General features: G+C 36.3%; 3 protein-coding genes across 3 annotated transcripts; 2 read left to right on the top strand and 1 right to left on the bottom strand.

Moving 5' to 3' along the window:
- Positions 1 to 11574: 11574 nt before the first annotated feature.
- On the bottom strand, positions 11575 to 12426 carry LOC112092147. Its single transcript, XM_024167498.1, has one exon. The coding sequence runs from the start codon at positions 12424 to 12426 to the stop codon at positions 11575 to 11577; it is 852 nt and encodes a 283-aa protein (XP_024023266.1).
- Positions 12427 to 16900: 4474 nt separating this feature from the next.
- LOC21398544 (zinc finger protein BRUTUS) lies at positions 16901 to 25204 on the top strand. Its single transcript, XM_024167482.1, has 14 exons — positions 16901 to 17397; positions 18228 to 18437; positions 18907 to 19101; positions 19187 to 19548; positions 20038 to 20263; positions 20626 to 20794; positions 20967 to 22172; positions 22335 to 22506; positions 22578 to 22799; positions 22900 to 23037; positions 23516 to 23750; positions 23880 to 23939; positions 24476 to 24547; positions 24626 to 25204. Exons 1-14 carry the CDS (start codon positions 17101 to 17103, stop codon positions 24764 to 24766), a joined length of 3705 nt encoding a protein of 1234 aa, XP_024023250.1. The 5' UTR covers positions 16901 to 17100; the 3' UTR covers positions 24767 to 25204.
- Positions 25205 to 28401: 3197 nt separating this feature from the next.
- On the top strand, positions 28402 to 47290 carry LOC21398543 (chaperone protein dnaJ 15). Its single transcript, XM_024167473.1, has 11 exons — positions 28402 to 28848; positions 35783 to 35906; positions 36366 to 36448; positions 36548 to 36659; positions 36738 to 36842; positions 37016 to 37066; positions 45556 to 45645; positions 45765 to 45873; positions 45974 to 46122; positions 46207 to 46260; positions 46724 to 47290. The coding sequence occupies exons 1-11, from the start codon at positions 28718 to 28720 to the stop codon at positions 46958 to 46960; spliced, it is 1245 nt and encodes a 414-aa protein (XP_024023241.1). The 5' UTR covers positions 28402 to 28717; the 3' UTR covers positions 46961 to 47290.
- Positions 47291 to 51554: the final 4264 nt, after the last annotated feature.

Raw genomic sequence — 51554 nt, 5'->3', positions numbered from 1 at the left:
TATTTTATTATGTGTTTTATTTATTAATTACTAAACCTTATGCAGTTTATTTTATATTGTTGTTATGTTTTAGACCTTATTGTGTTATGTATTTGATTTTTGTGTTTTATTAATTATTATGTCATTCATGTTATTTCAATTGCATTACATAAATAATATATTTAATATTATTAACAAAATTTTTAATAATGTTAATGTATTATTCAGTTTTTTAATAAATATTTACAAATATTTTTGATAAAAAATATAAATTCATAAAACGAGTTAAAATCTAATTAATTAAAACAAATAGCAACATCAGCTGTTGTCACTAAAGATACAACGATAAGTTTTTAGCGATGAGATTGTCGTCGCTAAAACGCCTACAAACAAACTTAATTTTGAAAAATTTTGAAAGTTTTTGCAACGATAATTTTGAAACTGTAGTCGCTAAAAGTCTTGCTGACGTCATTTTCCATCAGTTCGTTTTTACAATTTATAGGACGACATGTCATTGTTATATCTTAATGATGACTTGATATCATTGTTAAATTTTGATTGACAACAGACTTTTAGCTCGTCGTTTAAGTTTTTTAGCGATGACTTTGGAAATTTTAGCGACAATTATTCTTGTAGTGACGGCACTTGGAAAGTTAGGAAACACAAAAGTGGACAAAATAAGACTTTGACAAGTATATGTTTGAACGGCATATACTTGACGGCTAAAACAGTAAGCATATGAAAGACTTCTGATTCATGTAAATATGTATGAATTGATCATCTCTTCTGTTTTTCAAGCCATTACTTCAACAGAAAATCATAACTTATGGGTTCTGCCTGTACCTAATTAAATAACAAGGTGGAAGCTAGAGAAGCGGATACCATTTTCACCACTGTTTTAAATTAATGGCCAAACTTTTTTTTCATTTTTATATACTTTCCAGATGTTGGATATTACAATGTCTTTGAAATCCGTCACTTTATAATTGCCACTATTTAATTATCAAAAGTTTGCAGCTGCCCATAATTATAAAAAAAAAAATTGAATTCTACCATCAAAAAGTTAGGATTTTCTTTGGTAATCTTTATAAAAATCGACTATTGGTAGTCTCTTATTTTTCAACAATTAGATTATAAGAATTTGTCCATTCTATATACTTTTTCAATCTGATATAATTTTGATCAAATCTAACGATTAAAAATTAAGACTATCAATAGGACGGACTACCAAGAAACTTCCCAAAAAGTTTTGAATTCTACGGTACTTTATAATTATTGGATAGGATATGCTTCAGTTGTGGGATAACTGGAGCAGGGTTTTCCTGGGAGAATAAAAGATGGAAAGGAAGGCATGATGTGTGTGTATTAAATCGGCTTTTCATGCAATGCAATAGACAACTACCAAGTAATTAGATGAAGCTTCATCCACTAAACAATAAATTTGATGCTTTGCACTAAAAGAAAGGCGTGGATTCCATTGGAGGCTTTTTATTTATAGTATTATATATATTTGAATTCTATTTAGTGAGCACTAAAGTTTGACTCTACTATAAATAGTAGCAACTAGACGTGGATGCCATTTGAAGAACCTTATTGGTACAAGGTTTTGAGACGTCTTATAGAAAGATTACCTTTGTCTCAAGAATTAACATTTATCTTTATCAAATATAACATATATATATATATATATATACATACATACAATATATAATATAATATAACCTAAGCAGTTGATTCATGATCTGCAAAATCTGTATGCTAATAGATACAATATATAGACATATACATATATATATATGTATATGCCCACCAGCTTATCTTTTTTCTTTTTGCTAATTAAGGCATTAACTTATCAATTTAGAAATATACTTTATTTAGATTTATCGATAAGTGGATCAATATACGTGTTATGTTTGATTCTCTGAAAGCTATAGATGTGGAAAAATAACAAGTACAATTTTAACAAGAAATAATATGCATGATCATTATAAAGATGAAAACTGATATAAAGATAAATCTACAGTGCCAGCTTTATTGCGCCCATAGTATAGTGGATTATCCATAATTGGTAGTGTATATTGGTTAATATATTGTACACGCTTCACCAATCGTATAATTTCATTTTGGGAGGTGCACTTGTGATAACTGGCCACTACTACAGATGGGAATCAACAATTATTTTTTTTTTCTAACTCTTTCAAATTAATGATATTTAATTATCTCTCATTCAGATTAAGTCCGTCTTTTTGTGCTTTTAATTTGTTGGATTTCTTTTACGTGTTTAAGATCACAATTATGGCTTTGCTTGTGTAAATTAAAAGGGCGCAGGAGATCAGATTCAGATGTATGTGAATCGTACGGCCCTAATTAGAGATGAGATAGTTAATTCAATACTTATTAGTACTCACCAAGAAATAAAAACTAACACAAAAAAGGCAGCAAAGCCCCACCTTCTCCATTACCAGAGACTTGGGATCGAGTGAGATTCAGAGAGACTTTTTTTCTTCATTATGTTATGGTTTCCTAATGTTTATTTATTTAAGTAATCTTTCCTAAATCTCTCTAATTGGAAAGTACCAGTGGTTCATGTGGGTTCTTCTTTAAAAAAAAAGTAAATAATCAACTAAAATAAGGAGTGAAATCCTTTTCAAAAATAAAAAATAAAAAGTGATCAAAATTATAATTTTCACGACTAACGCGTACGCGCCAAATCATATTTAAATGAATATTCGGCAAATAAAACTAAATTGTACTAATAGAAAAAAAAAAGTAGAACGTAATTATTACATGAACACATAGATGATCAATATATTCATAAATCATATAGTATTGGACTCAAACTTTATTGCTTGCAGAATAATCAATCAGTAAAAATAAAAGGGCCCTTCAAAAAAAAGTGAAATACCTTATATATATCAGTAATTAAATATTTTGGATCATGAATATGTGAGGATTGAAAAATTGACATTTTCACCAAAAATTTCATCAACAAGTTTCTAATTTGACACTATTGCAATCAAAAAAAGGTACGTATCTTTTCGCATAATAGCGAGGAAATATCAGAGAAAATATTTGTAAATTTTGTATCTCATGGAAATGATATTTTGATAGAAAATGTAGTGTGAAATAGTAAAATTTCAGCTCGGGAAATTTTTGATAAATTTTCATTAAATTTAAGTACCTAATTTTTTTAGTGGCCAAATTGAACACTTGTGTATAAGTAAATATAAATTGTTACATTTTACTACAAAAAGTTTATACACGACTGGGTCTTTTTTTTTTTTTTTTTTGGCAGATGGCTCTACTTTATTAACAATTAAATATTTTTGGATGATAAATATGTGAGGATTGAAAAATGGACATTTTCGCCAAAAGGTCCATCAAAGTTTCTCATGTGACACTACTGATATCGAAAAAAGAGGTATTTATCTTTAGGCATAATATTGAGGAAATATCACAGAAAATAATCGTAAAGTTTTTTATCTCATGGAAATTAGATTTTAATAGGAAATGTAGTGCACTGAAATAGTAAATTTCAGCGATATTTCGGGAAAAGTTTGATAAAATTTTCATTAAATTTTAGTACCTATAATTGTTTCAGTTGCCAAATGGAACACTTGTGTATAAGTAAGTATATTTTTGTTACAATTTACTACTAAAAGTTTATACAAGACTGCTTTTTTCCCCCCCCCCCCCCCCCCCCCTTTTTGATATGGTGTGAGGCAGATGGCTCTACTTTATTAACAATTAAATATTTTTGGATGATGAATATGTGAGGATTAAAAAATGGACATTTTCACCAAAAGGTCTATTGAAGTTTCTCATGTGACACTACTGATATCGAAACCAGAGGTACCTATCTTTATGAATAATATCAAGGAAATATAAGAGAAAGTATTTGTAAATTTTTTATCTCATGTAAATTAGATTTCGGTAGAAAATGTAGTGTGAAATTGTAATGAGATTTCAATGATACTTCGGGAAACTTTTGACAAAATTTGGTTAAATTTTGGTACCTAACTTTTTTAGTGGTCAAATTGAACACTAATATATAGATAAAAATATTTGTGTTGTATTTTACTATACAAGACGACGACGACTCCTCTTTTAATATGGTGTGGGGCATATAGAGCCCACTTTATTAATTAAAAATAAAATAAAATCATCATAATTTAAATCTTGGTGGATACATGCACACACTCACACTTAATATACATATATGTGTATGTATATATTGTATGTATGTAAGTACGTACATATACACACATACATTCACACTTAACATATATTGTTATTGATAATTTCATCTATTTTATGTGTTATTATTTATTTTGAGTGTAATAAAGTTTCGTCTAAAAATCCTTGTTTTAAAAAAAAATTCGGTATAATTTCCATAAAATTTAGACACCAATATGTTTATTTTTTAATGGCATTTTTGAAAATTTCATGAGATTTTTCTGTATGAGATTTTTAAGGAGAGTGGTCAATTCTAAAATCAAGGGTTTGAATCATTGTTAATAATTTAAATTGTTCTTATTTAGTTATTCACCAAACATCAATTTGAACCTTCAACTCTACAATCCGAATTGAATTTTTTGGTTCGGATTGTTAAAAAAAGCAGCACATAAAATTCAACATCAAACCTCGTAACATTTGCATACTGTGGTTGATCAACATATACGCATCAACATTAACCAGTCTAAGAGTCCGACCTCTCCAATCGAAAAAGACCAAAACTCTATTAGCTGATAAATATGTGTATGTATACATAACACGTGATGTATATACCACACAAACAAATGTATTATATAAGTTATAACATATGATATATATACTTGTTTGTCAACTATATATATATATATATGCTAAGTACTTATTTTAAATGCAGTATATAGTATTAATTATCGTATAAAACATAATCATATATAGGTCATACTGTTGCCATCATCTCTCTTAACAACCATTATGTGACGAAACATGGTTTCGGATTGCTGACTTTTCGATAAACATTTATAACAACTAGTAATATTTTATTTCTGCCATATGGACCATATGGCAGAAATAAAATATTTGTCTCCCTCTGCCAAATTCCAATTGTCCTACTTTATCTATTTATACATATGACTTTCAGTCACGTTATAACACACCATATTTTCTTTTTTTTTTTTTAATATGAACACCTCATATTTTCCGAAAAACATAAATTAGCAATTCACATTAACATGAAAGCTTTAAAATGCTATAAAATTTTATTAAAAAGAAAAAAAAAATAGTGTGAGGATTCTGCCCATTCTTGCCGATCCAAGAGTATTTTAAAATGCTATAAAATTTTATTAAAAAGAAAATTTTTTATTAGTGTACACCTTACCTCCAGTTCCACTTGCCGATCCAAGACTATTTTCTCTCTCTTGTTTTTCTTCTTCTTGTTCTTAAGATCTCTTTAACTCAAAACTCCAGTCTCTTCCCATTAAATAAAAAAGATCCTATGATGTCCTTCGCTTTTAAGATTTTTTTTTCCTTTTTTTTTTTTAATATTTTCATAGTTCTGTTCTTTATATATAAATAAGGATAGATGCATCCACTTATATCTCAATCTATAGTATTTGATGGATTTTATCCAGTCGGATATCAATTTAGTTGTGATTTTGTATGCTTTTCGAACATTATATATATGTATATATATCATATATCATATATGTAGCTTTTAAAAGTCAAAACTGAAACCGAAGAACCTACACTACTAAAGGCAAATGGTGTTTAAAAAAAAAAAAAGAAACTTCAACCAAGAAATAGTTTGATTGTTTTCACGGAATTTTATATATATATATTTATATATTCACCGAACTTGTCTGTGTAGAACATTAATTTCAAAGATTATGACGTTAATGAAAAAAATTAATTTCACGGAATATATTCACCGAACTTATACCAGTGTAGAGCAACTTAAAAAAATTATATATTTGGACGTACCAACAATATCTAAAAATTCGGTACAGATTATTGGATATTATTTTGAATATCCTTCGCCACATATAGTTATTCATCACCCATCCAGTTAAAAAAGAATATGCTGAGTATTATATTATCTTTTTTATTTTTGTGCGGTATTATATTATCTTATTATATTTTTTATAAGGGGAAAATTACAAATTAAAACAGCACGCTACTGGGGCAGAACTCTTATGGGGGAACACTATAGATGAAGCAACACTTGATCACGCAAGTCCATGATAATATAAGTATAATATGAAAATGTGTGTGTGTGTGTGTGTGCGTGCGTATATATGTGTGTGTATTTCTTTTTCTCGATTAATTTATTCTCTGAAATTCGTATTTTAATTTGGTGAATTAGTACGAATTTTCGTATCCTTCATTGATTCCAACTGATTAATTAGGAGCAAACTTCTTTTAATTAGTAAGGTATGATCTGTGCATGACTATCCACGCCTTGCAATTAGTAATTCAATATTCATAGCATAAGCTCTTTTCAGTTAAAAATTAGTGCATAAAAAATAGTAAAGCACTGTGTTTAGGATCTCATTAACTCATAATTGTGTTCCATATTTCCATTTAGAAGCGGAAAAATCTAGCCTGGAAGGGCATTCCCATACTAGAATTGATTTCTGCGGGAACATTCTCTAATAATACAGGTTTGTTATCAATCGTATTATTTAAACTTTATGATTATTCTCAATTTGTCCCTTAAAATTTTAAAAACACTCACTTCATCTCTTGAATTTTAGATTAATTTTTTAGCCCGTTTGTAATAAGTTTTGTTAAAATCAGATGAGGAAAAAAAGAGTTAAGTATAGTCATGTGATTTTTATCTGTTTGCTTCTAACAAATATTTAAACAAAAAGATCGTGTGACTGTATTATTTTCTCTTTTTCTATCTGTTTTAATAGAATTTCTAACATAAGGGATTAAGTGAAAACAATCTAAAATTTAAGAGATAAAATGTGAGTTTTTAAAATTCGAAAGACAAATTAAGAATTATCCTAAAGTTTACAGGGCACCAGTTATATATTACTATATATTACTAATCTTTGTGAGTCAATATTTGGTGATAACTCATTGATGACTCCATAATACATAATTTAAACACAAAATTAGCTAGTTATTGAAAAGGAGAAAGATAAAATTATGTATACAATTATTCTTTTTTACTATTTTTATATTTATGCCACTCAAAATTTAAATTTGTGCCAATTAACATTGTTTTTAAATGATTTTTTTTTAAAGGACATGTTTATACTATGTAGGGCTGTAAGAAATCACCCCGAACCCGATGAATCCGGCCGAGCCGAGCCGACCCTACTCGAAAATCACGGGTTTCCAATTTTTTATTTAATTTTCGGTTTTAATTATGCCTAACCCGTACTGCGCGGGTAGGGGCGCGGGGTAGGGTTACATGAACCCGAGGTGACCCTACCCAGCCGAACATGTTCAAAGTAGGTAAAACAATGTCCAACACTTCAAATTCGTACTTTCATAAGTTTATGGATTTTATGCTTTTAAACTGTTAACTTATTTATGTTTTGGATTCACGGTTTGTGTAAAAAATACTTGTATGACATAGTTGTTGAATTATGACATTCTTTATTTATATTGAAAGTGTTTGATTTCAAAGTGAGTGTTTTAATTGTTCACCTTGCATTTAGACCCCCTCTTGAAGGAAATACATGTTTTGTTTGATAATGATTTCTTCTGTAACAAGCACAGATTAATTGACTAAAAAGTGATCATGTGGTCCTTGAGATCACTCTTACTTTATGCATATTGTGATATGAGTTATTAGTCTTTATATTTATTATGCCGCAATTTTGTTGCGTAATTATTTGCTACAATAGTATTTGCATATATCATTTATTGCTCATTTACTACAATAATATTTTATCATTTATTTGCATATAAGAGCCTCTTAGATTAAAATTGATAAAGTCATAGATTAAAATTGATTTTCACCAACCCGAGTAACCCGGCCCTACCCGAGGTCACCCGAAAGGTTGCTGGTTTGTAGACTTAAGAGAGTGTCGCGGCCCAAAATTTTCTAACATGCACTGGTCGGGTAAGCTCAATTTTTCGGCTCAACCCTACCCTACCCGGCTGATTTACACCCCTAATACTATGTAACTTTAATGGTATAAATTTTAGTTAGTATTATTTTGATTGTATTTTTGGTTTTCTCCCGATAAGAAATTATTTGACTGAGAAGGTGTTAACATGATGACTTGATGACCATACGAAACCAACACAAGTGACCTATTCAAGAAAATGTTTAACCGACAAGGCTAAACATCATCAAAGTACGCTTGCAAAAAGGTAGATTCTTATTAGGATAGAGAAATAATACCAGTTGAATTTCATAAAACTGCATTCTTCCTCATCATGCATGCATTGATCAAATATGATTTAAGCAAATGTTCATCTTTTAATTGCTAGGTTTTATCCGAGTGATGAATTAGATAGAATGAATTTGTTAACTGTAAATCATCGTTTTGAACACGGAATTGCGTTGTATGTATATATAAATAACCTTCGTACATGTCAATCTAGCTTGCTATATATATATATATATATATATATATATAACAACGTAAACATTAAAATAACATATGATTTGGTAATTAGTTGATGAAGCGATGCAATCCATGGCGAACTAAAGCTTGACCATTCATTTCCATAATATTTGAAAAGCTTTCTTCAAATGTGATGTGATTTCCAACTAGGATGAAAGAAATTCACGTAAAACAGGATCGAATAAACTCTCACGCGAAAAAACTTAATTGATCGAATAAAATAGATTGTCCCAAATTCACCTCTTGCATTCAATCAACGTGATAAAGAAACACCACACGAAAATTAAAGAACAAGCTAAAGACTCACACCCCTTGTCTGGAACAAAAAATAAGGATAAAGAAGAAAAGAGCATAACATGCCACTTTTATTAATCACTAAAAAAAACTGCCCACAATTCAACGTGTAAAGTCCCTTTTATAAGCCTAGGGTTGTACTTAAAAAGAGTAAGGTTGACAATTAACTAAACTTGCCTAAAAAACAAAACAGGAAAGAAAACATAAACGTGTGCTGAATTACATAAAAGGAAGGTAAATAAAATCTTAGAAATCAAATTAATCCTAGTTTCCAAAGAACTGTAAAACATAATAAGGGAACTTCTTCTCTTGACTCCCACGCCTAAAGGTTGTTTCTTTGGGCCTTTAAAATTCAGTCTTCTTGTAAACAAGTCCATACGCATGCACCTGGACCTATTGCACGTCCATCAACACCAATTAATCTAGCTTGGTCGAATTCAACAAAGTCCACCAAAGCTTCTAAGGCTTCTGGGTTAACTTCAGCTTGGGCTTCTTGGCTTGTATTTGCACCATTCTCCTCTGGTTGAAAAGGAGTCGTCCTCAAGTCTAAAGGCTCCACAAATGGCGCAAGATCAGCAACATTGAAAATTGGGGACACGCCATAGTCATCCGAAAACTCCAACCTGTAAGCATTGTCACCCAATTTCTAAACCACTCGAAAAGGAACATCAGCTCTTGATTGCAATTTAGGATACTTTCGGTTAGGAAACCGTTCCTTCCTTAAGTATATCCACACCAAATCTCCAACTTCAAAGAGTTGCTTATGTCTTTTCTTATCGACTTTCTCCTTGTATGTCTTAGTTTATTTTTCAATCTCTTGTTTTACTTCCTCATGTAACTTCTTCAATTGCGTAACTCTCTCTTCAGCATCACCACTAAAAGAATGATTTTGAAGAAAAGGAGATAGGTTTAATGGATCGAGAGGATTCTTACCATAGACTATTTCAAAAGGGCTTCTTCCGGTTGTTCGATTAACCGACTTGTTAAATGCAAACTCGGCATGTGGCAACAAGGATTTCCATTCTCTTACGTTCTTCTTGATTATACTTCTTAGCAAGGCTCCCAAACTTCGATTAACAACTTCAGTTTACCCATCAGTTTGGGGATGATACGATGAGCTATGCTTCAACTCAGTACCGAGCTTAGCCCATAGTGTACACCAAAAATGACTAAGGAACTTGGTATCACGATTAGAGACAATACTTCTAGGAATGCCATGCAACTTAACAATATGATTAAAGAACAAAACCGCCACGTGAGTTGCATCACTAGTCTTATGGCATGGAATGAAGTGTGTCATCTTAGAAAACCTATCCACAACAACGAAGATAGAATCTTTACCTCCTTGCGTCCTTGGCAAACCAAGTATAAAATCCATGCTAATGTATTCCCACGGTGCTATGGGAATTGGCAAAGGCTCTTACAACCCCTTATTGCTTCCATGCATCTTTGCCTTTATACAAGTTTCACACCACTCGATAAGCCTCTTAACATCTCGCTTCAACTTAGGCCAATAGAAGCTTTCTTGAATCAGCTGTAACGTTTTTGAATGTCTAAAGTGACCAGCAAGTCCACCTTCATGTGCTTCCTTCACAATTGACTCCTTCAAAGAGCCTTGTGGAATACAAAGTTGCTTCCTATAGTAAAGGAAGCCATCTCTAATCACAAACATTCTTTGTGGACTCTCCAAACACTTCTTCCATATCTCTCCAAAGTCCATATCAGCCTCATAAAGCTCCTTAATATGGTCAAAACCGAAAATAGTAGTTTGCATGATGGAAAGCAAACTATGTCTTCTACTAAGAGCATCGGCCATCTAATTATGCTTTCCAGCTTTGTGTTTGATAACAAACTGGAAATTTTGAAGGAATTCTACCCATTTTGCATGTCTTGCATTAAGTTTTTGTTGATGGTTAAGATACTTTAAAGCCTCATTATCAGAATATAACACAAATTCTCTAGGCAAAAGATAATGACTCCAGTGTTGCAAAGCATGAACAATAGCATAAAATTCTTTCTCATAAGTAGAATACTTTAACTTAGGACCATTCAATTTCTCACTATAGTAAGCAACGGGTTTACCTTCTCGGCTAAGAACTCCCCCGACTCCAACACCCGAAGCGTCACATTCCACTTCAATAGAGTGTCAAAATTAGGCAACTGTAAGATAGGAGCTTGTGTCATCTTCTTCTTGATTAGTTCGAGACTCTTTTGCGCTTCTTTATTCCACTTGAACATGCCTCCTTTCAAACACTCAGTTATAGGAGCAATCAAAGTGCTAAAATTCTTAATGAACCGCCGATAAAATGACACCATGCCATGAAAACTCCTAATATCTAAAATTGACTTAGGAATTGGCCAGCTTAGGATTGCCTCAATCTTGATCGGACCAGCCTGTATCCCTGCACTAGTTACTATGTAACCAAGAAAACAAACTCGGTTAGTATAAAAAGTGCACTTCTTTAGTTGTGCATATAACTTTTCTTTCCTTAGGGTTTCAAAAACCTTCTCCAAATGCTCTCCATGCTTGGCTTCCTCTTTGCTGTAAACTAAGATATCATCAAAATAAACAATAACAAATTTCCCCATAAATGGTCTAAATACATGAGTCATAAGCCGCATAAAGGTACTAGGGGCATTAGACAAACCAAAAGGCATAACAAGCCACTCAAACAAGCCACTCATACAAGCCTTGACTAGTCTTAAAGCAGTTTTCCACTCATCACCTTCTCGCATACGAATTTGATGGTATCCGCTCAATCTTCGAAAAGATCTTAGCCCCATGCAATTGGTCAAATAAATCATCTAACATAGGAATTGGGAAGCGGTATTTGATGGTGATTTTGTTGATGGCACGACTATCAACAGACATCTGCCAAGTGCCATTCTTCTTAGGGACAAGCAAAGCTAGTACGACACAGGGACTAAGGCTCTCTCTTATCAATCCCTTCTCCAAAAGTTCTTCAACTTGCTTTTGAAGTTCAACTTGTTGTGTAGGATTCATCCTAGAGGCTGCCCTGTTTGGTAATGGTGCTCCCGGAATCAAGTCAATTTGATGTTGAATTCCATGCAGAGGTGGAAGTTGCATCGGAACGTCTTCAGCAATCACATCATCAAACTTTGTAATCAGTTCCTTGACACGTGGTTCCAAGAATTGTTCTTCCTGCTTTTGCTCTTCCTTTGCCATGGCTATGTACACAGGTTCCCCTTTGTTGATTTGATCAATAACCTCAAACCTGGTCATTAGAGTATCACGCATGGGCTGATTCTTCTTTGCAAGCTCGTTTTGGTGCATTGGTCTCAAGATAATCTTATGCCCATCCTTTGTAAAGGAGTAGGTATTAAGATGCCCATCATGTAGGATATGTCTGTCATACTTCCACGGTCTCCCAAGTAATAGATGGCAAGCATCCATCTTCATCACATCACACCAAATCTGATCCTTGTAATTCTTGCCAATAGAAAAGGAGACTAAACAACGTTTGGTTACCTTCATGCATCCACCATCTTGTAACCACCGGATGTTGTAAGGTTTGGGATGTTTCTCAATCTTTAATCCCAACTTAGTCACCATCTCTTCTGAAACAGCATTAGTGCAACTTCCACTATCCACGATCACCGAACATACCTTACCATGTGAGGTTCATCTAGTGTGGAACAGTGCATCTTGCTGTCATAGTTCTTTATCTACATGTTCCGTATCTAAACTCCTTTGAATAACAAGCATCTCTCCATCATCTGGATCAACATAGGTGTCATTATCTTTTTCATAATTGTCATCATCTACTTGCTGGTTGGCTTCGTTGTAAAGTTCTTCATCTTCATCAATCACCATAATAGCCTTTTGATTGGGACAATTAGCTTGTATGTGTCCAAAACCTTGACACTTAAAGCACCTTCTTCTCATAGCATCTCCTTGAGGTTTCTTCTCTTCAACCTTGGAATAAGGTGAATTAGAAGAATTACCTTTGTGGAATGCCTTTGAATTTCCACCACCGGAATTACTACTCCCCTGGTTGGGGTAATTCGGCCTCTTGTAGGAAGAAGAGGTCGATTTCTTCACTTCTCTTTGCTGTTGTTTCTCCACGTTTATTGCAAGCTTACAGACATCATTGAAAGTCCAATAAGGTTGCAAACGAATGACATCAGCAATACTCACTTTGAGTCCTCCAATGTAGCGAGCTATGGTTTGAAACTTTGGCTCCTTAATATCACACTTGAGCATGAGAAACTCAAACTCACGTGTGTAATCCGCCACAGTTAGGTCTCCTTGCCGAAAACTATAAAACTTCAGGTACGCCTCTTGTTAGTAAGTGTCTTGTACGAACCTTCTTTTCATCTCACTCTTCATCTTGTACCAAGATATGATTCGTACTTTGCCTAATCGTTCCCGTTCACGCTTAAGATTCTCCCACCATAAAGAAGCATAGCCTTTAAGTTTCACCGCCACCAACTTAACCTTTTTCTCCTCTGAATAAATACATGTTCAACTGTCAAAATCCACTCCACAAAGTCATCACCTTGTGTTTTGCCATCAAACTTCGGAATTTCCACCTTAGAATCATCTCTTGTTTTACGATTCCATCTTTGATTGTCAAACCTTCTTCTTGGCTGACCTTCTTCATCACTAGACTCGTCATACGCCTCTCCATGATTGGATTGTACTTTAGATTCGCCTCCACTTTCTAGTTCAGCCACTTCACGCCGTCGTTGGGGACGTTGGACACCATGTTCTCATCTAAGGGGTTGTGGACGTGCTTCTCCTTGAACCTGAGGGGCTGGTTGAGGTCGTGCTATTTATTCAAGCCTTAAGTGCATCATTCTCATGAATTCTGCAATGCTGTCACACATCTCCCTTTGACTTTGTTCTAGGACTGTCATCCTAGCTTCAACCGAGGCTTTGAGATTGTTAAGATGTTGCAGCATCTTGGACGGTCTTTCTTGTAACCATGTATCTGATACCAAATTGATGTGATTTTCGACTAGGATGAAAGAAATTCATGTAAAATATGATCGAATAAACTCTCACGCGAAAAAACTTAATTGATCGAATAAAATAGATTGTCCCAAAGTCACCACTTGCATTCAATCAACGTGATAAAGAAACACCACACGAAAATTAAAGAACAAGCTAAAGACTCACACCACCTTGTCTGGAACAGAAAACAAGGATAAAGAAGAAAATAGCATAACATGCCACTTTTATTAATCACTAAAAAAAACTGCCCACAATTCAACGTGTAAAGTCCCTTTTATAAGCCTGGGGTTGTACTTAAAAAGAGTAAGGTTGACAATTAACTAAACTTGCCTAAAAAACAAAACAAGAAAGAAAACATAAATGTGTGTTGAATTACATAAAAGGAATGTAAATAAAATCTTAGAAATCAAATTAATCCTAGTTTCCAAAGAACTGTAAAACATAATAAGGGAACTTCTTCTCTTGACTCCCACGCCTAAAGGTTGCTTCTTTGGGCCTTCAAAATTCAGACTTCTTGTAAACAAGTCCACACGCATGCACCTGGACCTATTGCATGTCCATCAACACCAATTAATCTAGCTTGGTCGAATTCAACAAAGCCCACCAAAGCTTCTAAGGCTTCTGGGTTAACTTCAGCTTGGGCTTCTTGGCTTCATTTTGCACCATTCTCCTCTGGTTGAAAAGGAGTCGTCCTCGAGTCTAAAGGCTCCACAAATGGCGTAAGATCAGCAACATTGAAAATTGGGGACACTCCATAGTCATCTGGAAACTCCAACCTGTAAGCATTGTCACCCAATTTCTGAACCACTCGAAAAGGACCATCAGCTCTTGATTGCAACTTAGGATACTTTCGGTTAGGAAACCGTTCCTTCCTTAAGTATATCCATACCAGAATGCTTCCCAACAAGTGTTGCATTATGATTGAGGACCATTTGGCATTGTTTTTAGAGGTTGTTTTAAACTTTTTTTAAGAAGCTACTGCATATCAGGGTGTTTGATCAAACCTGCTTTTGTTCAGCAGCTTCTAAAACTTGCTTCCCTACAACAGAATTTAAAAAGCAGGTCAGGAGTTGCTTTTCCACAGCAACTTATGTTGTCATTGTCTAAATTTACTAAAATGACCCTAATAATAAAACTTAATTCTCAATCAACTTATTTTATTTCTTCCAAATCAAATTGAAGGATATATTTTATTTTAAATGTCTATTTGAAAATTAAAAATCTTTAATAAATATCTTATGCTAAATTTTAATAATATATTTTTATTATAATGTTGCAAGTTTGAAAAATAATTTACCTTTAGTTCTTTACGTTATTTGATTTCTTTATAGATATATAATTTTTTTAATTGAATAAAACTAATTTATTTTTAGAGATATTTTAATTAGTAAAATGAAAATGATATGTTTTTAGTATTTTGGTGTATAAATATTATGAATATCAACTATAAAAATAGAATTAAAACTAATTATAAGTATGTGTATTAAATTATGTCTATTTCAGTCATTCTATATCTTTACAACAATTTTGTACATAGTTTACTAAACACTTAAATTTCTGCTTCTAATATTCACAGCAACTTTGAAAAAAAATTTACCAAACAGTTACATGTTTTCGGTCACAGCAACCTCTGACTAACAACACAGTAACAACAAAAATTTTTAACAGCACAGCAATGCCAAATTGACCTTTAGTAAATTGAGCATACTTTTTTTCTTTTGAAATACATTAAGCATATTTCTCTATTTAGAACAATAACACCTATGGCCTAATGTTGAATGGTGTGACGTGAGGAAACAAAAAGTTTTCTAATTCTTAATCTTATGTTGAATGTTTTAAAAGGGCTCGTTTACTTTACAACCTTATGTTCAACTAAACTTTATTACTATGCGCCCCTAAAATTTTCTTACATCCTAAACTTTTTGCACAATATTGCCAAAAAAAAATTATTCACACTCTTAATTTTTACTTCTGATTATACTTTATCACACAATTAATGTAGATTAAAGTTTTACTTTATCTCAAGTCCCATGAAAAGCTTTTTTTTTTTTTTTTTTTCCCTAAGGTGAATCTATCCACAATTAGTGGAAGTGTACGTGGACCATGAGAGAAAACGAGAGTGCAAGACCATCCAAAGAAGTTATTATTATCATATCATGCAAGGCTTATGCTTACTCTCACGTTGCTCTTTGTTTTTAAAAAAGAAAAAAGAAAAATAAAAGAGCTTGTCACTCCCTGTGAATCATATACAAAATAACAAAAAAATCTCTAATAAAATAATTCCATAATAAATTGCTGAACATTTTCGATTAAGAAAATTGACACGTCCGAGAAAAAAAAAGTTAAATACTCCCCGATACATCAGGTCTTTCAAGTATTATGTGAATTTGTACTTTAAAAAATATGTAAAGTCTTAAGCCTCACAATCGTATAATTCAGTAAATATATTTTTTATATTTTTGTGTAACATAATAATATATGTGTAATATTGAGTTTGTTTAAATATAATATTTAATAATATATGTGTTGTATTACCTTTTTTAAATGTTACAAGTGAAATTAAGTATTATACAAACGAAAGAATTATATTATATGATTTAGAAAAAAAAAAGTTAGAAACTCGTTTAATTTATTAATTTAAAATTTTAATTTAAGTTAATATGTGATTTTACGTGAGAATTTTTTATTATAATAAAAAAATTAAATATAATTATTTTTAAATTTTTTTTATTATAATAAAATTTAAATTATAAATTTAAACTAATAAAATAAACAACACTAATATTTACCGAGAATCGGACTTAACATTTCTTTATAAGATACATAAGAATCACGTAGAATCCGAAAAAAATGAATAAAAAAACAAATAATAAGATTATTCTTACAAAAGAGATTCTTTTCAAGAAAAAAAGAAAGAAAAAACCCGAAAAGCATTAGTTGGGAAGTTTGGTATAGACGTCCAGCCTGGCAGTGACTGACACGTGGACAATAACAAGATGTCCCCCTGTTTTATCTGTTAGCATTAGAAAACTTTCTCGTGCTTGTTGCCTTTTTTCTCATCTTCTTCTTCTTCGCAAACCAGACTCTAATAAAAAGGCAAAGCCAAAGCAAGGATTTTGCCTCTCCACTTAAAACCGAGAAAAGACGGAAAGCAAAAACAAGAAGTGACAGAAAATCTTGCAGATCAGAAATGGTTAGGGTTTTGGAAATCTGAATCCTCAATCACATTCTTTCCAAAACCAACCATTATCATTCTCTCACTCCTTTATAATGGCGACGCCATTTCCGAGCGGTGTTGGTGGTGGAGGCGTGGCTGTAATGGCGGGTCCGGTGAGCTCTCTCGATCCTTCGCCGTCGAACAACTGCTTGCGTGACTCTTCGCTTGAGTCCCCAATCTTAATCTTCTTGCTCTTCCACAAGGCCGTACGCGCCGAGCTCGACGGCCTCCAACGCGCCGCAGCGGCACTCGCCACCGGCCGAGAAAGCGGCGCCGATGTTAAGCCCTTGTTCGAGCGCTTCCGCTTCCTTCGCGCAATCTATAAGCATCATTGCAATGCAGAGGATGAGGTGGTTTTGTTTTGTCTATGAATTTCTTGAATTCGTGAATTTTGAAGTTGATTTTTTTGTTGTTGTATTTCTTCGCAATTTTGTTTATTTATTGCTTCTTCGATGTACGATGTTGCTTTGGATAAATGGATTGTCTTGATTTAGGTGTGGATGCTGGCTTGGATTTCATTTTGGGTTCTTTGAATTTGGAATTAATGAGTTTAAGGCCGTAAAACTGTATACTTTTATTTAATCCAACATTTTGGTTCGATAATGGAAGAAGGCTTAACTTAATTTCAGCTGTTTGAATATGGAAACAATGCAAGGGTGCGAAAATATAAACTTTATAGTTAGTTATATGGTTGGCTATTGCATAGATTTGGAACTGTTTTCCCCTTTTTTTTTCTTTTTTTTTTTAAATTCCTGTCTTTGTTGTTGTTTTTTAATTCTTTTAGCTTTATTTTTTCGGTCATTGTTTCAAATAATCACCAACTTGTATTTATGAGTACCTTTCTAGTGTTTAAGTGCATGGATCATAAGGCAGTTTGAAGTATTACTTTGAACAATAAAATTTCTATTCGTTTGGAATGACCTTGTACTAATAATGTGCACAAGGACATTTCTTACCGTTGGAAAATGATGGTCACAAGGCCGTTTTGACATAAATCTCTCTGAATTTGTCTCAAGAGTGTGTAAAGTCGCAATGTCATGTCATTCATGGTGGCATAATTTGCAAACTAACTGTTCATTAGTCGTTTGCTTTCATTTTTTTTTTTTTTTTTTTGGGGGGGGGGTATGTAGATTACATGTGGGACACTAAGTTTTGACATTTTGTGCTTTCAAAACTGTAGGTCATCTTTCCTGCACTGGATATACGTGTGAAAAATGTAGCTCGAACTTATTCCCTCGAGCATAAGGGGGAAAGTGTACTTTTTGATCTGCTGTTCGAGCTGTTAAACTCAGATATGGTAAACAAAGACAGCTTTTGGAGGGAATTAGCCTCTTGTACTGAAGCACTTCAAACATCGATTAGCCAACATTTGTCTAAGGAAGAGGAACAGGTAGTTGTTTCATTCATTGTACCTTGTTAGTTTTGTTTTATTAGCATTTGACAGTAACCATAATTCCTGAACCACAATGATACCTTCTGCATTCTTCGGTTAGATTAAAACCCCTACTGCTTTTCGACTGTAGTCAGGCATCAAGAACATATCAGGACCCAGGAGTAGTTTAGTGCCGAAATGCTTATTCTAGAAGATAGTATCATACTGAACATGATTTACTAGTAGCCGGTTTTATCACACTGCACTTTTTTCTAACTAATGTAAGCAATATAATACACAAAAGGAAAGGCACTTACATTTTATATGTAAATTGGTATGCCATGTCATTCAAATTTCTCTAAACATCACAGTAACATTGCTGAGGTGGTTGGCAGCAGGGAGTCGTCTCTTACCATATGCATGTACCCTTCCAAATACCCCTACAGTATTGAGTATGCTGGGTTAAGCTTGCAATTGAATTTGGCAGGTCCTCCCATTGCTCATTGAAAAATTTTCATTTGAAGAACAGACCTCCTTGGTCTGGCAGTTCCTGTGCAGTATTCCTGTTAATATGATGGCAGAATTTCTTCCATGGCTTTCTTCTTCTATATCGTCTGATGAACATCAAGATATGTGCAAGTGGTTGGGCAAGGTAGTACCAGAAGAGAAGCTTTTGCAACAGGTAATGATTCTTCCAACAGCCTTAATGATATAGTTGTTTCAACTTTCAAGGAAAGCAGGCTGATATTTACATATATAACATGAAGGTCGTGTTCTCGTGGATGGGAGGTATAAAAATGCCTGATACAAGTGAAACTTGTAAAGATAGTTCTAACGACCAATGCAAGGATTCTGCGCCTGCTGCTTTAGTCAGTCAGATAGAGAAAGGACACTATGCATGTCAACCTTCAGAGATTGATAAAAGGAAACATCAGGATTTGAATTGTGATCCAACCACTTCTATGCTTGTAAGTCCTATCGATGAAATATTACTTTGGCATAAGGCTATAAGAAGAGAGCTGAACGATATAGCTGATGCTGCAAGGAAAATTCAACTCTCTGGGGATTCTGATTTGTCTGCATTCAATAAGAGGCTGCATTTCATTGCAGAAGTCTGCATTTTTCACAGGTAGAGTTTCGGATGTGTTTTCTATTGGTTTCCCCTCTCCACCTCAAGACCCAGGACTTTCTTATAATGCAATACTTCTTTCCTTCAGCGTATCAATAAATCAATCTTCTGGGTCACGTCTAATGCACGAAAACGTATATTCCACAATAGATTCTCTGGGTCATAAGATTTTTGTCTGACTTTGAACTTGGAATTCCATAAAATCTAAGTTTTCGTTGCCCATTTTTCTTCAAGGTTTGTTGAACAATCCTTGAAGTCCCTGTGGTTTTCTATCTAATGTTCTTGAGTAGCTTTGTTTTATTTTTTGCTCATGCCTCAATGGGTTTTGCAAATAGATAATCTCATTGACAACTCCCACTCTGACCAAGAAGAAAAAGTACATAAAAGAAGTGTGTGATTACTCTTTTTTTTTTTTTGGGGAATCTTTTACTTTTTTGCCCAAAATCTAAACCTTGTGAAATGAGTTGCTTTTGGTTTTTCTGACTGTAGCATTGCTGAGGACGAAGTTATATTTCCTGCTGTAGATGCTGAAATCTCTTTTGTCCATGAGCATGCAGAAGAAGAGATTCAATTTGACAAGCTTAGGTTCCTAATAGAAAGCATCCAAAGTGCAGGAGCCAAGTCATCTTCTTCAGAATTTTGCATGAAATTGTGTTCTCATGCTGATCGGATAATGGACAGCATCTTGAGGCACTTCCAGAATGAGGAAGCACAGGTGAGTGGTTTCTTCTGACTTCCAGAATGAGGAGGAATTAGAGAGAAGGAGAGAGAAATCGAAGAGAAATTAGCGATTTAGAAAGGAATTTTGATACAGGGTTGAGGAAGAAAAAGTTCAAGAGGGAGAAATTCTTTATTCAATAATCATAGTCTGCATTGCCCATAATATTGTAACACAAGACCAAAACAGGACACTAAATATACGAATTAAATGCAAAAAATAAGGAAAAACCAACCAGAATCAATCCTAATCAACGTGATCCACATCACTCTGGTTTCCAAGTGAGAAAGTAGAAAAATTCTAGTTAGTTATAACATAATGTTCCATAGGCTATCTAATCAGTGCATTGCATGTTATAGGTTCTTCCACTTGCTCGAGAGCATTTTACTGCTGAAAGACAGCGGGAACTTTTATACCAAAGTTTGTGTTTGATGCCCTTGAAATTGATAGAGTGTGTGTTGCCATGGTTCATGGGGTCACTTAGTGAAGAAGAAGCAAGTTCTTTCCTTCAAAATATGCGTATGGCAGGTTATGTATCAGTTCACATTCCTTAAATTATTACATATAATATTTCTGGGTTTAAAAAAAATTTATTACTACTTTTTTTTCAACATTTTGACAACAATTGTTGTTTTCTACATGCTTTTTCTGTTGCCATTTCGTTTAGTCTACTTGCTGACTCGCAGAGTCATCTGTGCAGCCCCACCTGCAGATTCCGCATTGCTTTTTCTTTTCTCTGGTTGGGCATGCAAAGGTTGTCCTACGGATGTTTGTTTATCTTCAAGTGTTACTGGGTGTTGTTTGACAAGTTCGCTAAAGGGAACTGAAGGCAGTGTTGGTGAAGCAGTCTCTAGATGCAATTCTATGTTTTCTGCGGAGGAAGCTTCTAGTATTCACGAAGATAGCGAAGATGGCAATAGAAGGCCAGTCAAGCGTAGAAACTTGGCATCAATGAAAGATAGTGTTTCACGTCGCCCTATAGAAACTGCAAAAGGCCTTGAATTATCTTGTGGCAACCAGTCTTGCCATGTCCCTGGGTTAGGTGTAAATGGGAATAATTTTGGAGTGAGTTCCCTAGCTGCGTCAAAATCTCTGCGGTCATCATCTTTTGGTCCTCCTGCTCCTTCCCTAAACTCAAGTCTTTTTAGCTGGGGAACAGATGTAAGCGCTACTGAGAATGGATGTGATATACGACCTATTGATAACATATTTAAATTTCATAAAGCCATCTGCAAGGATTTGGAGTATTTGGATGTTGAATCTGGAAAGCTTAATGACTGTGACGGGGCTTTCCTTCGGCAGTTCACTGGCAGATTCCAGTTGCTATGGGGTCTTTATAAAGCTCATAGCAATGCAGAGGATGAAATAGTTTTTCCAGCATTAGAATCTAAAGAGACTCTTCATAATGTTAGCCATTCTTACACTCTCGACCACAAGCAGGAAGAAAAACTTTTTGAAGATATTTCTTCTGTGCTTACTGAGCTCACGCAACTGAATGAATTCATGAACACTGGGTGTGTGTCCATTGATCATAATGATGCTTTAAGAAAGTATAAAGAGCTCGCTCCAAAGCTTCAGGGCATGTGCAAATCCATTAGGGTGACACTAGACCAACACGTTTTCAGGGAAGAACTTGAATTATGGCCCTTATTTGATAAACATTTTTCTGTGGAAGAACAAGATAAAATAGTTGGTCAGATAATTGGTAAAACAGGTGCTGAAGTTCTCCAATCAATGTTGCCATGGGTAACTTCTGCTCTAACGCAGGAGGAACAAAATAAAATGATGGACACATGGAAGCAGGCTACAAAAAACACCATGTTCAGTGAGTGGCTTGATGAATGGTGGGATGGAACTCCTGCTGCATCTTCAAGTGCTACAACTTCAGAAAATTGTTCTTCATCAGGTTTGAATGAGGCTTTTGTCTCCAATATTATCTCTTTTTTTTGTTCTTATTCTTTTTCTTTTCTAGCAGAGGCATGAGTGCTGTTTCCTCAAGATTCAAATACAGATAGATTTCACATTGTATTTAAGTTCTTTCCTTATGCACTCCTATCTTAAATTTCAGGGGCCAGTGTAAATGAAAGCTTGGAGCTAAAGGACATAACCTTTAAACCTGGATGGAAAGATATTTTTCGTATGAATGAAAATGAGCTTCAATCAGAATTTAGAAAAGTCTCTCGGGATTCAACTCTTGATCCTAGAAGAAAAGCTTATCTTATTCAAAATTTGATGACCAGGTATGTTTGTCTATTAATTAATTGATTACTTTTTCAGTTCACATATTCTGATCAATTAATGGGTTGTGCAGTCGCTGGATAGCTTCACAGCAGAAGTCGCCACTAGTAACAGCAGCTGATAATTCGAATGATGTAGATTTGCTGGGATGTTCTCCTTCATTTCGTGATTCAGAGAAGCAGGTTTTTGGGTGTGAGCATTACAAGAGAAATTGCAAGCTCCGGGCTACTTGCTGTGGCAAGTTATTCCCGTGCAGGTTCTGTCACAATAAAGTCAGCGATCATTTAATGGATCGGTAACTTCTTGTTATACAATTTTATACAAGCTTTTGAATTGGTGCTATATGCTTTATTCTGGACGCGTGGTTTTTATTTTAGTAATTTGCAATTTTACAGGAAGGCTACAGTTGAAATGATGTGTATGAACTGCTTGCAAATACAGCCTGTTGGATCTGTCTGTAGAACACCTTCTTGCAGGGAGTTTTCAATGGCCAAGTACTATTGCAGTATTTGCAAACTTTTTGACGATGAAAGGTATAAACCTTGATTAAATTTTTTCTTTCGATTTGAATTTCTTTTGTTGGAGAAATATCTGTCATTGATTGTATATTTTAAAACGATGGAAAAAAGAAAGCTATTTAATGAATCTAGAGTTTCCAATTAATTATGATTCATGCTAACTATAGATAGAAGATGTAGTTGGCCTAAATCTTGTGATAAATGCCTTATATCAATATAAAAAACAACACGATTATCAATTATATATTTCTTGTCCTCTGGTGGAAATTGTCTTGCATTCATAGTGCGGTAACATACTACTATAAAAGCGTCTCATTATCTGCATTTTGTCATTCTCTACACGTGAGAGTAACCTGAATGATTTGATATGTTTAGTATTTAGGCTCAGTTCCTTGTAAATTTGTTGTGTTGCAACTCTTATTTTTACTTCTTGGTGGATGTATTCTCAAATTTCTCATAAACAATTTCTTGTCTTCTTTCTGAGTTATATCAGGGCAGTTTACCATTGTCCATTCTGCAACTTATGCCGTGTCGGAAAGGGACTTGGTACTGACGTATTTCATTGCATGACCTGTAATTGTTGTCTGGGCTTAAAAAGCCCCGATCACAAGTGTCGGGAGAAAGGTCTAGAAATAGACTGTCCCATCTGCTGTGATTTTTTGTTCACATCAAGCGCAACTGTAAAAGCTCTTCCCTGTGGGCATTACATGCATTCAGATTGCTTCAGGGTTGGTTCTTTGACCTTTCTCGTCTTTTTTGCTTTGGTTCCAGTTCTCATTGTTGTTTCACCCTTTTCCATTTGTGGATAACTGAGAAAGGCTATATATTAAATCACGTTAATTCATTCGTCATATCAGGCATACACTTGCAGTCACTACATCTGTCCAATCTGCAGCAAATCTATGGGAGATATGTCGGTATGAATGTCTTCTGCTCGAACATTCCCTTAATACCAAAGAAGTCTTGTTAAAAGTTGATGAGACAATCTCGCACCAAGCTTTGTTTTCTGTAATAATTTCTAATTCATATATACGTATAAAATAGAAATGAATAATAATAGTTGCAAGAACAACATTAATAACAGAAATCACCCTTATGGTTATACGTAATGCTAGAAACTGCCACTAAAATGTGTCTCTTAATACCTATCAACGACGCAGCAGAATCTACAATAGATAAAATTAGAATATTCTGAAAGATGACTTAATGTTTGTATTTTTATATGGAAATAACTCGTATAAAATTACAAGTCTAAAGTCATTTTATAGACTAAGCAATGCTTGGCTCACCAGGACTCCTAATTCATGTTAATTACTAAATAAATAAATATCTAATCCTTATTATAATAGAGAACAAGTAGTCCTGATCTAAAAAAACTCAAAAAGTCAGTACTAGAAGTGCTAATGAAACCCAAACTGCCTAATTTTACTAAGTCTGCCCTACATCAATCAAGGTTTACTTTGGCATGCTTGATGCGCTACTGGCCTCGGAGGAACTCCCACAGGAATACAGAGATCGCTGTCAGGTACACTTTCTGGATATTCCATACTAAATGCGGTCCCCATTTCATCAGCCGAAATTGACTGATTTTTGGACGTTGCAGGACATACTATGCAACGACTGTGATAAGAAAGGGAGGGCACCATTTCATTGGCTCCACCATAAATGTAGCTCTTGTGGTTCATACAACACCAAGTTAATTAAGGTTGATCCTGATTCCCGCTGCTCAACCTCAAACCTGTGAGCTCGTATGGGTTGTCGAGGTTTTTATTTGATTTAGACACGACATATCAGCGGTAATTCTACCCACTTATAAATATTGAAAATGAAAAAAAAAAAAAAAAAGGTTCATCAACCAACAATAAGAGGCTGGTGAGCCTTGATGCTTTTTATGGATTTTAAAAGTATGTCAATGTAGAAAATGGAAGCATTCTTGCTTTGAGGTTAGCACAAGCCTGAATTCTAATTTTTCCCCCTTTTAAAGCTTCGAAAAAGCTTCTAAACTCAGGCTGAACTTGTAAATTGATGGCATCACATGGATAGAGTTTTTGTTGTGGACAAACTCTCCGAGGCGAAGGCTTAAGTTTGCTTGTGCAACATCGAGAATTGAAACTGCGTTCATGTGAGATATGATTTAGATTGTTAAGCTAATGTAAAATTTCTCGGCCTGATTTAGTTTCTTCGCATCTTATTCTCTTGCAAACTATCAAATGATATACAAGCTTTCAGAGGGAAAAAAAATGCTTTCTTAATAACGGTTTATTCTCATTTTCTAGCCTGTGGAGTGCTACAATTTAATGTTCTTAAAAATAAAAATAATAAAAAAATAATAAAAAACACTTGCTTTCAAATGGAGGGACAGTCCACATGGAATCTGAGGACCATGATAGCACGAGGATGCTCCCAACGCCCTCATGCTTTGTAGCTTTTTCTAGCTTGCAGAGTCGATGTACCTCTTTATTGTAACAGAGCAAGTCTCGGAGGCAATATTATATATTTGCGAATGATAATTAGGTCACCAGACATGTGACAACATGTCAGTAGTTTTACATGGTAAAATGTGAAACTAATAGTCCCATATAATTGTATGGTCGGGGTGACATGTTATCACATTTGTGGTGCTCATCCCAATTGATGCTAGATAATATATTTGTCCTGTGTGACAAAGCCATTTGGGAAATATTAGCGGTGAGTTTGAACCATTACTGAGTTTTGATACTATCAAAGACAAATTTTGTTGAACTTGAGAGTGTTATTGGAGATGTTTCGAAGAAACGACTGGGCTACTGGGAATTCGACTTCGGTTTAATTTCTTGCTAGGGCTTTTGCGTGCATTTGTTCTTTATGAGAACCAATTCCAAAAGGTGAAGCAGTAAATCACTGATTGGCTTCAAATGAAGTTTGGACTTTGGAGCTTAAAGCGGACTCGTTTAGTTCGTTGATTCGAATTGAGATGTGATTTTATGTGAGAACTTTTTATTATAATAAAAAAATTAGATGTGACTGTTTTTAAAAATTTTTAATTATAATAAAACTTAAATTAGTAAAATAAATCGAATCTTAAAATGTGTGTAGATCTCGTTCAAAATGAGACAACAGCCCACATTCTCCAGCTCTAAGCAACAAATCTATGACAGAAACAAGAAAATAAGAGAAAGACAAAAAAATTCCGCTCGAGTACCGAAAAAAAAGTACAAAGACAATTATTAAGCAAAGGGAAATCTGTGGTACTCTGTGGTAGGGTACCATAACAAACCTATAAAACTTTACATTGTATTTTCTGAGGGCTACATGCTATGATATAGTGTCAATGGACATGCAAAATTTGCATTTAAAAAGGACAAGGGGACAAGTACTTTTTAAGTGCATGAGTTTACATTTTATTATTTTTGATTAATGTCATTTTTAATCAAATAATTATATTATTAAAAAGGTATTAATCAATAGTAAAAAATAAAAATTTAGACTTATACACTATGGTCTCGTTCATTTCACCGATTCGAGTTTTTAATTTTAGGTTTTTACAGTAAAAAGCTCTCAGAAAATGTCACATCTCAACTCGAATTGAAAACTCGAATCTGCGAAGTGAACGAGACCTATAAGTTAAAAATTTTCTCATTTAGAAAATAAAAAAGAGAAAAATATAAAAATGCACCTCTATGCTACAAATAAATGTAATTCATTAAAATTAGAAGTGGTAGGCCCCGTTCATTTCGCTGATTCGAGTTTAGAATTCGAGTTTTGCTACAGTAAAAAGCTCTCACAAACAATCACATTTAACTTTTTTGCTACAGTAAAAAGCTCTCACATAAAATCACATCTTAACTCGAATTAAAAACTCGAATCAGCGAACTAAACGGGCTCTTAGTTCATAGATTCAGAACTATGATTTATGATTTTGATTTTTGAAATTTAAATTTTTTGTGAGAGAAAAATACTGTAAAAAATTAAAAACTATGATTCAAAATTAAGGACGAATATTTAAAATAAACATCCCAATAGTATCTCCTGTACCTCCCCAATGGAAATCGTGTAGCTTGCTTTTTTGCTGATTATGCTATTTTTGATTTTTTTTTATTTTGTTTAGTTCGATGATTTACGCGAGTTTTTGGGCTTCTTGTAAAACCAGACCTTGCTTCTTTAGTTTAATAAATTCAATTTAATTTTCCCTTCCAAAAAAAGGGAAAAATAAAAAATAAAAAAACTATTGGGCACACGACCAAGCCACTTTTGGGGACACTTGAACAGCATAATTTGTTGTTTAAGCTGAAGGAGAAGCACTTGGCCATAAGACACAACGACAAAGCCAACTACCATTCAAACCTTTATGACGATTTGCTAGACTTTTAGATTCTGTTCCCTTTTTGCACTTTTAAATTGGAAATAAGAAAATTCTATAGAGAAACAAATTTATGATAAAATTCTCACTCTATTTTAAAAAGATGTAGGCTCCGTTTATTTTACAGATTCGAGTCTTGTTACAGTAAAATTTTTTTAAAAATAATCACATTTAATTTTTTTATTATAATAAAAAACTCTCATATAAAGTCACCTCTTAATTCAAATTTAAAATTTAAATTAGTGAACTAAACATGCCATAAATATATGTATGTGTTCAAACTTGTCATGTTATTACAATTAATAAAGTTTTCTTTAGTAGTATTTTTAATATTGTTAAAAATATGATTATTAGGAAATTATGTGATTGTTAAATATTACGTTACAGAATTGCAAAAGAAAATAAAGAAATTGACTCTATTTTCTTTCTGTATCTTGTCTTCACTTTCTTTGCCAGAGCAGAACCAAAGTAAATCTAAGTCCTTTTCTGTTCTATTTCTCTTTGCAAGTGATGTAAATCAAAGTCGTTTTCCCATTTGTCAAATCAGTTTTTAAATGACTGAAAAAGGAAATTAGCAGCTTAATTTTGAGACGAAAAATTATTAAAATAAAAAAGCACCAGAAAAAAAAATAAAAAACAGAAAGGTTAATATTTACTGGGGTTCCACAACAAAATGTGGAAAAAAATACAAATACGTCTGAAAATTTTGTTTTTTTTAGTTAGAGTTAGAATTTAAATTAAAAAGTAAATTCTTGTGAAAAAAATTTTATAATAAAAAATATAAATTTATATTTTTATAAAAAAAATATTAGAATAAAAATTTAAATTGTAATTTAAATGGGCCGGAAAACTTCTTCTTGAAAGTAAACACATGTATATTTAAATCCATATATATTTATATTTTTGACCAAAAGACAAATTGTGTTGGCTGAAAATTGAAATTACGTAATAAAAGTGTTAGAGATAGAAGGAGAGAGCAATATCAAAGGGGGGAAAAAAGAGACAGAAAAAGAAAGAAAAGGCAAAAGAAAAAAGGAAAAGAAAGTTCTGCTAACGCGTTCTTCTGTGGAAAAAAAAAAAAGATAAAAAAGAAAATGAAAAACCCTAGCTCTCTTGATTTCCTCTGAAATCGAGCGTCATTTGGGTCAGATCGTGGAATTCCCAACGTACTGACTTTCTTGATTTCGCTGTGAGAGAAAAAAGAGGAAAAGGAAAAATTTTGCGATCCAATACTGCTTAGAATTTTGCGTTTGATATTTCCGGTGACTATTATTATTAGTATTATTATTTTCATGATTGGATCAATATCTCTGATAATTCAAAAGATATTGTAGTTTAGAGACAGAAACATAGGCGATGGGGTTAGGTTCGAAAATGGAAGGAACTTCGGCCCCTGCGAATAGGCGAGACCCGTACGAGGTATTGTCTGTGTCGAGGGATTCAACTGATCAGGAAATTAAAACCGCTTACAGAAAGCTTGCTCTCAAGTAAGTTTCAATCTTTTTTTTTTTTTAATTCCTCAATTATTTTGATTTTTGATTTTTTGATTTTTTTTTCGTTGCTAATTTGAAGTGATTGGAAATTGCCAAAATTTGTTAGGTTTTTGTGCATCTTGATTGCTAAATAAGTGCGTCATTATTGCAATGATTGGTCGCATTAATCTTTTGATTTAGTCAATTTGGATTTTTACGTGTCTGAATTTGCAGAATGAGAGACTGTTTTATTAAGGAGATCTAATGCGGGTTTCTTCTGATTTGAACATTTGGGTTCTTAAACGATGTTTTTTTTTTTTTCCATAATTTTTTGCTAGAAAGTCGGTTTTTCTTTGAAGGTTCGTCAAATTGGAACAATTGAAGGTAATTGTTTTCAGACTTTATTGGTGGGTTGTTTTTCTATTTCGTTCATTGTTTCCGAAAATGTCTGGTGTGTTCTAGTAACTGAAAAAATGCAGTCGTTAAAAAAACTCGCGAACCTATCGAGAATTTAACTGGATGTCCGCATTGTGAAATTTTGAAGTATCTTAGGAGATTCATGGACTCTAGTGAATTAGCTGAAATGGTATTAAAGCTGGGATAAGGGGGCGACCTACTTGTCCCACTCTGTTTCCGTTTCAACTATCAAGCCTTCATTTGGGTGTCTTTTGCTGTGCAAGTGTTAGGTTCCCGAACTCCAAAGCCTTTTTCTACTGAGTATCCGTAAGACAACAATAGGTAAATGAATGAAAATTAACCAGAAGATGGGTCTGGTTCTTGTATTTCTGGAAATAAAATGAAGAGTACAGATAGAAGGGGAATTCGAGGACCCCAAGCCTCCAAAAGACAAATGATTACAGCAAAATTCACGGTGCCCTCCCTACCCCTCGGTTGGGCTATTTATCCTACCCTCCTCTAACCCAAAAGGCCAATCCCCTAACAGATTCGGCACCCTCACCATCCCCAATCCCCAGATTGAGGATCCTAACAGAATTGCTTACCCCGAGACTAATCCTCCTTCAAATTACCAACCTGCCCTTGCCTGTCACTCTTCCTTCTTCTGGCATAAACAAACTTAATGGGAGGAGACCTATCAATACTCCCCCCCTCGAGTACAACCTTGTCCTCAAGGTTGAAAGCTGGAAATTGGTCCCGAATCACAGTAACAGGCTCCCAAGTGGTATCCCAAGAGGGAAGGCCTTCCTAATGAACCAGGATTTCGTCCACATGGCGCCCCCCGACGAGGATGGTGCGAGAGTCCAAAACAGCAGCCGGCCTGACAACCAATTCCAACTCGGCTGTCAACTGCTTAGGAAGTGGTTGACCCTTGTACTGCTGCCCCCAAAACTACTTCAACTGGGACACGTGAAAAACAGGGTGAATCCGGACAGAAGCAGGCAAATCCAAACGATAGGCAACTTGGCCTATTTTCTCCAGAACAGCGAACGGCCCGTAAAAACGAGGACTAAGCTTCTCGTTAACCTTCTGAGCGATTGATTTCATGAAATACGGATGGAGTTTAAGCAAAACTAAGTCACCAGGAGAGAATTGTACCTCCCTGCGATGCCTGTCCGCAAACGCTTTCATATGTTGTTGAGCCAAGCGGAGGTGGTCCTTAAGAACATCCAGCATTTGATTCCTCTCCTGTAATTGGGTGGCGACTTCATGGATAGCGGTAGAATCATCTTGGAACCGCTGGAGAGTAGGGGGTTCACGCCCGTATACTGCCAGAAAGGGAGAGCATTTGATGGACGCATTATAAGATGTATTGAACCAATATTCTGCCCAGGGCAGAAAAGACAACTAGGATCTTGGCTTGCCACACGCAAAGCAACGGAGAAAAGTTTCCAGACAACGTTTGGTCACCTCGGACTGGCCGTCTGTTTGCGGATGATAGGCAGAACTCAGCAAAAGCATTGTGCCCTGCAATTTAAACAGTTCTCGCCAAAACAGACTCATGAAGATGGTATCGCAATCGCTGACGATCGAATGGGGAAACCCGTGTAGGCGAACTATCTCCCGAACAAACAAAGAAGCCACCTGTTTTGCCGTGTACGGATGGGCCAAGGGACAAAAATGTGCGTACTTGGAAAGGCGATCCACGACCACCAAGATGGTGTCCATCCCCTTAGACTTCGGAAGACCCCCAATGAAATCCATAGCTATGTCCTCCCAAATTTGTTGAGGAATCGGAAGGGGTTGTAATAAACCCCGTGGGGAGAGCGCTTCTGTTTTGGTTTGCTGACAACGTTCGCAGTGTGACACAAAATCCCTGATAGCTTGTTTCGTTCCTTTCCAGAAAAAATTTGCTGAGATCCGTTTATGTGTCCGTAAAAACCCAGAATGCCCCCCTAAAACCGAACTATGGAAGTCGTGGAGCACCCGAGGGGTCCAAGCAAGTGGCAGAACTAACCTTTCTCAGAACCACAGCAAGTCGTTGCGAAGAACATAACCTTTCACCGACTGGCCGACCCTGGCGGATGGTGGTGATGATGTCCCGGTAGTCAGGGTCCTTGAGCTGACCCTGTCGGAGTGCCAACATGTCGACTGGCTAAGGAACGGAAAGGGCTGCGAATTCCATCGAAGAATCATCCCCCCTCCGTGAGAGGGCATCTACAACCCGATTCGCGGCGCCCGGTTTGTACTGCACCTCAAAGTCATATCCTAGGAGCTTGGTGATGAGGCGCAGTTGCTCTGGTGGTAACACACGCTGAACCAGGAGAAATTTGAGGCTACACTGATCGGCCCGAATGAGAAAATGCCGCCCCAAAAGGTAATGCCTCCATTTCTAAACGGCCAAAACAATGGTGAGGAGCTCCCGCTCATAGACTGACTTCAAACGGGAAGAAGCGGACAACATCTTGCTAAAATAAGCGATTGGGCGACCCTCTTACATCAGTACCGCGCCAACACTGCTACCCGACGCGTTGGTTTCGAGGACGAACAATTTTGAGAAATCCGGCATGGCCAGCACTGGAAGCTCTGTCATTGCGCGCTTAAGGAGGAGGAAGGTAGCCTCTGCCGTGGAAGACCAACTAAAAGTGCCCCTCTTGAGCAAGTCAGTTAGGGGGCGGGCTAAGGATCCATACCCCTGAACAAAACGTTTATAATAGCCTGTAAGGCCAAGGAAGCCCCGCAACTGACGAAAATTCCGTGGGAAGGGCCAAGATAACATCGCACTGACCTTAGACTGGTCCGCGGACACTCCCTCAGCCGACAGTACATGGTAGTTGTTCTGCCCCTGTCCAAAAACACATTTCTCGAGATTGGCAAACAACGCCTCCCGCCGCAGCACTTCCAACACGCTCCTTAAGTGTGCGTGATGATCCTCCCACGTCTTGCTGTAAACCAAAATGTCATTGAAAAATACCAAAACAAATTTCCGTAAGAAAGGGTGGAATACCGAATTCATTAGAGTTGGAAAGTGGCCGGTGCATTGGTAAGGCCGAAAGGCATGACGAGGAACTCGTAATGCCCCTCATGCGTCTGAAATGCCGTCTTCTCCACATCGCACTCGCTAACCCTGATTTGGTGGTAGCCTGATTTTAAATCCAGTTTGGAGAACGCCGTTGCCCCATGTAACTCGTCCAACAGCTTGTCAATGATTGTAATTGGAAACTTGTCGAGGATCGTTAACTGATTTAGTGCTCGGTAGTCGACACAGAAACGCCAACTAACGTCTTTCTTGCGGACCAAAAGTACTGGGCTAGCATATGGACTACTGCTAGGCCGAATAATACCTGAAGCCATCACGTCTGTGACCAGCCTCTCTATTTTAGCCTTCTGAACCGAGGGTATCTATAGGGTCGGATGTTGGGTGGAGAAACGCCTTCTCGGAGGACGATACAGTGCTCCTTTGCTCGTCGTGGCGGTAACCCCTCTAGCATGCTGAATACGGCTTGGAACTCCCGGATGAGGTGCTCGCACCCTGTTGGGAGTGGCCGTATATCTCCCTCAACGACTCCGTCTTAGGCTGCACGGATTTCCAGGAGCACCCCAACCCTGGTATGGTTCCAGATTCGTGACAAGGAACGCAAGCTAACCGGCGAATAACTCAAGGAGGGGTCCCCCGTCGAACAAATCCACTCCGTCCCCTGTTGGAAGCGCATGGTGAATTTAGCCCAATCAGCTCGAACTTCCCCTAAAGTCCTCAGCTACGAAATCCTCAACATCAAATCGGCATTGCCCAGCTCAAATGGGAAAAAATCTTCGATTATCCAGTGCCCCTGTACGAAAACTTTGACCCCACGACAAACACCCCTCTGCTGGAAACTCATTCCATTTCCCACCTCAATCTTGTGTCGGACAGACAAGTCCGTGGGAACGGCCAAGAGAATCACCTCCCGTCCGCCCAAGGTCCCTTTTAGTTTCATGGTTTTTGCCGTCGCCATAACTTTAAGGGAGTTTAGAGAGAGCCCTAGAGCCTCTTCCGTTGACTCTCCAGTGACTTGGGCCCGCTCTTCCCCGACCTCACGACCGTCTTTGCCCACTGCCAGGAGAACTTGCAGTTGCCGGTTTCTGCATCTGTGGCCTGGGATGAATTTTTCGTCACACCTGAAGCATAACCCGTGAGCTCGCCTCTGTTGAACCTCGTCGTACGACAGTCGCCGGTAATTGGAACTGCTTCCCATCGTTGAACTGGAAGCAAATGGGGAATCACGATTCCGATTAGAAAGCCCTAGGTCACGCGGAATTTGGGAATTTTGGGATCGAAGGTAGCTCTCGGATTTATCAGCTGTGATAACTGGCAGTGGAATCGGGTTCGGGTTGCTGAATCCAGCTCTGCCGCCCCACTCCACCCGGGTATTTTGACCCGCCCGAGCCTTACGGATCCTATCCACCGCATCCAAACGATCTTCAGCCTGTTGAGCCAAATCCATGTCCTCGTTCAAATTCATGGGCCTGTGCATCTGGACCTCAGCCCGTATATTTTCCCTCAGCCCGTTAAGGAACGCGCCTCTGAAAACACTCTCGGGTATTCCCCTCATCGTTGCCGCCAAGGACTCAAACTCTTCTCTGAACTCTACCACCATCCCACCTTGCCTGAGAGCCATCATCCTTTCCGTTGGGTCTCCCTCCCGTGAGCGGCCAAAACGATGGAGGATCGCATCCCTGAGGTCTCCCCAGCCCACGAATGGCTCTTGAGCGTCCAGCCATTGATACCAGCCTAGAGCCCTTCCTTCCATGCAGACAGACGCCGCCATCACCTTCTCTCCTTCTTCGATGTCGTTGATGTTCTGCTCGAAAGATCCACCCGTGTGGGTCCTCTCCGTGAAATAACGGTAGTTCAAGTTTCTTACCTCGGTGCTCCGTCCACCCGCGGGGTCTATCCGGAGACCAGTAGCGGTAGTAGCCATCCCTTCCCCTTGCTTGATTCTCCTTGGGGGACTTGGATCTGCACGTGCCGGACGGCCAGGTTCGCGCCTGGGTGGAGTTTGATCATTTCGGTTACCACCTGGGGGCGAGTAGTCCTCCCTGGGCCGCCTTGGAGGTGAGCGCTGGGGGCGAGCTTGTCTGATCATGAGCTCCTCAAGCTGGTTGATCATGCCTTGAATACCGTCCACCTTGGCTCCCATTGAGTCGACTTCTCCCTGTACCTCGCCGAGTCTCACTCCCATAGACGCCACGTCCTCCTGCAGCCTTGGCACCGGATCCACCAACGTTTCAAAAGACTGCAACGTATCCTTGAAGCTGTTCAGCCTTCTCTTGACCTGTCCCAATCGATCTTGCTGGTTCGCCATGGATCGTAGTACTCTAATACCAAATTGTTAGGTTCCCGAACTCCTAAGCCTTTTTCTACTGAGTATCCGTAAGACAACAATAGGTAAATGAATGAAAATTAACCAGAGATGGGTTTGGTTCCTTGTATTTCTGGAAATAAAATGAAGAGGACAGATAGAAGGGGAATTCAAGGACCCCAAGCCTCCAAAAGACAAATGATTACAGCAAAATTCACGATGCCCTCCTTTCCCCTCGGTTGGGCTATTTATCCTACCCTCCTCTAACCCAAAAGGCCAATCCCCTAACGGATTCGGCACCCTCACCATCCCCAATCCCCAGATCGAGGATCCTAACAGAATTGCTCACCCCGAGACTAATCCTCCTTCAAATTACCAACCTGCCCTTGCCTGTCACTCTTCCTTCTTCTGGCATAAACAAACTTAATGGGAGGAGGCAAGCCTATGTATCGTCTGCTGTGGCCTCCTACTTAGCACTCCCCACTTGACATTTCACGTTTAAAAAAGTTGAAAACTGTGCTATTGAGAGGCTTATGGAGTTTGCTTAAGTGCTGAATGAGAGGACAAAAGCTTATGACTAAAAAGGAGGTCAATGTTCTTGCAAAACTTTGTTGATTTATGTGCGTGATAGATTTTGAAATTACATGATGGTTTATTTGTATTAATCATCAGGGGAGCAAGTCTTTGGTTTACAAAATGGAGTGGATAAAAATCATTGGTGACATGGTGTGCTCTTGTACCCGTGACAGCTTTGAGAATTCACCATCGTCTGCCATTCACCTTGTAGCATTGTTGTTCATCTTTTTTTATTTCTTAATTTTAAGTTAGTATATTTCTCTAGAATTGTGTGTCAGATTCTTTCTGATTCTTAAGATCACTGTACAATGTGTTTTCAATGTAACTTTTAACTCCTTGACATCTCTTAAGATAGATGCCGTAAGTTGCTTTTCACTCATAATAATGGTTTTAGTTAAGGCTCCACTTGTATCTTGATGCCTCATCAAAGATGGTGTATAATTTTGAGCTCATTTGTTTCTTTGAATTCTTTGATCTAAATGACGTTGTTTATCTTGTTATCGAATAAACTTTTCTATTTTATGATCTCTTAATATAAAAAAGAAGATAATCATTGATTGATGAAAATCATTATTTGAAAATGCTTTTCCTGTGGCTCCTTTTTTCCCCGTTTCATATATATATATAATGGACAGGTATCATCCGGACAAGAATGCCAGCAATCCTGAAGCTTCTGAACTTTTCAAGGAGGTTGCATATTCTTACAGCATCTTATCTGATCCAGAGAAGAGAAGGCAGTATGATAGTACAGGATTTGAGGTGCTTTTATCTTCCTGTTTATTCATGTTTCTTTTTTATTCTGCAATATGATGAGATAGAAAAAATTGTTTAATGGGAATTAACAGAAACGTTTCTTTGAAGTCCGCTATATGGCTTTGAATTGTTGGTTTATACAGAGTTTATTAATCTTATTGGTTTCCAATGCCAAAACAGAGGGAAAAAGAAAACGTTCTTATATGGAGAAGTAAAAATGAAATGTTGATATGCTGACTCTGGCAATGGGGAGTGACCCTTGCTTTATTGATAGATGCGTCACGTATATGATTATGTTTCTTGTTTGTTTGTAGGGAGCGATTAATTCAATTGTTCAATTAAGCAGAGATTTTCCCTCTTTCTTTTTTGTTTTCTTCTTTTGTTCTTTCACTTTTTGTCAAAGGGTGGATGTTCTCTAGTTATGCCACATCCTTATCCTTTTAAGGTTTTCTAAAATTCTTTTAGGCTCTCGATGCTGAAGGCATGGACATGGAAATTGACTTGTCAAACCTTGGAACAGTCAATACGATGTTTGCAGCTTTGTTCAGGTGATCGATTTAGGTTCAATAAGTAAATGGGTCTTGATGCCATTAGGTGTGTAATGTTTCATTTTATTATTATTTTATTTATTTTTTTTTTGTCTATAGCAAGTTGGGCGTCCCTATCAAGACTACAATATCTGCTAATGTACTTGAAGAAGCTCTCAATGGGACTGTTACCGTCAGACCCCTTCCAATTGGAGCATCAGTTAGTGGAAAGGTGCTTGGTTAACTTGATATCGTGATGGATTTTGTATTCTTTGTGGTGCATTCCTTTTACCCTTTTTTTGTGCTCCAGGTTGAGAAACAGTGTGCTCACTTTTTTGGTGTAACCATCAATGAGCAACAAGCTGAGGCAGGGATTGTAGTAAGAGTTACTTCAACTGCGCAAAGCAAATTTAAGGTACATGATATATCAGTTGCAAAAATTTTGACCATATAATTTTTCTTGCAACATTTGATGATTATGGGGCATCTTTGATCTCTGTCTCTGTTTACTTACTCTTTCTATATCTACTCTTTAGCCTCTATCATATGTTAGCATAATACTAAAGTTGCACTGAATGCATCTTTCAGTTACTCTATTTCGAGCATGATGTAAATGGTGGTTATGGTTTAGCCCTACAGGTACTATCTATTATTCTCTGGTGCTTCATTCAGTTTCTGTTGTTTTGCTAGTGATTACTGCATATGCTTCCGTCACCATTTTGTTGTGGTATTCTAACTAAGTAGTCAAATAGGCTGGTTTGTGAATTATTTGGTACATGGTAGTACAAAGTATTTTGTTTTAGGGTTGTCTTCACCAATGGCCCCTGTCCCTGAGTATATTCACTTCTCACTATGGCCCCCAACATTCACTTTTGGAGGTCTAGCTACCCGAACATTTTTTAATTTGCAATAAACAGTCTTGACCCATTTGTTAATGAACTGTCTGTTTTCATATGGAATCTAGCATATGATGGCACATGAGGGTTTTAAGAAGGATAATGATTTTTTTTTTTTTTTTTTAAAAAAAACAAAGCAGATTTTGAAAAAATAATTCTAAAAGAAAAAAATTCCAGATCTGAAATAAAAAGCCAGATCATGCCCCCAGCCCAGATCTGGTTTTTTTCCTCTTTAGATTTTTCCCCCTTTTTACAGATTTGATTTTCATGCCTCTTAATGCCCTCTTGTGCCATTTTTGTGCCAAATTTCGGCCGACAAATAGACAATTTACTAATGGAGGGTCAAAATTGTGTATTTGTGAAGCTTTAGGGTAGCTTGATTTCGAAAAGTGAATGTTGAGGACCAAGTGAGACAAATAGTTTTCCTCAAGGGTCATTAGGAGTTCCGATGGTCCCCGAGTAGGAAAATCTGAATATTTTCCTAGAGACATAACAATATGGGATTTCCCAAGAGGTCAAATAGTCATCAATTTCTGCAAATTATGATTGATTAGGAGAATCAAGTTAATGAATTTATATGGTAAGTGTTAAACTGGATTTTACTTGCTATAGGTGGTATGGAGGAAAAGTGGGGATGAAGAGGGAAAAGGGTTGATGGAAAGAAAATGTTGTAGTTGTATGTTTGATAGAGGGGATTACTGAGAGGAAAGCGAAAGATAGGGGATTAAAATGATCCATCTGAAATTGGACAGATTTGATGATGTAAAATGTAAAGTCAAATGAAGTGCTTGTTTGTTTTATTGTTTTCTAACTTTGAGGTTAACATAGTTTATCAAATTATACTGCGTGTATATTCAGTCTGCTTGGGTTATTCATATCCTAGAGGATGGGATGAGTTGCAACTATCTACACCTATTTATTGGAATTGAGATTATGTTGTTGGTAATTGCCTTTTTATGAATATTGTTTCTATTAATTTTATTTTTGGGGTACATTGTGATACGAACCCCGCCAACAATGTGACGAAACCCATAGCCAAATATGGGATACAATCCAAGATCTTCAAGAATTGACGGAAACCGCGACCCGTTGCTTAGCGAAGCAAGAACCTTGGTATGGTGAAGACGCCACAAACGAGTATGAAAATTCGTTTGATAAGTCGAGTTTGAACGCCACAAGGAAAACCTTGATAAGTTCGGAATAGTTCTTCAAGAACTCAAGAAGAATAACTCACAATATGAATAAAATATCAAAACTTTATTAATTTTCGTTTTTTCAGCCTTAAATAGCCGAGTATAAGCTGAAAATGTTTAAAAATTGAAAAGTCCTATCCTACCCTTAATGAGGTAGGTGCCTAAATGAAGATAGACTCCTAAAACAAAATAAAATCACCCAAAGATAACTCCTAGGGAAGGAATCCGACTTAGAGTCTAATTCCTTCCTTTTAAAACACCTAAAACTAATCCTAGGGAATGAAATCCGAATTTGAATCCAATTCCTCCCTTAAATCGCATACTATGGAATTTAAATGTTTAATCCGCAATTTTGACTTGATCCCTTGCTGGAATGTGCCCCTAACTTCTTGGAACTTGCTGGAATGTGCGCCTAACCCCTTGGAGCATTCCCATGCACGTGAGTCTTGGGATGTCATGCGAATTTGGCTCTCTTACGGATCAACTTTAATGAGCAAAACTAGCATTTGTCCACCCTCTGTAGTGAACACACTTTCTTCTTGTTGTAGAACTCTTTGGACTAGGTTATTCAAGTCTTCTTTAAATCTTTTAGCTCGATACCTTGTCACCGGACCAACTGGAACTTGGATTGGATCATGAGTATTCCTTACATCCCTTATGTCCTCATCATTCCCCTCCTCTTGAGAAAGATTTGTCCTCAAATCTTCACCTACATCAAAAGGACTCAAGTCGGTAACATTGAAAGTAGCACTTACATTATACTCACCTGGCAAGTCAAGTCGGTAGGCATTGTCATTGATCCGTTCAAGCACTTGAAAAGGTCCATCTCCTCTAGGCAGCAACTTGGAGCGTCGTTGGGCTGGAAATCGTTCTTTCCTCAAGTGTAACCAAACCCAATCATCGGGTTCAAAAACCAACTTGTGACGCCCCTTGTTAGCTTGCTTGATGTATTGTTTGGTTCTTCTTTCTATGTTGAGCCGTGCTTTTTTATGAAGTTGTTTCACCAATTCGGCCTTCTTTTTGCCATCTAAATCCATATACTCTGAAACAGGTAAAGGTGATAAATCCAAAGGAGTTAAAGGATTAAAACCATAAACAATTTCAAAGGGTGAGAATTTAGTAGCGGAGTGAATGGTACGATTATAAGCAAACTCAACATGTGGTAAACATTCGTCCCATGTATTAATATTTTTACTAATGACAGCCCTTAACAAAGTGGATAAGGTCCTATTAACTACTTCTGTTTGACCATCGGTTTGTGGATGACAAGTAGTAGAAAACAAAAGTTTCGTTCCAAGCTTTCCCCATAACGTCTTCCAAAAGGAACTTAAGAACCTACCATCCCGATCCGACACGATTGTCCTAGGCATACCATGTAACCTTACAATCTCTCTAAAGAATAATTCTGCCACATGAGAAGCATCGTCAGTTTTGTGGCAAGGGATAAAATGAGCCATTTTAGAAAATCGGTCTACAACCACAAAGATAGAATCATTCCCGTGCTTACTCCTAGGTAAACCCAAAACAAAATCCATAGAAATATCAACCCAAGGTGAACTAGGAATAGGTAGGGGCGTGTAAAGACCATTTGGTTGAACCTTCGACTTAGCTTGCCTACAAGTGACACACCTACCACAAATTCTTTCAACATCTCTTTTCATGTGTGGCCAATAGAAGTGCTCTTGTAACATGGCTAGGGTCTTAGCAACTCTAAAGTGCCCCATTAATCCCCCACCATAGGATTCCCGAACTAAAAGATCTCTCATTGAACAATTCGGCAAACATAATTTATTTTCTCTAAACAAGAAATTCTCATGCCTATAAAATTTTCCCTCCGCTGCCTTTTCACAGGCTTTATACACTTCCCCAAAGTCGTGGTCATCATGATAAAGATCCTTAATATGTTCAAAACTAAGGAATTTAGCATCAAGAGTAGATATTAAGACATACTTTCGTGACAGTGCATCCGCAACCACATTTTCCTTACCTTGCTTGTACCGGATGACATAGGGAAAGGACTCAATGAATTCAACCCAGCGAGCATGTCTCTTGTTAAGCTTGTGTTGGCTTTTCAAATGCTTCAAGGATTCATGATCCGTACGAATCACAAACTCTTTTGGCCATAAGTAGTGTTGCCATGTCTCTAAATCTCGAACCAATGCGTGTAATTCTTTGCCATAAGTGGGGTAGTTAAGTGCAGCCCCACTTAGTTTCTCGCTAAAATACGCAAGTGGCCTTCCTTCCTGCATAAGAACAGCGCCTATGCCTACACCCGAAGCATCACATTCGATTTCGAACGTTTTAGAAAAGTTAGGTAAAGCAAGTAATGGAGCATGAGTAAGTTTGTGCTTAATAAGCTGGAATGCTTTCTCTTGTTCTTCACCCCATTTGAATGCAACGTTCTTGATAATTTCGGTAAGCGGTGCGGTGATGGTGCTAAAATCTTTCACAAATCTCCTGTAAAAACTAGCAAGTCCATGAAAACTCCTAACATTACTTACATTGGAGGGAGTCGGCCATGCTTGGATGGCTTTGATCTTCTCTTCGTCAACCTCAATTCCTTTAGCACTCACCACAAAACCTAGGAAGACAAGCTTATCGGTGCAGAAAGTACACTTTTAAAGATTAGCATATAATTTCTCCTTTCTAAGCACCTCTAAAACCGAATGTAAGTGTGAGGCATGGTCATGTAAGTTCTTGCTATAAATTAGAATATCATCAAAGTAGACAACAACAAATTTACCAATGAACGCACGCAAGACATGATTTATTAAGCGCATGAAAGTACTAGTGCGTTAGTTAATCCAAACGGCATAACTAACCATTCATACAATCCATATTTAGTTTTGAATGCGGTTTTCCATTCGTCTCCTTCTTTCATTCGGATACCCACTTTTAAGATCAATTTTTGAAAACACACAAGAGCCATGTAATTCATCCAACATATCATCTAAACGAGGAATAGGGAGGCGATACTTTACCGTTATGTTGTTGATGGCTCGACAATCAACACACATTCTCCATGTTCCATCTTTCTTAGGTACTAGAATCCCCGGAATTGCGCAAGGACTCATACTTTCTCTCACGAGTCCTTTCTCCATCAATTCCTCGACTTGTCTTTGAAGCTCCTTGGTCTCTTCCGGGTTGCTCCTATATGCGGGCCTATTTGGAATTGATGCTCCTGGAACAAAGTCAATTTGATGTTCGATCCCTCGAATTGGTGGTAAACCATGTGGTACCTCTTCGGGAAACACATCTCCAAAATCTTGCAAGAGAGAAACAACAACACTAGGCAACACGGGTTCAAGTTGGTTAGTGTTTAACAAGGTCTCCTTGTACATGAGTACAATCATCGGCCGTTTTGAAATCAATGCTCTTTTAACCTCACTTGTTTTTGCATAAAAATTTATTTTTTTCCTCTCGGGTTTTACCTCTTTGGCTGTGGGTCTCTCTTTTACCTCATTCTCATTATGCACGACCTCACTCTTCTTTTCTCTCTCTTTGTTTTGTTCCCTCAGTTTTTGTAACCTCACTTGGTCCTCATATACTTGTTTTGGTGTCAACGGAACTAAGGTGATAGCCCCGTTGATTGTGTGTGAATGAGTACTTGTTGGTGAAGCCATTATGTTGCACACGCCGATCAAATTACCATGGCCTTCCGAGAAGGAGATGTCCCGCTTGCATTGGTATCACGTCGCACAATACTTCGTCCTCATACTTACCAACTCGGAATGGTACAACAACTTGTTTTGTAACCTTCACTTCCCCGCTATTATTCAGCCATTGTAACTTGTATGGACGAGGGTGTTTTAGTGTTGTGAGCTCTAGCTTTTCAACCATTGAAGAACTAGCGACATTGGTGCTACTACCGCCATCGATAATAACACTACATACCTTGTCTTTCACGTGGCATCGAGTGTGAAAGATGTTCTCTCGCTGTGCTTCCTCTTCCTCTTCTCTAGCTTGCATATTTAGAGCTCGACGTGTAACTAGCCCAAGCATCTCCTCATGGGCTGCCCCAAATTCTTCTCCTCTTATGGTGGCATCCTCCAATGGTGGCATCCTCCAATGGTGGCATATCCGCTAGATCATCTTCCTCTTCCGAATCAATATCTCCATTATCCCATATCACCATCACTCGTTTGTTTGGGCATTGGCTTGCTATGTGCCCTCTTCCCTAACATTTGAAACACTTAATCTCACTGGAACGAGTAGGAGTAGGGGCTGATTTACCTTGAAAGGCTACTGGATTGGTGGCTGGTTTGTGCTTGGTTTTAGCCTTGAAGGGGGCTGGATCCTCGTCTTTCTTTGTGTAGTTCGGCCTGTTGTACTCGAATTTTGAGGGGCTGATCTTGGTCGTGGACCACTCCTCTTGAGCTTCTTTTCAACTTTGATTGCCATATGCACCAAATCCTCCAATTCCACATAATGGTGTAGCTCGATTGTGTTGGCAATCTCTCGGTTTAGCCCATTCAAAAATCTGGCCATCGTTGCTTCTCGATCCTCCTCCACGTTGGCTCTAATCATTGCCATCTCCATCTCCTTAAAATACTCATCAACACTCTGGTTACCTTGATGGAGACCTTGCAACTTGAGGAATAGATCTCGGTAGTAGTGGCTCGGCACAAATCTTCATCTCATCACCCTTTTCATCTCGTCCCAAGTTTCGATAGGGCGATCTCCGTTTCGCCTTCTATTGGTGCATACCTGATCCCACCATACAATAGCATAGTCAGTAAATTCAAATGCGGCAAGTTTTATCTTCTTTAGTTCGGAGTAGTTGTGACAGTCGAAAATCAACTCCATCTTCTTTTCCCATTCGAGAAAAGCCTCGGGATCACTTTTCCCTTGAAACGCAGGGATTTTCATCTTAATACTTCACAAGTTGTTATCCGCTCGGGTCCTATCTTCTCTACTCCGTTCATACCTCCTATGGCTGCCCACGGACATTCTATCAAACTCGTCCTCTAAATTTTTCCCTTCGAACTCTCCGTTATCCTCCACCTCCTTTCGAGGCATCACGTTCTTCCTTGGAGCATTCGGTGGTGGTTTAATCTATGGTGTTCCCTCTTCCACCTTATCTAGCCTCTCATGTATGTGTTCGAGTTCCACCCTCATGATCCGTTTCATCTCTCACATGAACGCCTGCATTTGTAAATTCGGCATGACAGTAGGTGGAATCTCTTCACTTGTGGTTTTCTCTTGGTTTTGTGACATGATTAAAAGACAAAAAGGTTTTTTTTTTTTTTTTTCTCGGAAAATAATTCACTCTACTCTCGTGTTTTAACTCTCGTGTTTCACTCAAGTTAATTGCCTTTTACCCTCTAATAAGCTCACACACTCTGCCTTTTTCCTCATATTCTTCTTTTAGTTCTTTCAAAACTAAACCAACAATAAGAAAAGGAATTCAAGTAGTCAATCAAGTCAAGACTTAATCCAAACGAATTTAAATATTGTCACGGAATTTTTTTTTTTTTTGACACTCAAACTTTAAGCGTTCCGAAACTATTGAAAACAAGTTTTTTTTGGCCCCAAAAACAGGGTCACCGGGCTACGCCCTGGTGAAGATTGTAGGGCTCGAAAAGATCTTCGATTTGATATATTATACGTCCCGTAACGAATCCTGGATCAAAAGTTATAGCAGTTTTCGTGAGGTTCCCTTTCTTTTTCCAAATTTTTTTTTTTTTTTTTTTGACTTTGTAAAACTCTAGTTGAATTCGAATTCAGCAATAGGGTTTGGACTCAAACTCAAAACAAGGAAGGGATGGTTAATCGTTTTCTCTTTTTTTTTTTTTTTTTTTTGAATTGAGAAAACCCTAACCCTAATGTGCGAAAAAAAAAGGATAGCAAAACTTGATGATCCTAAACTCTGATACCAACTGATACGAACCCCGCCAACAATGTGACGAAACCCGTAGCCAAATATGGGATACGATCCAAAATCTTCAAGAATTGATGGAAACCGCGACCCGTTGCTTAGCGAAGCAAGAATCTTGGTATGATGAAGACGCCACAAACGAGTATGGAAATTCGTTTGATAAGTCAAGTTTGAACGCCACAAGGAAAACCTTGATAAGTTCGGAATAGTTCTTCAAGAACTCAAGAAGAATAACTCACAATATGAATAAAATATCAAAACTTTATTAATTTTCGTTTTTTCAGCCTTAAATAGCCGAGTATAAGCTGAAAATGTTTAAAAATTGAAAAGTCCTATCTTACCCTTAATGAGGAAGGCGCCTAAATGAAGATAGACTCCTAAAACAAAAGAAAATCGCCCAAAGATAACTCCTAGGGAAGGAATCCGACTTAGAGTCTAATTCCTTCCTTTTAAAACGCCTAAAACTAATCCTAGGGAAGGAAATCCGAATTTGAATCCAATTCCTCCCTTAAATCGCATACTATGGAATTTAAATGTTTAATCCGCAATTTTGACTTGATCTCTTGCTGGAATGTGCGCCTAACTTCTTGGAACTTGCTGGAATGTGCGCCTAACCCCTTGGAGCATTCCCATGCACGTGAGCCTTGGGATGTCATGCGAATTTGGCCATGCTTGAGTAGCTCTCTTCCGGATCAACTTTAATGAGCAAAACTAGTCCACCTTCAGTAGTGAACACACTTTCTTCTTGTTGTAGAACTCTTTGGACTAGGTTATTCAAGTCTTCTTTAAATCTTTTAGCTCGATACCTCGTCACCGGACCAACTGGAACTTGGATTGGATCATGAGTATTCCTTGCATCGCTTATGTCCTCATCACATTGGAGATGTGATTCGATTGCAAAATATGAGCATGACGTGATGTGATGTTTGTTTTTTTATTTTTATTTTTTTTATTGCAATAAAGAACATTTAGTTGGTTTTGCCTACTTTGTGTTCAACTTATTAACAAATGGTAAGTTGACTGTCGCGTCATTTATTGACCAAATTTATTAAAAGTTTTTTGCATATTTATTTTGTTTTGTAATTTATACCACTATGTTCTTTAAAGCTGCAAGCATTGAAGCTGAAGTATCTAATGCCATATCATTCTCGCTTTTTATAGGAAGATAGTGAGAAGACGGGCAAAGTGACATCTGCAGGGATGTATTTTCTTCATTTTCAAGTGTACAGGATGGATTCAACTGTAAATGCAGTATGTGGTTCCTTTTTGTGTGCGCGTTTCCTGTCCTAAATCTCCCTAACTCTAATTATGGTTGTTCGTTAAGAAGTTTGTGGCTGAAGCCTGATGATTTTGCCCATATGTTGGTGCAGTTGGCTATGGCTAAGGATCCTGAAGCTGCTTTCTTTAAGAGGTTGGAAGGTCTTCAACCTTGTGAGGTCTTGGAACTAAAAGCTGGCACTCATATATTCGCTGTTTATGGTCTGTTATTTGGTTGCTTCATCTTTTTGCATAATTGTGCTGATAATGGAACTTGTTGGTAATATACTATTTTACTAATCTCTAACGTGATATTTTTCAGGAGATAATTTTTTCAAGACTGCTAGCTATACAATCGAAGCACTTTGTACAAAGTCATATGAAGATACAACACAGAAGCTTAGAGACATTGAGGCTCAGATTTTAAGAAAGAGAAATGAGCTTCGCCAATTCGAGACCGAGTACCGGAAGGTTTTGATCCTCTTATTTTAGCTGTGGCTTTTTATAGCTCTTTGGTCATAATTATGTTTATAACTTTCCTATAATACTTTTTAGGCATTAGCACGTTTCCAAGAAGTGACCAACAGATACAGCCAGGAGAAGCAATCGGTAAGTTCCATAGCTCGCTCTATCACTGCCCATACCTAACATACACTGAAATATATAATTCAGGTGCAATATATATCTCTGGAGAATCTTAATTTAAATTGCCTTGCAAGGTTTGTTGCATCTATTCATCTTTTAGTGTAAGATGCTATGCTACTTAATGAACATTCTACGTCATACTATTCACGCAACACCGTTAATACTTCATATAATTCTTTATTTTACTGCTGATTCCTGAGAAATGGCTGAATGTTCGAATAATCTATTTGAGTCATGTTTCTGGATTTTGCGACAGATTAGGCCTTGTTCCCCTTCCCTTATACCCACATACCTTAATTCTTGATTTTCCTTGAGTTACAGTTATAGAGTTGGTCTCTTTTGGTCCCAGTTCATTAGAACTGAACCACACCAGAGACATTTTCATATTCGTGTCTCCAGCCTTAACATTTTTATCTTCATAACCCAGGTAGATGAGCTGCTGAAACAACGAGATAATATCCACTCTACGTTCTCTGTCACTCGGACAGTGAATAATAGTGGGGCTGGCAGTGGATTAAGTAATGGAAGTGGCAAATTCCCTGGTGAAGATTCAAAGGCTGATCAGAGTCCAGGGGAAGATGGAGGCTCCGACGGAAAAGATAAATCAGCCAAAAAGAAATGGTTTAATCTCAATTTAAAAGGATCGGACAAGAAGCTCGGTTGAAAAGGTGCTTGAAGTTGGAACCAATGTTTTTTATTATTTGGAAAGGGGTTCCTATATCCATTTATACAAATTTTAAACGCCCGTTGCTTGCGGCTCGAGAGAGGTCCACCTTGTATTGGTTTTCAAATGTTCCTCTCTTCTGGTTCCCAAAATGTTGTTCATTATGATTTTATTCCATTAGAAAGGTATATGTACTAATGTATTTACACTTTTTCGAGATGGGCCTGTTCATGTAGGAATTTGAATCTTTGTAGTCTTCTTGAGCATTCTTCTGGATGCGTAATCTTTTGTTGAGTTTGGTGTGTTGGTATATAATCTGTAAAAAAAAAAACATGCAAATTCAAATCAAAAAGTTGTTTTTCTAATGTTCGTTTTTTTATTTGCCTTTTGGTGATTTTGGGATTGATTTACAGCTCCTAAAATCATTTTGCACAAAAAAAACGATGTAATTATAGTATTTAGCGAAAGCAAGCACTTTGCATTCATATTTAAAAATGCAAAGGCCAATTATCAAGTTGGAATTTGGAGCTTTTAGTAGTGCTTTTATTAAAAGCACAACAATCTTAAACTGGGATTCATATTATAGACCGCACCTTTGATGGATCATTAATCACCGCCTTTTTTCGCGATTTCGAGCTATAATCTTGAAAAACGCTTGGAGGCATTACTCTATTCATATTTTTAGACTCATTTTTTTATTAGAGTATAGTACTCAACATCATCGATGTCTTTTAGTATTATTCTTATAATATTTATTTAGTTATTTTCTCATGCACCGATATACTATTATCTCCCCATAATATCTCTAGGGCTTAAAATCTGTAATGCAACATATTTTCTTTTCTTTTTTTTTTCTTCGCTAGATTGTGCACTAATATTTTTTGTGAGAAAGACAAGGAAAATGAGTTAGAAATCCATGATCCATTCGTCTGTTGGGTTTTTCTTTTTCAGATGAAAATCTGTGAGAGTAGCCCAATGTTGCGGGTTCTACTTTTTTTTTTTTTTTTTTTTTTTTGATAATTGCGGGTTCTACGTTTGGTCTTTCCCACTTGCCACTAGACAAATATGGTATGGTTGATCCCTTATTAGACCACCTTCATCCTAATTTGCTGTTCAATTTTATTAATAAAACTACAATACATCTAAAATTTTGGGATTCATGCACATCCCATTCTTTAACTATTGGATAATGTGTAATATTTACATACATATATATGAGTTGAGTTGTTGAAGCAAGCTGTTTAAGTGTATGATTGATGTAAATATGCGCGCGCGTCTATATATATATATATATATATATAATTATATATATTTACTTTTGGCAGAATCAAAATTGTAAGAAAAATGTTTAGAAATGATAAGCACCACTGATAAAAATAAATAAATCACATTATTCTATTAAGAGTACTATCAATGTCTAATAGTATTATTAAAATTGTAAGTATTTTCAATTTATCCGAGTATTGATTCTACATCAGTAATTTGCAAACACATCATATCCTGAATTCCACGATTAAAGAAATGTTTCTTCACCAGCTGAGTTCATGAATATTCTTCCCTTAAAACGATTGGTTGCCACGCGTCGATATCTATACCTGATAAGCTTATAGTCAATGCTAGAAGTTAGAACCTAAGACTGGTGAAAAGATAGTAGATTAGATTGGATAGTCCAATAATGACCTCGTAAAAGTTGCACAGGTGGACTTTCTTTTTTTTTTCTTTTTTTTTTTGTGTGTGTGTCCATTCCTATAAAATTAATTGAAGTCGTTTTACACTTGAAACTTGCTTAGAGCATCTAAAAGATAATACTATATTTTTCGGTAAATTTACCGCAAAGTATTGCAAATGTAAAATTTAATATTTCGATAGTTATTAGTTGGTATATTAATTTTTTATTTAATAATTACAACATCATTCTTTTAAAATTATTTTGATATAAAAGTTTTTTTTAACAAGTTTCAAAATTTATTGCTCATTTAGTTCGTTGATTTGAGTTTTTAATTCGAATTGATATGTGATTTTATGTAAGTGCTTTTTACTGTAGTAAAATGTTAGATGTGAGTATAGTAAAACTCGAATTCTAAACTCGAATCGGTGAAATAAATGAGGCCTTAATAAGCATTATACATTAAAACACATGGAATAGCACATTGAATATGTTATTTTTATTTTTTTAATTGTAAATATAACTTTGGTATTTGGATTTGCATTGAATATGGTCTTAGTCATGTATCTATGTCACATATCATCTCGTTTGTATATGTATGCATATGTAGTACGAGTAAACTGTTTGAACAAGTACAACCTTCTGTTGGTTTGTCTTTCACAATAACACAAGATTGAGTGATACTTTCGTGTTGGTAAAATTCAATGTTGAGTTGGTGAATTTCGTAGGAATTGAACATCTCATCTCAACAAGACTCTAGATTACTTATCAAAAAAAGAAAAAAAAAATTTTTACAAGACTCTAGATTAGTAAGATGTCACTCTTGGAAATGTACTTGAAACGTAAAGCAAAAGAAAATTCTTTGGCATTGTGAATTTATTTGTCAAATTTAACAAAAAAAAAATTACAGTTGTTTTTCACCTTTTTTTTTTTTCCGAATGAATACATTTTGAAACTTTCCAAATGAAATTGGACTGAAATGTAAGACGCCATTGACCCAATGGTGGACGGAGAAAAATGAGGGTGAAATGTCACTCATTTTTTTCATTTGTGTAGTGATCCAGAAATAGTGGGTCAGAAAGGAGAAAAACTGAAAATGGCCATTAAACTTGCAACATTTGTTGTTAAAGAAGAGCAAGTGTCATGTTTTCTACATCCTTTTTCTCCTCCGAAATAAATACAAATTTTTCAAGGAGTGCGACAAGGACAATAACTGAAAAGGATTTAATTTACAGTGTAAACAAAATCGTCATTAAAAAACCAATTCTTGGTCGAACAAAGAAAATGATTAATTCAAATTAATAGCAGAAGTTTTGGGATTTCTTTTGCAAAGTCCGGCCACAACAAAAGTTTCCAACATGTATCAAATGGAACCTTGTGTGAGCGGATCATTTATATAACTCAAATTTGTCATTACTTTTTAGAGTTTAATATGATGATCTGACTAGATGTTCAACTACCTCAATCATGCTAAAGAGTTAGACTTAGTATCCACATACTATCTTGCATTACCCACTTATTCAATATAAATTAGTACATCCCAATTAATTTGACATCATTCACAAATTTATGCGACAATAAACCTTTCATGTACTCAGATTTATTAATTGTAAAAATAACACATATAAAAGTTTAAATAAGTGAAACATCAAATGACTGTATATAAGCATCAACAACCACTAGATAAATAGACCACTTGGAAAAGTCGGATCTACTCTTTCGGTATGAGAAATCAAAATATGGCTCTCATACTAAGATAGGGCCATCAATCAGTAAAAAGGACTAAGATATGGTAAGTTGTACAGTCTCACATCGTCTGAGTATAGTTATAGATGATTCTTTATAAAAAAGACACCACCTCCTAATAATACAAGGTCTTTTGAGGTGAAAGCCAAAAACAAAATCGTGCGAGCTCAGGCATTGAAAAATCTTGAAGGCTCTGACCTTCTAAAGTTACGCGTCAAAAGCTTACCAATTCAGTCACAAAATTTGTCACTAGGCAGTTTAGAAGCATGCCTATGAATTAAAATCCACCACAAATTTAAATAAGGCACCACATCCACCAAATGTCCATAGTAATATGAAATCCATTACGTGGCCAATCAATCCGCAACTCTATTGCCTTTTCTATAAATATATGAGAGACTACAAAGTTCTTGGATAAACGCTCCATAATCATGTCAATGATCTCACCTTATGTTTCGAAAGAATTGGATAATAGTGTTTTTAAAGAAACACAAATTATAAGAATCTTTTTTCCGATTAATTCAATACTCTGCGCGTTCCCTTTTAGGAAAAAAATAATGGATCCATTAAGCTAATAAATTATGCTTAAAGCTTTGTAAATACTAAAAACAAAGAAAACATGGAGTATATTATCATTGTTTTGAGAATACTTACAATTGAATTGAAAAGAAAAAGAGAGACTAAAATTCAGATATTGGACATATAGACTAATAAGTGATCTATATTGATAAATACATTTTATCCAAGGTTCTTTGCTTAAAATAAGCACATCAAGGAGATTATAAGGAAAATGCTTGAAGCCCCTCTTTGGTTAGGTAATAAGACCAATTCCTACATGGAATATGTTAATGCATTTTTTATAACACTTATAGTTAAGTGAGATTAATTCAAAAAAAAAAAGAGAGTTTTTTAATTTCAAAAAACAGATTGAGAATGATCTCAAAATTTAGGCACTGCTAATGAGGTTAATCAAAGAATATTTATCAATATAGATTATTATGTCCTTGAGAAATACTAAGTATTTTTCTTTGAATGCATTATACACATGTTCTTGATGACATCTACATTAGAAGATCACGTACGATGAAAAGGGCCCCACTGGAAGAAGAGGCCAAAAGAGGCAGTTGCCATTGTAAGGAGATTGACCCCAGAAAAATGAAAAAAAAAAAAAAGAAGAAGAAA

The sequence above is a fragment of the Morus notabilis genome, unplaced genomic scaffold, assembly GCF_000414095.1.
Source record: "Morus notabilis unplaced genomic scaffold, ASM41409v2 Scaffold20, whole genome shotgun sequence".
NCBI classification, from domain to species: Eukaryota; Viridiplantae; Streptophyta; class Magnoliopsida; order Rosales; family Moraceae; genus Morus; species Morus notabilis.
The sequence above is the reverse complement of the archived record's forward strand: the minus strand, read 5'-3'. Positions and strand labels throughout refer to the sequence as shown.

Coding starts and splice junctions, on each gene's coding strand:
- LOC112092147 (XM_024167498.1), bottom strand. CDS start 12,426: ATGGTGACTAAGTTGGGATTAAAGATTGAGAAACATCCCAAACCTTAC.
- LOC21398544 (XM_024167482.1), top strand. CDS start 17,101: ATGGCGACGCCATTTCCGAGCGGTGTTGGTGGTGGAGGCGTGGCTGTA. Junction 22,173..22,334: donor AGAAAATTGTTCTTCATCAG/GTTTGAATGAGG, acceptor CTTAAATTTCAG/GGGCCAGTGTAAATGAAAGC. Junction 22,800..22,899: donor AGCGATCATTTAATGGATCG/GTAACTTCTTGT, acceptor GCAATTTTACAG/GAAGGCTACAGTTGAAATGA.
- LOC21398543 (XM_024167473.1), top strand. CDS start 28,718: ATGGGGTTAGGTTCGAAAATGGAAGGAACTTCGGCCCCTGCGAATAGG. Junction 36,660..36,737: donor GAGCATCAGTTAGTGGAAAG/GTGCTTGGTTAA, acceptor TTTGTGCTCCAG/GTTGAGAAACAGTGTGCTCA. Junction 45,874..45,973: donor TCATATATTCGCTGTTTATG/GTCTGTTATTTG, acceptor GATATTTTTCAG/GAGATAATTTTTTCAAGACT.